Here is a 72,089-nt window from a genome sequence, read left to right on the forward strand (position 1 = left end):
TCTCCCATGTGGGTGTGTTCAGGAAGCTGCTGGAAGAAGTGTGTCATAGGAACAATGGAGAAACATCAAGAACAAGGAAGAGAGGGAATCCCCCCCATAAAAGCATTACCAGCTCCAGAGAGATGCAAAGGGAGTCCCAGGACGATGTTGAAGAAGCTGGAATAGCAGTGGTGTGCCAGGGACAGAAGGCACTGTTCAGGTTGGAGTTCCAAAAAGTTTCAAGACAGATGCGTCCCATGCCGGTGCTGTGGTGTAGCGGATTAAGCCGCCGCCTGCAATACCAGCATCACATATGAATTCTGGCTGAAGTCTCAGCTGTTCTACTCTGATCCAGCTCCCTGCTAAAGCCCCTGAGAAAGCAGCTGAAGATGACCCTAGTGCTAGGGTTCCTGCACCCAGCTCCAGCTGTTTCAGCCATTTGGGGAGTGAACTAGTAGATGGAAGATCTCTCTCTCTCTGTCTCCCTCTCTCCCTCTCTCTCTAAATTCTGCCTTTCAAATTAATAAATCTTTTTGTAACAAAATAGACAGATGTGTCCAAGAAGATGACACCAATAGAGCCATCTGATGGTGTGAATATATTCAGAAGGAAGTTTGGGAATGATCACCAACAACAACGAAAGCAAAGAATAAAGATCAGGACAGCTATGTGCATCACTAAATTTTTCAAAATAGCTCGAGAAAGGCAAGACAACATAGCTCAAGTGTAAATAATATTCACACTGTCATAATCTGGTAAATGCTGAAAATTAAATCAAATTATGATACATCTATGGGGCAGATAGGGAGATTGTGTATACGTGTGTATGTGTGTGTGTGTGTGTGTGTGTGTTCAGAAACGATAAGCAAAAGAACCATATTCTTCTCTTCTATAGCAGGAAAATATACAATGTCTTTATTGCAAAACCCAGATATAGCAGTATAAACAATAGGCAGTTGTCTAGTTATGTGGATACAATCACCACCAAATGTAACAACTGAAAGTTTGGTAGAGGATGTGGCTTTCACCGACCTGGGAAAAGGAGAGGGGAAATGGCAGGGACTAATGATTTTCCAACAAGCCTTACGGGAATATTTAGTTCTCTAAACAGCAAGCATTAACAATTCAGATACAAATTTAAATTAGAGGGGCCAGCACTGTGGCACAGCAGCCCAGCAGGTTAAGCCTCCATCTGCAGTGCCAGCATCCCATATGGGTGCCTGTTCAAGTCCCAGCTGCTCCACTTCCCATCCAGCTCCCTACTAATGCACCTGGGAAAGCAGTGGACGATACCCCAAGTGCTTGGGCTCCTGCAGCCACGTGGGAGACAGGGAAGAAGCTCCTGGCACCTGGCTTCAGCCTAGCCCAGCCTCACCCCAGCTTTTGCTGGTATTTGGGGACTGATCCAGTGGATGGAAGACTTCTCTCTCTCTCTCTCTCTCTCTCTCTCTCTCTCTCTATCAATGCCAAAAAGTTAGCTAATGAGAAAAAGAACAATTTCACCTCAAGAATGCTTATTTCAAAGTTGGTAGAGCAATCCCCTCTTCAGATGTCACCCAAAATCAGCAAGAAGAAAAAGAAGCAATAAAACTTCCTCATTGTGAAACCGATACGTATCTGTAGCCCCAAACAGCAAAACTTGAAGACAGAAAGCTGTTGAAGAAGCAGTTGCTGCAATGGCCCCAGGGAAGCAGGTGCAACCTTAAAGGCTGCAGAGAAGCCAGTGCTTTGGTCCTCAGGACCCCGAGATGAGCACGGCCAGGAGAGGACTTCACTGAGATCCGAACAAAGAGCATTTGGACACAGGATGCGGGCCCTACCCTCTGCCATCAGAGAACTACCCCACTTTAATCCTTGTAAGACACAGGAGGTGTATTCCCTGAGCCACTGAGCCAAGCTTGAGATGTCTGGTCTCCAGGAAGCAGGCACGGTGTCAGGCAGAGATGAAGTGCCGGATGCACAGCAGAGGTATTAAGTAAAACTTCGCATGCGGACCTGTGCAACCGCAGCCCAGCTCCCAGGACCTCTGCAGAGCAGAGCTCTCAGGGACTGTGAGCACCATGAACACCCTCACCTGGACCCCAGGAGGATTTACTGGGGCTGGCATTGTAGCATAGCCCGGTAAGCCGCCACCTGTGACACCGACGTCCCATTTGAGAGCCAGTTCAAGAGTTATTTATTTGAAAGGCAGTTACAGAGACATAGAGAGGGAGAGAGATCTTCCATGTGTTGGTTCACTCTCCACATGACCATAATGGCCAGGACTGGGAGGCCAAAGCCAGGAGCCAGGAGCCAGTAAATCCCTTGGGGTCTCCCACATGGGTGCAGGGGCCCAAGGACCCATGCCATCCTTTGCTTCCTTTCCAGGCACTCTAGTAGGGAGCCAGATTAGAAGGATAGCAGCCAAGACTTGAACTGGTACCCAAATGGGATGCCAGAGCTACAGGCAGCAGCTTAACCCCCTACGCTATAATGCCAGACCCATTCACCCTGTTTTTTATTTAAGCTCTTTCTTCTACCACAAATGATCTCCAGTTTACTCTTCCTAGTGAAATCTTCATTCCAGCGGCTGATGCTGTGGCACAGCGGGTTAAAGCCCCAGCCTGCAGCACCAGCAGGCTGCTAGTTCGAGTCCCGGCTGCTCCACTTCCAATCTAGCTCTCTGCTATGGCCTGGGAAAGCAGTGGAAGATGGCCCAAGTCCTTGGGCCCCTGCACCCATGTGGGAGACCTGGAAGAAGCTCCTGGCTCCTGGCTTTGGATCAGCACAGCTCTGGCCATTGTGGCCATTAGCGGAGGGAACCAATGGATGGAAGACCTCTCTCTCTCTGGCTCTACCTCTCTCTGTAACACTTTCGAATAAATACAATAAATATTTTTTTAAAAAAAATGGAAGGAAGGAAGGAAGGAAGGAATCTTCATTCCAAGCATAGCCAAAAAGTGACTTTTATCCTCTAGTTTTCTCTTATTCTTTTCTACTTGGTAGGATTGTTACCCTTGCATATCTATTCCCATAGCTCTCTACACGTACCTCCAAGACAATACTTTGCTATATTGTACCCTTATCATTGCCTGGGGTATCCATCTGCTATATTGCAAACCCACTGATGGACAATCAGTGTCGTACTCATCCTTGAGATGCCCCTGTCTGCAGTCTTCTGGATCCAAATCTGTTACAAGTATCCATACGACCAGGGCTGGCTCTGTGGCATAGAAAGATAAGCCCACACTTGCAGTGCTGGCATCTCATATGGGCACTGGTGCAAGTCCTGGCTGCTCCACTTCTGATCCAGCTCCCTGCTAATGTGCCTGGGAAGGCAGCTGAAGATGGCCCAAGTCTCTAGGCCCCCGCACCTGCATGGGAGACCTGGAAGAAACTCTTGGCTCCTGGCCTCGGCCTGGCCCAGCCCCAGCTGTTGCAGCCATTTAGGGAGTGAACCAGTGGATTGAAGATCTCTCTCTCCTTCTCTCTCTGTATCTCTGCCTTTCAAATAAATAAATCTTTAAAAAAATGAATCAATACCATCAAAGGACTACTTCCTATCATCTTTCAGGAATTCCACAGTCTGAGGGGGGTGTCTAAGTATTGGAAAAATATAGAATAGTCTATTTTATATATGATTGCAATATTAAGTATATGTATTACTTCTGTGTGAGAAAAACTGTGAAAGTTGCTTCAAGCTATAAATAAGACACTAAAAATACATCCACCCATGAGCTTCACTTATATACTTGAAGGAGGAAAAAAGAATCATCACCTAATTGATTTAGTAAACACCCTTAAGAAAACTCAGTCCTGATGTTGTTGTGCAGTGGGTTAGGGTGCTGCCTAGGGTGCAAGAAAAATGGAATTCTGCCATCCTGTATGACTACTGGTTCAAGTCCTGGCTGCTCCACATCCATTCCGGCTCCCTGCTAATGCACCTGGGAAAGGAGCGAAAGATGGCCCATGTACTTCAGTCCTGCCATCTCCCTCTCTCTCTCTTTCTCTCTCTCTCATGTGTGTGTAACTCTGTCTTTCAAATAAAATAAATAAGTCTTTTTTAAAAAAAGGCTCAGCCCTGAAAAATAACCAGTATGTTCCTAATAATTCACCTGTCCAGATCAACTAGTTCACCATATCAGAGTGACAGTTCGTGGAGAATTAGAGGAAGGGACCCTTTTGCTAGGCCCTTTTTGGTATCTTAGAAAGCCCGGGTACCTGGCTGTAACCATGTGCTGGTTATCAGAGTAGATGAGGAAGGCCTGGAAGAAGCGATCTGTAAGACTCCCTAGGACCTATGCTTTAGGCCTTTCTGTTAGTGATAGAAACTACTCTTGATCTGTTTAGCCCTATAGAAGCACAGCAGAAGCAAATGAAAAATTATCCCATTCAATACTGCCACAGTCCAGGGCAGCTGGACCCTTTCAGTCAACAATCCCCACTGAACATGGGTTCATCATCAAAAATCACAACACAAGAATAAAGCAACATATTTTATGAAAGAATGCATCAAATCCACTCATAAGAAAACCAAATCCAAATAAATGAAGAAGTTCCAGGGGTATGCATATCGAGGAGTGGCTAAACCACTGCTTGGGATAGCTGCATCCCATACTGGAATGCCTGATTCAAGTCCCAGCTTCTTTGATTCTCATCCAGTTGCCTGCTAATGCACATCCTAGGAGGCAGTGGATGATGGCTCAAGTACTTGGGTACTTGTCACCCATATGGGGAGACCTGGATTGAGTTACAGGCTCCTGGCTTTGGCCTGGCCCAGCCCTGGCTGTTGGAGGCATTTGGGGAGAGAATCAACAGGTGGAAGATCTCTGTTATCAGTCTCTGACTTTCAGATGAAGTGGGAAAGAAAGCAGGAAGAAAAGTAGGAAGGCAGGAAGGAAGAGAGAGAAGAAAAGAAATTACAGTGCAGGAACTAGGAGTAATAGAACAATCTGAAAGAGATGTTAAGTTTGTCTTAAATGTGTAAAGACTAAAAGAATAGAATGCATAAGACAAGGATAGAACATGATGGAAGAAAGAATACCCATATTCAAAAAAGAGCTAAGTGAAATAAAATAAATGAAAATATAGTCATGGGGATTTTCAAGAGTTTCACAAATATTTACTTGAGCACATGTTTATGGGTAGAGCCCCATGCTAGGACTTGGTACAAAGTAAAGTCTATAAAACTCACCGAAAGACAGTCCTAAAGAATCTTTAACAGAGCCCTCCATTCCAGCTCCTCATTAGAGTTCCTTCTCATATAGTCATAAAAAAAAAAATCATTGAGTGCTTCTATGTGACAGATACTGATCTGTAGTAATAAAGACCAAGACAGTTTCTGCCATTGAGGAATTCACTGTCTAGTCAGTCAGTCATTTCTGTGAGAGATGCATGAGAATATGGTCCATTACAAAAGCCACCATTGTAGCAGCTACAGTGTGCCCAGCTCAATACAAAGTGCCCATCTAATTGCAGTCTGTAAGCCTCATGAAAACTCTTATAAGTTGACTAGTATCACCTCCATTTTACTAAGGAGAAAACAGGTATCCAGAGAGTTACAGTAACTTTCCTGGGTCAAACACACACTAAGTTTTAGAGTTAGAATTTCAGCCCAAGTCTTCTGACCCCAGCACTACCCAACTTCATTTGTGCTACATTTAGCTGTGCTTGTGCAAAATGTTTTCAAAGCACAAGGAAAAGAAACTTCATGAAAGTACCGGTCATCATCTTAATGTGACCTTCTTTCTTTCCCCCATAGCATAATAAAACAACTGCCACTCAGAGCAGTGTTTTGGCTAAAAAGTCAATGAGTTATAGCATGGTTCTGGTTTGCAAGGAACTTCTATTTTAAATAGAGAGAACGTATTGGGGGAGGGGAGAGTTGTATCACGTGTAAATATCATAAAATATGGAAACAGAATATGTATAGTAAGTATGAAATGAGGGCTAAAAAGAAACACAATAGGACCTAAAATAGTCACAGAAAACATGAAGGAAATGAGAGGAGTTTGGGGGTAGCTAAGCCTTGAAGACCAGGAAAGGGATCAAAGAAGAGAAGGGCAATTGTCGCAGGGGAGTTCATTCAGAGAGTCAGACAATTCAATTCATGTGTTCACATTAAGGATGGCAGTGTTTCAATCCTAGATCTTCTATTTACCAGCCATGTGAAAGGTATCATTAACCTCTGAACCTCAGGTATCAATTTCCTTATCTTTCAAATAGAGCTAAAAGTGTTTGATGCACAGACTGTTGTCAGAACCAAACAAGATCACTTACGTGACATGCTAGTGCCATACACGTCCCAAAGAGTCAACAAATGTCAGAAATACACATGTATATTATTCCACCTAAAGCTGAGAAAATTGAGGGAGATGTAATTATAGCCTTCTAGCATATGAAGGGCTTTGAAAGAAAAGATGATAACTGTTTTCCATGTTCACAAAGGAGACAACCCCCCAAAAATGGATTTACACGAATATGATAGCAGTGTTGGAAGCTGGAATCCTTTTCAGAGAGTTGGAAGGAGGGCAGGTGGTAAAGAGAGAAGACATTGTTATCTCTGTGGACACCTTTGAGCAAAGGCCGTCTTGAGGCTGGGGATAGATTCCTCCTAGTACCATGATGATAGGAGTCTGCGAATACGTGAGTCGGTATTTGCCAATAAAAACTTCCTCCTGTGTGGCCCTTCTCATCCAGTAATGATTTCCTGCTCCACTTTGGCTGCCAAATGTACCCAAAATGTAATCAGTGTGTAGATTCAGAAGTCAAATTGCAAGCTTTAGAAATAACAGCTAACGCGCTGTTAGAAATAACAGCTAACGCGCTGATCATTTGTAGTAGAGTTTTGAAGCCAAACAGTGTTTAAGGTATCTTGGGTTGTAAATTCAGCTGTAGCTTTGTTTTAACCTTTTCCCCCTTTTGAAGCCTCAGAAATGAGCAAGAAGAATCTCCTTCCTCAAAGTCCTTCTTTTCTCATTGAAAATTATTCCAAATTTCATCTTGAATTGAGGTGAAATTTTTATAATCCTGAACTATCAGGATATCAAGCAAATCTACTCCTGCCCGCAGCCTAACTTCCTAACCCCTTTCCTAACCAGGGAAAATTATTTACCTCTGTTAAACCCCACACCAAGAGCATCAGCTGCCCAGCCTTAACACCCTGAGACACTAGGTGGAAATAGGTTGAATTGGCAGAGCCCAACCAACCCTGGGAGGGCAGATGAGCCTCCAGTATCAGGGAAAGTAAGGATCAGCCTCCAGGCGCCAGGTTCTCTCTGCACTAATTTGCATGTGACCTAACCCTGCCTACTTTGAATTCCCAGGTCCCCAAACCCATTTTGATAGGAAATGGCTGCCTCTCCCCCACTCAGCCCAGCCCACTTACCCATCATCACCTGTCTCTCTTCCCGATTTTGTCTGGCTCCTGGCTCTCTGTTAGCAACTGGAATAGCCTCACTCCCATAGCTTCCCTGATCCTGGGGCCTACCACAGCCATGAAGAAGATTCCAAGTCAGCATTTTCCAAATGTTCTCTGTGCACTGCCAGTGTGTGGACATGCTCCTCTGATGAAAATTCTCCTGCAGGTTCACTATGCACAGTCGCATGACAGAGGCTCTAGGGCATCCCACAAGAACAAAAGGGAAGAAAATGACCTATTTCTGCTATGTTTCATCCAGGGTTTCCTAACTAAACTGCGTGGCTCATCTGCTCCAAAGATCTACCTCTCCCCTGAATCTCTTAACTCTAAGTAGCGCTTGAGAACCACACCGGGCTCAGACCTGGGCTCTCCCATGTCGCCTCTCTGTCACCGAGCCCCTCGGCCCCATTTCCCCTCTGCCGCCGAGCCCCCTCTGCCACCATTCCCCACAGCAGGAAATCAGCGCCAACGTGAGTTAATATTGGTCTCACCTTGGGTTGTTGCGAAAATAAGATGCATTCTCATCTCATGGTGGGTGCCCATCAAACACTCGATGTTTCCTTCTTTCCCTCCAATTCTACCACAACCCTTTTAGATAAAATTCCAACCCCTTGGATTACTGTATGTGATTCCCGCCAGCCGCCTGGCTTCGGGTCTCTCTCCTGCTCCAGTAACTCCTACTTAGTGTGCCAAAAAAATCATTCCCAGGGTTCTGAATTATAAGAAAGAAAGAGAGAGAGAGAGAGAGAGAGAAGAAGAAGAAGAAGAAGAAGAAGAAGAAGAAGAAGAAGAAGAAGAAGAAGAAAGGAAGGAAGGAAGGAAGGAAGGAAGGAAGGAAGGAAGGAAGGAAGGAAGGAAGGAAGGAAGGAAAGAAGGAAGGAAGGAAGGAAGAGAAAGGAAGAGAAAGAAGTCAATTGGGTCTAACCTATCTGCCTAGGAAACTTCTCTGGCCCACTCACTGCACAGCTACAAAAGCTCCCCATTACCTGGGACAGGGCTGCCTCCCCATCCTGTGTTCCAACACAAGCACACTGTCCCTTATGTATATTGGTTCTGTGGGACACCCACTCCTTTAAATTCACCTCTGATGGAAAGCACTTGGCCTATCTGTTAAGACGCCTCTGTTCTATATCAGAATGCCTGAGTGTAACACCTGGCTCCGCTCCTGACTCCAGCTTCCTGCGTATTAGTGATAACTCAAGTAAATGGTTCCTGTCACCCAACTGAGAGACCTGGATTGAGTTCCCAGCTCCTGGCCTTGGCACAGCCCAGCCTCAGCTGCTGCAGGCATTTGGGGAGTGACCCAGCAGATGAGAGCTCTCTCCTCTCTCTCTGTTTCTCTTTCCTTCTGTCTCTCTTGCCTCTCAAATAAGTAAAAAATTTTAAAATAAATAAATAAGTGCACCACAGGTGCAGCTTTCCTGAACTATGCTGGTTGTTCACGTCTCTCAATGTCCTGTGGTCGGTTCCACACAATTTAGCCTTTAATGAGAGCCTGTCTTCCATCATCCACTAATTGTTTCCTGTATCTGAATTTCATCTTCTCAAATGGGTCATAAACAACTTGAGGGAGAGCACACACTGTACACTGTTCTCCTTGATAACCCCAGACATGCACATGAGCCGGGCACTGCACTCGTCTGTGTGTTTCCTGACGGTCTGGGTGACCATTCCGCCAAGGAGAGATCACAGGCGTTATCCCTGGGTGGCATCCACACCAAGAAAGACCTTCAGGTAAGCCACACTCGTTACGCGTGTACTTCAGTTAGAGCTAACTGACCTGCTGTCTAAAATGGCCGTGCTTTACAAATTCTCAACAGGTAGAACTGGGGTTTGAGAATATTGACAGGGCACATTCCAAATCCCCTGGGACCTGTTTCTGAATAGTGACAAGGGAGAAGGCGTCCACTTGAACATCTCCCAGTTCTCTTTGGGGATTCTGCTTTCCTGTCTCGGGAAGTTTATGCAAATGATGCAAGGAGTTGGTGGGAGACTTAATTACTCCCTAGTGAAAACCCAGACTGCTTGTTACCATCTGTTTCTTCAAGGGGAGCCAGCCACCGCACAGTAACCCTCTGTGAAGTTACAATCCCAGGGGGAAAGTACTCTGCGATCCTTGGATGAAAGGAAAGCTGCAGGTCCAAGACGCTATTATTATTGTCGTAAATAATGGTGCTTTGTATTTTATCAAAGGAGCTCAGAGTGGTTTGCAAACATTCACTAATTAATCCTTAAAGGGAAAAAAAAAAAAAAAAAACCTGTGAAGTAGGTAGAAAGGACTTGTTATTATCCCCATTACACAGGTAGGGAGACTGAGACACATGACTTACCCAAAGTCACATGTCAGAGTCAGAAATAGAACCCAAGACTTCTGACGCCCACTTTGAACAGACCACACTGCTTCTTACGATATATAAAAATAAAGCTTGGGAACGTAAAGGACATCTACCCTTTCAGTAACTGTCACGTAATAAAGCAGCAGACATGGGAAAACAGCATCTTGAAGGAAAGGTGTGTGGGCAGAACACTTAATAAATACAATGCTTTAATCAAAACTTTCCAAAAGGAGCCAGCGACTCTTCAAGGAACCTGATACTGAATCACGGCTGCTCTTAGGGTTTAAAACAAAAGGGCACAATCCACCAAGTTTTCAACAGAAACTAGTCAAACAAGTTCTATACTTTATTTTTGAACTCTATTTCCTTATTTTTCCCTGTTCTCAGGAACATTTTAAACGTTTATCCATGTGATGCCAATGTCACATGGAAGATATAAATATTACTCGTCAGATACTTTGCATTCTTCCTGATTCAGAGTCATAGTTTAATATTAATCTAGTTCAAAAAATTGACAAGGAGCTGTGTCTCCAGGGAAACAGGGGGAGGAGGGGGAGAGAGAGAGAGATGAACCTGCGATTGGATTAACAGTTAGGCACTCTGCCATTTGGTCGCCCTCCGCATCATCTGAAAGTATGCCATGGATACAGTGTCCTCAGTGTCCACAACAGAGACCCCCACCAAAGAGCTAGCCGCTGACCAGGGGCTTCAGGCCAGTTGTAATCTCAGTTCTGTGTGAATGATGCCCACACTCCTTTGATAATTTTTTTTTTTTTAATTTCAAACTTGCCCTATCTGTTGTACTAGGCACTTCCCAAAACAGTCATGGAAAAAAGAATTAAAATTGTGAGTTTGGGGCACATGTTGTGATGCAGCAGGTTCAATAACACCGGCATCCAATATGGGTGCTGGTCCTACCCCGGCTGCTCCACCTCCCATCCATCTCCCTGCTAATGTGCCTGGGAAAGCAGCAGAGGATGGGCCAAGTACTTGAGACCCTGTCACCCACCTGCAAGACCTGGACGGAGTGCCTTGCTCCCGGCTTCAGCCTGGCTCAGCTCTAGCTGTTACGGTTGTTTAGGGAGTGAACCAGCAGGTGGAAGATCCACCACCCCCTGGCCCCATGCCCTGTAAATCTGCCTTTCAAATAAACAAAATAAATCTTAAAAAGAAAAGAAAAAAGAAAAATTTGCATGGATTTCAAACAATTTCGAACCAAAGCAAACTCATGCTTTCAATTCCACATTTCCACCAATATTTTGAGGTACCCCCATATTTTTTGATATCTGCCTTCATAAAATTCGTAAACTAAACAATTCTAACATAAAAAGTCACCAGCAGAAACTGAGGTCCTCTGAACAGTCCTGACAGACATCAGAAACCTTTTAGAAGTGGAGGCAAATTTCTGAGCCACATTATGCAACTTCCATTCAAGGAGAAATTTTCAGTCATTTGTTCTGACTTATGCATTGTATCCATATTTAGACTTTTTTCTGGTACTTACCACAAAGCCTTGTACTCAGGAAGAAATATTATAATAAAACAAATGACAAGGCTGGCGCTGCGGCTCACTAGGCTAATCCTCCGCCTTGCAGCACTGGCACACCGGGTTCTAGTCCCAGTCGGGGCACCGGATTCTGTCCCGGTTGCCCCTCTTCCAGGCCAGCTCTCTGCTGTGGCCCGGGAGTGCAGTGGAGGATGGCCCAAGTGCTTGGGCCCTGCACCCCATGGGAGACCAGGAGAAGCACCTGGCTCCTGCCATCGGATCAGCGTGGTGCGCCGGCCGCAGCGCACTGGCCGCGGCGGCCATTGGAGGGTGAACCAATGGCAAAGGAAGACCTTTCTCTTTGTCTCTCTCTCTCACTGTCCACTCTGCCTGTCCCAAAAAAAAAAAAAAATGACAGCCACCCTGATTGAGAAGCCCTGCTGGACATGAACACCAGACAGTAGATTAAACAAGAGGAGCATGGGGCCTACGTTGCGGAGTAGTGGGTAAAGCCACCACGTGTGCCACCAGCATCCTATATGGGCGCTGATTCAAGTCCAGGCTGGTCCACTTCTGATCCACCTCAGGGTGGAATAGCAAAAGATGGCCTAAGTACTTGGGCCTCTGCCACCCATTTGGGAGACCTGGAAGAAGCTCCCAGCTCCTGGCCCAGCACTAGCTGTTATGGCTTTGTGGGGCATGAACCAGCAGATGGAAGATCTCTCTCTCTCTCTCTCTCTCTCTCTCTCTCTCTGCCCCCCCCCTTTAACTCTGACTTACAAATAAATAAATCTTAAAAAAAAAAAAAAAGAATGAAGACCTATGAACTTAAACCCTATCACTCACCTACCTGTCACATAGCCATGGGCAGTTTACCTTACTCTATTATGTTTATGTTTCTACTTAAAAACTCCAAACAATAGTTCTACTAGTCAAAAAAATGTTAAGCACTTGTGAGGCTAACTCATTAAGTGCCTTAAAGCCTTTACAAAATGGAGGCCTTATGCAAAAACAAAACAAAACAGAAAGAAAAAGCAATCTTGAGGCTTATTACCAACAGATACTCTGTCACCTGCTGCTTCTTCAGTTGTTACTCAGGGCACACTGAAGCAGCAATTTGTTACTTTAGGGTATGTTTCAGCCTAGCAAAAGGCACTTCAGTCCACAAAAGGGAACTCATAGAATCTACCACTTTAAACAGAATCAAGTTTGAAGAAATGACAACATTCCATTTGCAAAATAAAATTTTCGTTACCATGAACTTATCTGTGCTAATTCCCACTCTGCTGATAAAAGAAAAAAAAAGTAACCTATCAGGATTTAAGCATTTCTTCAAACCAAGCAACCTGTTGAACAACTTTTTAATGTGCCTATCAATCATCTGGTGATAAGAAGAGTTTGCATTCATAATAGCTAGTTGCTAAAATAAATATGAGTTACTATAACTAATTCAATCAACAATAGGACCTCAGAGGTCAGAAAAGAAATAATCAAACAATAAGTATGAATAGGTTGTAATTTTTCTGATTAACAAATGTTCCCCTTGTCATATGATGTTAAGAGCTCCTTAAAGTGCTCAGGTAAATTTAGAATGTATGTATTTACATTGGAGGGGTCTGTGTGCACACTCCCAGTAGGAAACTCATGAGCCTATAGGTTTTGCAAACATTGAGTATAGCTTTCAGAAAGCATTTCTCTATATGCTATTTATTTTTAACAGGCTCAAGTATCACAACCCATAGAATTCAACAGAGATCAAATAAAATCCCAACCTGACTTTTCAAATACATTTGTTTTCGACCACTTTAAAAAATTGTTTTCTTAAGTTGCTTTATTTTTAAGTTATTTTTATTTGTAATGCTTGTACATTTGTATGTGGTACAATGCAAAATTTCAATACAAGTATATAGCATAAGCCAATCAAACCAGGGAATTAGCCTTTCCACTTGTCTTTTCTTTGGAGGCTGCCAGCTCCTATTCCAGTTCTTTCTGCAGAACAGCATACATTACTGTAAGCTACAGTCACCCCATGATGCTATGGAGCACTAGACCTTGCTACTTCTGTTTCAGGACCTGTTGTCCAACTCAGTTCAAAATTAGTTTATAAATCACCTGAGATATTAAGACTTTGATAATTTCATCTTCTTTTCCCAATTAGAATAATTAAAATATTTTCTTAAAATTTTATTTATTTTTGTTTTATTTGGAAGGTGGAGACATATGGAAGGAGAGAGCCATCTTTCTTCTGCTGCTTTGCACCCCAAATGCCTGCAACAGCCAGGCTAAGCCAGGCTGAAGCCAGGAGCCTGGAACTCAGTCTCACATGGGTGGCAGGGACCCCAGTGCAGGAAGCATCGCTGTCTGCCTCCCAGAGTGTGCATTAGCAGGAAGCTGTAAAGGGGAGTGAAGCTGGAACCAAATGCACTCATTCTAATACGGGATGCAGGCATTCGGAGCAACATCTTATCACTGCACCAAACACCAGTCCCTAGAGTTAAATCCTTTACCCTGGTGGGGAAGAAAAATATTTGGATCTTGAGCTAACACTCATTCATATTCCCTACATTAACCAAGGCCAATTAGAGGTGAAGGCTAACAACAAAAAGCTGAGCATACGTTGCTCCCAGCACACATTCATGATCTGACCAGAATGGGGGACCTGCAGTTCTGCTTCTGATTCTGTCTCCACTCCTCCCTTCTCTTGTTTGTCCCAGTATAAACACAGTCCAGATGCAAAACAGAACAGCTAGGGTAAAAGTCTTGGGGGAGGCGGTAGAATTAACAAAAGCAAAATATGAGGGAGGGTGATAAGAATGTGAACAAAAAAAAATTTAAGGTTTATTTATTTGCTTTGGGAAAAAAAAATAAATGTATTTATTTGAAAGGCAGAGACACAGAGAGAGGGGTCTTCCATCCACTGGTTCACTCCCCAAATGGCCACAACAGCCGAGGCTGGGCCAGGCCAAAGCCAGGAGCCAGGAACTTCTTCCGGGTCTCCCACATGGGTTCAGGGGCACAAGTGCTTGGGCCATTCTCTGCTGCTTTCCCAGGCATGTTAGCAGGGAACTGGATCGGAAGTGGAGCAGCTGGGACTCACGCTCCCAAATGGGATGCCAACACTGCAGGCTACAGCTTAACCTTGCATACCATAGCACTGGCCCCATAATGTAATCCCAATTCTATTCCCAGATTCTAAGGTTTTCAAACAGCTGGTTATGTTACCCTTTCTTGGCCATAATAAATTACCATGGGTTTGAGGATTGGATAGAAGAATGAAGGAAATAAATTAATTGGTTGAATAACAATGATGGAGTTCATGTATCGGCACTTGTGGTATTGTTTCAGGTTCCTGCAGAAAAATTTGGATTATCAGAGAACATCATCTTTTTTTTTCTCTCAAACTCCATCAGCTCATTGTAAGCATTCAAGAGCAGTTGGGATTAAGGTCTCAGAAATACAAGGAACTGAAAAACTTACCACATGGCATTTATGAGGGAAGCAATTGACACAAAAATGACTGTTAAATGCCTAGCTAAGAAGGCATAAATGTCATTAGGCAGTCAGGTTCTTCTCTAGAAACTAGATTTTAATAGGTTTTTGATTGTCACCTTTCTTCTTGTTTCTTTATTACTCACTCCTTGGAGGGATTCACTTTCAAAAGGATTTGCTTAAACTTCCCCCTCAAAATCCAATTTGCAAATACACCTGCAATTGAATTTTCAACATGTGCAGTCACGAGTGCTATCCTTTGCATGCAAAAGAGTCCAACTCATAAGTCTGCCCATGGCAAACTCAGTCACACTTCTGAGTCCCAGTGATTAAAGGCTGCAACAGGGAAAGAAGTGGAAGAATTGATGCCTTTATCCAGGTCCCCGCTGCTGAAAGCCCACTGATAATGACTTCAAATTACAGACATACCCTCCTATAATCTAAATGTTGTGCCTAAATTCTGAATAAGAAAATAGAATTTAGATCTTAATTTTATTGGAACGAATCTCCCCAGAAGATATTTTTCCGATATTTAGAAAAAAAAATCCAGGGTTAAAATGACTGTGGTTTATAGCATCAATTTTTTTATTCCTTTCTATAGCAAATCAAAATTTAATTAAACTCTGGTCGCACATATCTGGTCAAAGTTTTCATCAGTCAATAAATAATTTTTGAATGCTTAATGTGTGTCTATCTTGCAATAGGAGAAGAAAGAAAAAGGAAGTACTGATTTCAGTAGAGAAGGCTGAATTATAAGATATCTGTTAATAACTAAATTTATATGGCAGAGATTCAACTTAGTTGTGAGAAATGAAAAGTTCTGTAAAGGAACTTAGGATTCCATTGCAATGAGCACTGCATATAATTTTAGCAAAAAAAAAAAAAAAAAGAAAGAAAGGGCTATGTTTTAAATTGTATTTTAAGTTAAGTACACAGTTGGCAATAACTACCTGAATAACAGTAATTTTAAGCATTGCATATCATCCAGAATATGTTGTTGATTGCAAAACCAGAATATTAACTTTAAATTAACAGCTATAAATTTAATATCCCCAGTATCCCTGAAATTTCCAACAACACACCTGATTCAAGGGTTTATTTATTATAAGGTGAAGATACATTTTTCCCCTTGCTAATCTTTAAAATAATACATTTTCAATGCTTGTTCTCCTCTGTATGGGTAGGTATACACTTTGCTGCCTGATATTTCCTAAATGCAGCCGTTTTCATTTTTGTTTTTTAAGTTAAGTGGCCAACACGGCCAGGAGATTCTTCTAGGTCTCCCATGTGGGTGCAAGGGGCCAAGGACTTGGGCCATCCTCTATTGCTTTATCAGGCACATTAGCAGGGACCTGGATCAGAAGCGGAGCAGACAGGACTTGCCTGGCACTTCAGGCAGCAGCTTAACTTTCTGTGCCACAGCACCGGCCCCCAGAGGGTTGATGATTTTTAAAAAGAACATGGGAAAGAGAAATCTGACAAGTTTTCATTTTAGCTTGAGTTAATTTAAAAAGATTAATTCACTTCATTTTTCTTGTGTAAAACCCTATGCTTCAGGGGCCGGCACTGTGGCATGTGGGTAAAGCCTCCGCCTGCAGTGCAACATCCCATATGAGTGCTGGTTCGAGTCCTGGCTTCTCCACTTCCAATCCAGTTCTCTGCTATGGCCTGGGAAAGCAGTGGAAGATGGTCCAATTCCTTGGGTCCCTGCACCTGTATGGGAGACCCGGAGGAAGCTCCTGGCTCTTGACTTCGGATTGGCGCAGCTCCGGCCTTGCAGCCAATTGGGGAATGAACCAGTGGATGGAAGACTTCTCTCTCTCTGTCTCTGCATCTCCTTCTCTCTGTATAACTCTGACTTTCAAATAAATCAATAAGTATTAAGAAAAGAAAAGAAAAAAAAAAAAAGAAAAGAGCCCTGTGCTGTAGCCCCAGCTGGAGCCTGCGTCCTCTTGCAGTGTGGAGTGGATTTTTACAAGACGGTCCATGAATTCCTGATGGACAGACTTGGTGGACACAGGCTCTGCCCCGAGTTGGGGGTTAGATGGCTGTAGGCCATGGATTTGGCACCAAAGGCGGCCTTGGCAGCACTGCCCACGTGGCAGTGCAGCCCCTGGGTGAAGTGTAGCAGTTGACAATGCCAGACATAGCAGCCACTTCTTGGGGTCAGGAGCCTAGATGATGGGATTTCCTCTGGGGCCATGGAAGAGGTGCATCAGCATGGAGCCCCGGCGTCCCATCACCTTGCAAAGTACGTTTGCTTTTACACTGCCATAATCTTCAAAACCTATTCCCAGGAAACAGTCAGTGATCTCAGACCCCTTGATGGGCAGGGAAAAGAGAGATCTCCTCCAGGGACTTCATCTTCATGTCCTTGATCAGCTGGGCCCAGCGCCCGGGAGCTCCCGGGCCTCCAGATTGACCATGGCCTGACCGCAGCCCCGTGTGCTCTGGCCTAAGCCTGGCAAAAGCTGCCAAGGCCTCCCCTTCCAGGACCACCAAGGCCCTCCTGCTTCTTGGGTCATCTGCCTTGTTTGGTGTTCTCTCATAGAAGAAGTGAGTTAATTATTTTTTTTAAGATTGATTTATTTATTTGAAAGGCAGAAATACAGAGAGAGGAGAGATCTTCCATCCTCTGGTTCACTCCCCACATGGCTACAATGATGGCAGGGGCCAGGCCAGGCTGAAGCCAGGAGCCAGGAACTTCATTCAGGTCTCCCACGTGGGTGCAGGGGCGCAAGTACTTGGGCCATCCACTGCTGCTTTTTCAGGTGCATTAGCAGGGAGCTGGATCAGAAGTGGAGCAGTCCGGCCTGAACTGGTACCCATATGGGATGCCGGTGCTGCAGAGTGGGGCTTAACCTTCTATGCCACAATGTGGAGCCCCAAGTTATTTTTAAGAAGAGATATTTATCCCTACATTTTGTCTCAACCGAAGCAATTTTTCATAATATTTCTTATCCTAAAACATAAAATCTCTGCCTTCTTTATTATATCCTCCATGACAGCCACTTCTTGATAATATCTGGTTCTGGGCCAGATATTTTTCAGAAAGTTGGTAACTTTCTGCTTTGTTTTGCAGGCAGTGTTCTAATTTAAATCTATTTAAATTACATTTTAAAAATTCTGAAAATAACTGGACATGACTGTCTTGCTTGGCTCACAAATCTTCATGTTGCTGTTATAATCCTGTGCTGTAAATACATTCTAGAGGCTGCACAAACCCCTGGATCACTGCAGGTGGCTACTGGTTGCAGCTGGGGCATTTTAGCACATTCTTACCTTACTCTGGGAGACTGCCTCCATTGTTAAGTCTTATCACCCTCCATTGTAATGTGTATTTGCCTGTCGGGCTAGATTGAGAGCTCTTTGAGGGCAGGAATGGTGTTTTGTATCAGATCAGGTTCCAAGCTGATGACTCATGGAAGTTTGAGGAGTAAGCAAATGCCTCCTTTGTGTTTGAATACACAAATGGTTCCTGTCCCCTTGCCTCTTTGATCTCCATGAACACTCTCATCTCCCTTCCCATTCCTGTGTGCAACCCCCTCGATCTTTTCCCCCTTCACCCTTTACTCCCGACTCCCCAAATTTTTTGACAACAATGCTGTGGACAAGAAGCTCTGGCAAAAAAAAAAAAGAGAGAGAGAGAGAGAGAAAAAAAAACTTGACCTGATTGCTGACTACAATTATGTTCTTTGCTAATCTTGATGTCATTGCTTGTCCTTTGGGTATCTAAAGCAGTCTGGAAATTTTGCATCCCGCTAAATGACCTTTAAGATTCCTAACAATTCCAGGATTGTAAGATAAAAGATTCTAGGCCTGTTAATTTACATGGAAATTCCTGCTTTTGATTCAAATGAAGTAGCTAGTCCTAGCCCTCTGGAGTTCACCTGTGAGTTAACCTTGAAAGGTATTAAGGAAAATGGAGACTTCAAATTGAAGAGAAAAAAATGCACAGTGAAGGGCAGGGTCAGACTAAACCTTTGGCCCTCTCCTCCCTTGGTCCCAATCCAAGGCACCTTCTTCCTTGGCCACTTTGCTTACCCTGTAAGAGAGTTACACCAAGTGTTCTGACTACCTATCTGGTTGTCTGAATTGCCCGGAACCCTTAGCAAAACTTTAATGTCTGGGCCTCCTGCCATCCTCCTTGGACTCCCCAAACATACTTCTGAGTCAGTGGAGCTGATGTTCAGCTCCCACCCTACAATGACAAAGGAACCAGAGACCCAAGACAAGATTCACTCAAAACGCCAAGCCTTTCCCTCCTCCAAGAATCTGACAACCTGCCAATGGGTGGGTTTTGAGTAATTTGGTAGCTTTAACCCTTGACTGCTAAATTATAGTGAGTTTCAGTGCAATGGTCAGAAGCAAGCAGGAGAAGGCAAGGGGGCTGAACTTAGATGGAAAAGCCTACATTTTAAAGAATATACAATATGATTTGGTGAGACGACAAGGCCTATGCAGGCTAGAGAAAAGGCCCTGTGGAACCACCAGCATCAGAAAGAGCAGGTCTATTGTCTGACTGAGAGAGGAATTAAAGAAGTGGGGCCTGCTTTGTATTGGCATGGTGGGTCAAGCTGCACCTGCAACACTGGCATCCCATATGAATGCTAGATCAAGTCCCACCTGCTTGGGCCACTGCCATCCATGGGGAAGACCCAGCTGGCCCAGGGCTTGCTGTTGCAGCCATTTGGGGAGTGAACCAGAGGATGGAAGATCGATCTCTCCCTCTCTCTCTTTCTGTGTCACAGGCGGGGAGGGGGGGCAATCACAGCACAACCATTAAGTCAAACCTGACAAAACTGAAAGTTGGCTTTTCAATAAGCATCTAATGAACACTCTCTCTCGAGCAGCTGCGAATTCCAGGTGCTCCGTGCATGGCCCCCGTTCTAAAGGAACACAATTCACTGAATATCCCTTGCTAACAGCCAAAAATCTTTGAAATTCGGTAAGGCCAGCCCCATTTTAGAAAAGAGCAGGAGGAATGGAGCATTTAGGAATTTCTTGCTTCAGCTCTAAGATTCTGAGAAGAAAGTTGGCTAAATGGAAAGTTCACTTAGTTACCTGCCAGCATGTCCTTTGGTTGAGAGACAAAGTGAAGTGGGTTTCTAGTACTATCCCAATTCAGATGCCCCATCTTTCTCACAGGTTTTCACAAGAGCCTCCTGCTCTCTCTGACTCGGGCCCCATCTGTAAGCTTTATACTAATTCAAGAGTACTTGCCCTTGTTAAAAATGTTTCATTTACTTAACAAATTTTCAAAAATGGTATCATTTAAAGTCACCATTAAGGTCCCTAAAGACCTATCCTCAATATCTATTGCTAATACAAAGATACTTCAAAAAGACTATGGAAAATAGAATTAAAAGGTAAACTTATTTTGGTGCAAAAATTTTGAATTCTGAGGCCAGTGTTGTGGCACAACATGTTAAGTCGCTACTTTTTTTTTTTTAAGATTTATTTATTTATTTATTTATTTGCAAGTCAGAGTTACACAGAGAGAGGAGAGGCAGAGAGAGAGAGAGAGAGAAAGAGGTCTTCCATCCGATGGTTCACTCCCCAGATGGCCACAATGGCCAGAGCTACGCCGATCCGAAGCCAGAGCCAGGAGCTTCTTCTGGGTCTCCCACGCGGTACAGGGGCCCGAGAACTTGGTCCATCTTCCACTGCTTTCCCAGGCCACAGCAGAGAGCTGGTTCGGAAGTAGAGCAGCCAGGTCTCGAACCGGCGTCCATATGGGATGCTGGCACTTCAGGCCAGGGCATTAACCAACTGCGCCACAGTGCCAGCCCCAAAGTCGCTACTTTCAATGCCAGCATCCCAAGTGGGCACTAGTTTGAGTCCTGGCTTCTCCATTTCTAATCCAGCTCCCTGCGAATGAGCCTGGGAAAACAGCAAAATATGGCCCAAGTACTTGGGCCCCTGCCACTCACATGGAAGAACCAGATGGAGTTTCAAGCTCCTGGCTTCAGCCTGGCCTACCCTGACCATTGAACTCATTTGGGGAATGAACCAGCAGGTGGAAGATCAATCTCTCTCTTTCTCTGTCCCTCCCTCCCTCTCTCTGTAACTCTGCCTTTCAATATAAATAGTAAAATAAATTTTAAAACTTTTTTTGAAATCTGCACATAGTTTTTCCTACTATGCATTTTCCACAAACTTTCTGAGGCCCTCTCATACAGGCCCAGGATTCATACATGTGTTCATTCATTTACTCAAGAAGTATTTAAGGGCAGGCACTTGGCATAGCAGTTAAGACACTGCTCAGGATGCCCTGCGTTCCCTATTGGAGTGCCTGGATTCAAGTCTCAGCTCTGCTCCTGATCCAGCTTCCTGCTAATGCACACCCTGGGAGGCAGCAGGTGATGGCTCACGTGTTTGGGCCTTTGCAACCAATGTAACTATGACCATCTGCAAACCAAAGAAAGATATCTCAGAAGACACCATCCTTGCTGACTCCTGAAGCCTCCAGGACTGGGAGACAATAAATTTCTGTTGTTCAGACCACTGGGTCTATGATACTTCACTGTGGCAATCCCAGCAGACCAGTACAGGGGCTTATTTTATAGTCATCTTCAACCATATAGATCAAATTCAAAGAGCATTTTCAGAGGTTCTTAATGTCTAAGTTGCTGCTTGAAGCAGGTAAATTCTCCACATTGTCTTAATACCAACAATGGGAGATAGCTGATGAGGGCTGAAGCTGTAGTCTCTGCTCTTGTGACAAATGCGTTCTCTTTTCTGGAAAACAAACAAAAAAAAAAAAAAAAACAAAAAATAAACAGCTGCCCTGCCTGATCCTGGGTGTAAGGTTGGAGAAGGAAGACTTCATGCATCAGCTACCTCCTGAATTACTTTGTTCCTATTTTTTCATTCTGGAACTGGGGTTCATATCTAGTGGTGACTTAGCCACCTAGACCAAGTTATAATTTTCAAAATACAATTATCAAAATTAAAAATTACTAGTCTTTTAAGGACGTGTTAGAAGACAGAAAAGATGCAGACACTGTGGAAGACAGTATGGAGATAACCTCAGAGATCTGAATAAAGACCTATATGATCCAGCCATCCCACTCCTGGGAATTTACCCAAACCAAAAGAAACCAGCATTTGAAAGAGTGATTTGTACCCCCATATTCACTGTAGCTCAAGTCACAATAGCTGAGATATGGAATCAAGCCAGATGTCCATCAACAGTTGACTGGATAAAAAAATTCTGGTATATACACTATGGAGCACTTCTCACTATAAAAGAAAATGAAATCCTGTCTTTCGCAAAAAAATGGATGCAACTAGAAAACATCATACTTAGTGAAATAAGCCAGTCCCAAAAGGACAAATACCATATGTTCTCCCTGATCTGTGATAACTTATAGAGCACCTAAAAAGTAATCTATAGAGGTGAAATTGACACTTTGAGATGCAATGACTTTGAACAGCGCTTATCTTGACTGTTGAGAAACATTTTTTTCTTTCATACTATTTGTTGAACTCTTTACTTAGCATAGAGTTAATCTTATGTGTATGAAGTTCACTGAAAATAGATCTTAGTAAAAAAATAAGAATGGGAATAGGAGATGGAGGAGGAAGGAGAGTGGGAGTGTGGGTGTGAGGGCAGGTAGGGTGGGAAGAATCACTATGTTTCTAAAGTTGTATTTATGAAATGCATGAAGTTTATATATCTGAAATAAAAGGTTTCTTGGTAAAAAAAAAAAAGGGGGGGGGTGGGACTTAAGAAGAATCTTGGGCTGATGGATATGTTCGTTACTTCAATTGTGGAGATGGTTACACAAGTATATACACACACTCCTCAAATTATATGTTTCAAATATATGTAGTTGATAATCTGTCAGTTATTCCTCAATAAAGTTGTTAAAAGAATCAGGCTTAGTAAAAGCAAGATCTGTAAAGGACTCCTTCATTGCTGATTTCATATGGAAGCCTGTGGTACAGGAGAGATGTGCTTCATGAATGGAAGCCCAAGAAATAGCCACAGTCTGTCCCAGGGTCACCTCTGGGCCTTCTGGAGTATGCAAAACAAGTGAGAGTTGAAAGTTTTTGACTCTGATCTCAAATGCAAATTAAGCTTATTATTTAACCTTTATACATGTTATGAAATAAAAAATATAATCAATTTTCTTGGTAAGATCTAAATACTGTGTAATCATTGTCATTGGCTGTCATTGGCTTGTGACAATATCAATACAAATACTATATAATCATAAAACTGTTATTGGCTTGTGACAATATCAATATGAATGTTGAGACTAAACACTCAGAAATTTACATAGCAGTTTCACAGAGTGAGTTTTATATCTATTCTATCTAATAGAAGGAAGGAAGGAAGGAAGGAAAAGTTTGAGCTGACACTGCATATTTTTATGTATTAGTTTGTTTTGTCACTGTAACAAAATACCTGGGACTGAGTACTTTAAAAGGAAAAGATTATTTAGTTCACAGTTTTTGGATAGCCCCATTTGTTCAACCTCTGGTGAGAGCCTTCTGGTGGATGGTATCTGGCAGTGTGTTGTGTGAGAGGGATCACCTGGTGAAACAGAAACCAGAAAGCAATCCAGGGGTCAGGCTCTCTCCTAACAACTCACTCTTGTGGGAACCAATCGGGATCCCACAAAAGCTGCCTGAGTTCTTTCCAAGAGTAGCAAACGCCATGAACTAACAACCTTGTTTACTAAGCCCCATCTGTTAAAAGTTCCTCTACCTCAGAACATCACCACCCTGGGGCACAAGCTTCCAACACATGAACCCTTAGAAGAGGCACTCAACCCACACACAACCCATAGCACTTTATTTCATTTTCTATGAAATATCTAAAATTTTATTAATATGTTTCTATTAATATTTTTTCAGAAATATCAATCCATTATAAGTTGGAAATTTTCAGAAAAGAAAAATCAGTCTTTCATTACAGGTAACTTGAGAAGCATTGGCCTCAAACTGTTCTCCTCTTAACCACTCTACACATTATCACAACACAAAATGTATACATATAGAGGAAAATACTAGAAACCCCTTTCAGGAACTATATTAATTATATGAAAATATTTTAACAAGATAGGAGAGTTATAATGTATGTGAAAAACATAGCAGATTAAAGAAGGAATGCTCAGAATGAATAACCCCAAGCTTGCAAAACGGACTTGTGAGTGGCAGAATATAGTGCTCATCTCTAACTGGTACCTAGCACAGAGCACTGGATTAATAAATGAAAAATAAATGGAGAAAGCATAAGAATCTTTTTTTCTTAGTTCAGCTTAACAATATGTTCTATAGTGAGCATGTACGACTTTATAGTATAAAAATTTAGCAAATAGAATTATTTTTTAAAGCTATAGCTTTATTGTGAGGAAGAATTAAGAGTATATTTTGCTGTTCACCTGTATTATTTGATTCGGTTTATAGTTAAGGTAATAATTAACTTTTCTATGAAGGGAAGAAGTAGCACCTATTCAAAAATCAAGTTTGAATTGCTTTCAGTAAGCAGAGTATTTCCATATTTTTTGCAAATTAAATATCTGAGAATTTGCAATTAAACTTACACTTCTGAATCATAAATGTTCACTAGAACAGGCAAATTCTAAATAATTAAACAGCATTGAATAATGAAAGCAGTAACAAGAGGGTCTCCACTTAGACGTGACAATGTTGTCAGCCAGATTTTCATCATAACTAACATTTTACTGAGGGTTGGGTGGTGGTGATTTGAACATAACATTCATGTCTGAAATAAACCTCTTCAATTGTCTCTTTCTGCCAAAAATAAATAAATAAATAAATAGGGCTAGGGAAAGAAAACATCTAATTTTAATGCAACACTAAATCCAAAGGCAGTACAGCTGTTTGGTTGTGGTTGTTTAGCTCAGCTGTTTTATTCTGAGAAAAGCACAGCTGCCTTTTGATGTTGTCTGTTATTCAAGACTCTACTTGAGGGGGGTTAAGCGTGTGATTGCTCATACGCTGCTGGTGGGTTCAGTTTCCTCTCGAGCTTTTGGTGCCATTTCTTGGTCTCATTCTTTTTGTTTCAACATTGGTGATGCAAGTTCCTCTCCTTGTCCCTGCCTTTCTCTCCATAGCTCTGCCCCCAGGAGCAGCACTGTTGGTAGAAGAATAAAGTAGGACTGTTTTTGATGGAAAATTTTTGAAAATCTATGCAGATTCAAAATGACGTATCTGGATGATGTTAGGAGATTATTAATAGTTGATATGCAAAAACAATGTTGTGGGTATGTTTTTTCTAAAGTAATCTTTGGGACATACTAAATATTTACAAGTGAAATACTATGATATTTAAGATTTGCTTTTAAATGATCAAGGGCTTGGGGCTGGCATTGTAGAATGGTGGATAAAGCTGCCGCCTGTAACACCAGCATCCCATAAGGGGGGCCGGAAGACGGCCCAAGTGCTTGGGCCCATGCACCCATTCAGAAGACCTAGAAGAAGCTCCTGCCTCCTGGCTTCAGCCTGGCTCAGCCGTAGCTGTTGTGACCATTTGGGGAGTGAACCAGTGGATGGAAGATCTCTTTGTCTCTGTCTCTCTGTAACTCTGCCTTTCAAATAAATAAACCTTTTCTTTTTTTCTTTTCTTTTCTTTTTCTTTTTTTTTTTTTAATGATCAAGGGGAAAGAAAGCAGGGGACAGGTAGGAAATAGTCAAACTAAGGTTGGCTGTGACTTGATCATTGTTAAACCTAGACAAAGGTGAGTGAGGAGGATACTGTGGCACAGCAGGTTAAACTACTGACTGGGATGCCCACATCTCATATCAGAATGTCTGGGACTGAATCCCACCTCTACTTTAAAAATATATATATTTATTTTATTTATTTGAAAGACAGAGTTACAGGGAGAGGTAGAGACAGAGAGAGAGATCTTCCATCCGCTGGTTCACTCCCCAGATGGCCGCAATGGCCAGAGCTGCGCGATCCAAAGCCAGGAGCCAGCAGCTTCTTCCGGGTCTCCCACATGGGTCCAGGGGCCCAAGGACTTGGGCCATCTTCTACTGCTTTCCCAGGCCGCAGCAAAGAGCTGGATCAGAAGAGGAGCAGCCGGGACTTGAACCAGCTCCCATATGGGATGCTGGCGCTGCAGGCCAGGGCTTTAACCCACTGCACCACAGGGCCGGCCCCCCACCTCTAGTTTTGACCAACCTCCTGCTGATGCACATCCTGGAAAGCAGTAGTGATGGCTCAAGTACTCAGGTCCCTGCCACTTGCGTAGGAAGACCCAGATGGAGTTCTGGGCTCCTGGCTTCAGCCTCACCCAGTCCCAGCTGTTCTAGGCACCTGTGAAGTGAACCAGCAGATAGAAAATCTCTCCCTGTCACATTCTCTGTCTTGTTCTGCCTTTCAAAGAAATAAAAATAATTTTTAGAAAAATCCCAAAATAGACTTTCCAATGTTATTTTTTAAATGGTATTATACTGTTCTCCCTACTTTTATATTTGTGAATTTCCATTATAACTTAATATAACTTTGAAAACATAAATGTTTCCTATGATATTGTTTATAATAGCAAATAACTGGAAACCATATTCGTGACTAACAACAGCTGAATGGCTACAAGTAACTGCAATTTATTCAACTGTCTATTTTTATGACCTCCCACTCCCAACTTAGAGTTAGTTAAAATAGGATAATAATATAAAAAAAAAAAGCTAGGAGACATTACTCCTAAGGACTCTGAATGACATTCCATGGAGGAAGCCTCAAACTGAATGGAAATCTGGCAGCTGACTGACTGAGAGTTGTTCAGTACAAGACCAAGCCCCTAGAAGAGGAGTAAATCATCTACTTGGAAATCTTATGGACAGCTATGCCAACAATCCAGTGACTCAGAACGAGAGTGCTGACAAACGTGCAGTGACGTCATCATTTCCTGCCCCAAGGAGGTCTCTCGGAGGGGGGAGGGGAGGCCTGTGGCAGGTAATGAAGATCAAGGGCCAAGGGACATCAGGATCTTTCCCCCTTATTCCTACCTTCCCTTCAGGAGTGCACTGGTCATTCTGCCCCTACAGTGGTTTGTCTTAGTTGCCTTGGATCAAGTTTTTTCAAGTTAATGGACAAAGCACTTTCTTGAGGTTCCTCCAACTCTGGGGTCTGTTTCTAGACATGGCAGCTCTGATCCTCCACTGTTGCGCATGGAATCATTGGGATCTGCTCTTTTCTCTTCAGGCAGGTAAATCCACTTATTATCATCTTCTCAGGACTCACCTGCTACTCCTAGCAGGCCCAGGCTGCTCACACTCGGAATACACTTCCGCCCCACAGGGAAGCCCTTTAGATGAGATGAAAGCTGCCTTCATGCCCAGTTTCCTTAACTCAACTCTGACGGGCTTCCTTAGTCTCACACTGGGTCTCCACTCCCCGAAGCAGGTGTGCTAATGTGGGGAGAGTTAAGGTGTTGAAATCAGAATGCCCTGCTCTGTCACTAGCATTGTGTCCACATCGAGAAACAAGTCACTTAACCTTCTTGAGGATTCTTTTCCAAATCTGTAAAATTGGTATTATGTTAATAAACACATTAGGAGATTAGAGTACAATAGGTAATGTGTGTTGAAAGACCTGAGACAGCAACCTGGCGCATAGTATATTAGTAATATCTGAAAAAATGCTTGGCTGTGACCACCAAATTTAGAGGATTATATCTTATCACTTGACTTCTGATGCCAAATTGATCCCCCCCCAAAAAACAAACAACAACAAAAAAAAACAAACAAAAAAAAACACAGAGCATTTCTATTAGTTTCAACAATTCTCACTTCTGGTCACTATTTGCTACCTTTGAGTCATTGCTGCCTATAGTCATGGTAGGATTGCCACACTTCTTCAAATAGTACTCATAGAGATGTAGTTATAAAAAACAAGCTTTTTTTTTTTAGAAAAAGGAAGCGAATGTCACTTTCCTCTGTTAGCCTTCAGTCCAGGAAGACCTGAGACAAAGACACCATTCCACTTTCCAAGTAGTCTTGCTCTTTGCTGAGTCCTAGTCACTCCCCTACATGCATAAGGACTTAAGCCCTTGTCAAAGCTCAGTTGTTCCTAGGCTAGGACCCAATTATTAATAATGTCCATATCCAAAATTTACATCCAGATTCTTGCAAATGAATCTGGGCCTTTCGTGGTTAAGATAAAAAAACAAAAAAACAAACAAACAAACAAACAAAAAAACCTACTTGTAGCTTGTAGCTTGTTAGTCTATTAACATTTAATGTAATAATTGATACAGTAGGATTTAGGTCTGCCATTTTACTGTGTGTTTTGTTTGTCCTCACTGGGGACTTAGTTTGTTTTTGATACTTCTGCTCATACTTTCATGCTTTCTTTTAATTATTTTTTTTAGAATTCTATTTTTAATGTATCTATTGGCTTTTAAGCTATATCTCTTGTTTGTTTGGTTTTCTTTATGGGTTTCTATAGAGATTACCATATATCTTTAACTTGCCACATGCTACAGTTAATATTATACTACTCTGTGTAAAATGTGGAGACTTAGCAACTGTGCAAATCCATTTTCCACTTCCTCGCTTTTTGCTATGGTTGTCAAATATATGACATCCATGATAGAAACTCTGCAAGACAATGTTGTGATTTTTGCTTTAAACACTCAGAAAATGTAAAGAAAATAGAAGGAAAAAAGACTACTAGTAATATATCTCTTTTTACTAAAATTCTTAGTAAAAAGCCTAGGAGATCTAAGGCCTTTATATCTAACCTATCACAATATTTGGATTATTATTACCCCTAAGTAATTGGCTTTACTTTTATTATTTTTAATTTTTAGTCTTTTAGACCCAGCTTAACTGATGCCTTTCCAGGATTATAAACAGCTTTTTAAAAAAAATCTTTCCATTTGTTTCACTTCTGGTTAAAAAAAATGGTGTTGCCAGTGATTTTATAAAAATTCTATTGTTAAGGTAATAAATTTATCACATCTTTCAAAAAAGAAATACCTCACATTTTGATAGGTAAGCCTTAGAGTAAATCTGCTGCTTTATCTATTGGTCCTTTGAATTTCATAACAATCTGTTTACTTGGTGGACATTTCTGCAATGACCAAGATATTTGGAGTACTCATATATCTCCAAGGACACTGCAATTATAAAAGTGCCCAATTAAAACTTCTCTTTATACTTGTGTAAAATGTATCAAGTATTCTGGGGAAACAGGTTGGGGAGATAACCATCTTTCCAAGCCTCTATTACAATGATGATAGTGTAATTTGGTCCTGCAATCCTATAAATCTTAGGTTCTCCACCATCTCTTATGAGGCCCACAGACAGTGACTATATCACCTGGGTTTCCACAGTCCACGATTCACCTATAGCAATGTAAGTGTGGGTGAATCTGGAATCCAAGAGTGGCCAAAACCCAAAAAGGAATTGGTTATGTTTTCAACAAACTTACATTCACAAAGCCTTTTGTGTTTTGGAGAAAAAAAATGTTTTAAAAAGATTTATTTATTTATTTGAAAGTCATAGTTACACAGAGAGAGGAGAGACAGAGATGGAGGCAGTGTTACGTGTTTTGTTTCTTATTTTGTCTCGTGGCATTCTTAATTTTGTTTTTAATTGCCACATAATTGTACATACTGTGTACAATTATAGGATACCGTGTCATATTTCAATATGTGTATTGGATGTGCAATGATCAAATCATGGTAATTAGTACATGTATCACCTCAAACATTTTCATTCCTTTGTGGTGAGAAGTTTCATCAAAATCCTCTCTTCTAGCTATGTTGAAAGACAAACAACTATGGTCACCCTTCTGTGCTGTAGAACAGGAGAGCCTACTCCTCCTGACTATAATTTCATTGTTTTTGTCATTTTTAAGAGAGCAGGATAAAGACTTGGCTTCAGCATTCTTGGAACCAAGAAGAAAAGAAGAATGGCTTCAGCAACCAATACACACACATTTACTTAATTCTATTTTCTGTGGCACTAGTATCCTCATGTGGGCTTCTTGTCTCTAATTTTAAGATTCTCTGACTTTATCCTCTCCAGAGAATGAATCTTTAAATCTTTATCTTCTGCTGGGGGTCAGACTAGTTGGTTATTTCCTATTCACAACATGGGGTAGGACGAGAACTAAGGAATTAAATTGCTTTTTAGACAAATTGGTAACACTTTTTTTTTTAGCTAATTTTTATAGGACTTCTCAGAGACTTTATTATTCTAGCACATATTGTGAATCTTAAAGAGAGATCTGGTAGTCCTTTATCTCATCATGGGGCTCTTCTTTCTGCAGGTGTTTCATGGGAAGAATGCTCCAAGGGTTCACTTGTGGGAAATTCTCCATGGCACATCTCTGGAGGTTTCTGAAACAGCGCAGGAGCTCTTGCAGACTGCCATCATTATCATCTGTCAAAGGAGACCCAACGAGATCTCTTGGACAAAGTCATTTGGAGACTGATAGGTTCATCAGCGGAGCTATGAATAGTTCTGGAGGTTGGGGCTTCCTTAATGGAAGCTTCGAAGCTTCAGCAGATCTGTTGTTTGGAGTGAGCCCATGTTCTGGTTCATAGATGGTGCATTCTTTGTGTCCTCACTTGGTGGAAATAACCTTATTTTAGCTTCATTTTTCAGAAATACCAGATGTCACAAATTCCTGAGCTCCTTTGGATTTTGGGGGAGGAGGAGGGGGAGGTTTGAACTAGGTTAGTGCCTGGCTTTCTCCACTATTAGTTTAGGAGTTAGTGGTTTTCAGTTCTGCTCAGCTTCTGCCACTTAAATCTAGCTCTTTCCAACTTCTACAATTTGTTGGTGTTTCTCCTCTCCTTTTCATTTCACTGACTAATGCCTTAGATTAAAAAAAAAAAAAAAAGTCCTCCATTTTTAAATGCAATTTGTTTATTTGAAAATCAGAAGTAACAGAGAGAAACAAGAGATCTTCCATCTGCTGGTTCACTCTCCCCTAATAAACCTCAATAGCCAGGGCTTGGTAGGTTGAAGCCAAGAACCAGGAACTCCACCTGGATTTCCCATATGGGTGGCAGGAACCCAAGCACTTGAGCCATTATCTACAGCCTCTCAGCTGCAGGAAGCAGGGTCAGAAGCAGAGGTCAGACTGGATCCCAGGCACTCTGGTGTGGAATGCAGAGATCCCAAGGGGTGGCTTGACCTGCTGGGTCACATTGCTCACCTGAAGGCTCTCCGTTCTAGTGCAGCTTTAGGAAGCTGCAAAATCAGATATTTACAATCTGTCATCTTTACCTAGATGTCTATAAGAATATCTTCATTTCCTGTTTTATATACCCAATATAGTATATATTCATACATATATTTCTTTTTAGCTATAGCAAATAGACAAAAATTGAGCAATAAAGTAATAAATCGGGATCCAACTGGACAGAATACAATTGTATGACTTGATATACACACACAGGTACTACAAAAGTCCATGGAGGGGCCGGCACTGTGGTGCAGTGGGTTAGAGCCCCAGCCTGCAGCACCAGCATCCCATACGGGTGCTGATTTGAGTCCCGGCTGCTCCACTTCTGATCCAGCTCTCTGCTAACGTGCCTGGGAAAGCAGCGGAGGATGGCTCAAGTCCTTGCCTCTGCACCCATGTAGGAGAACCGGAGAAAGCTCTTGGCTCCTGGCTTCGGATTGGCTCAGCTCCAGCCGTTGCAGCCATTTGGGGAGTAAACCAACAGATGGAAGACTTCTTTCTTTGTCTCTACCTCTCTCTGTAACTTTGTCTTTCAAATATAAAAATTATAATAATAAATCTTTACTGAAAAAAAGTCCATGGAAAATACAAATAAAAAAGAAGTTTCTTTTTTGGTGCAAAAATCTTTTGAAATCTCTGCATGGTGTTTTTCCTAATACACACTTTTCACAGATTGACGTATCCACATATACATCTGTGTATGTGTGTGTGTACAGACATTCGTATGTCTTTAGCTGCCAATAGCATTAAGTTTGACCTTCATTTCAAGAATATTACTATTCTTACAATCCCAAATACTTTCACAGAGTAACAGTGCACTGAGAGGGACAGAAAGTTGCTGGTTTACAAAAATGAAAATTCTAGGTTTCATGTAAAAAACTCCTCCAATCACATATGGCTTTCATGTGATTTACTGTTTTTTATCTTTTCTTAATAGTTATTATTAAAAGTTATTAACTTCTATGTTCTGTTACCTATAACTCTGGAATGAGTAATTTATTTAAAAAGTCTCCCATTGATTAATTTCACACTGCGGTGAAGAATCTAACCAAGGATGGAATTTGGTTAACTTCAAAGTAGAGACCAGATTTAGTAATGGAGAATAAAGCCCTTCTTTGTTATGTTACTGCCCACAAATTAATCCAGAAAGGTCTGGTGGGCTTAGTTGCAGATAAGAAAAGGAATCTAGCTGGATTTTGAAAAACATTTTTATGTAGGCAAGCTAGGTCATGCTTATCTAAGTATTCTCTAATTGGATGCCTTGAAGTGATGCACTTAACGTAAGCTAGGATGTAAGAATGAAAGGACAAAACAAAGCAAAACAAGCTACCTTGAGGGGGAGGGAGGACAAAAATTAACAGAAGATAGCTAGCACTCAGAGTATTATTTATTTGAAATCAAGTCCTTTCATTGCATTCTGGTCAACTGGAACCTGGTTTATTGTTCAAGTTTTGTCTAATCACTAGCTTGTTTACAAAACAGTCAAACTGTGTTTGAACCCAAATAGGCATTTATTGGACCTAACACTGATCAGCAATGGAATTATTTGCAGCTCTAAAAAGTATGTTAGGCACAGCTGTCTTGAAAACTCACTCGTAACATTTATACACAAGGCATTACATTTGCTTGCATTATAATCCCAGTTTCACATTCACACACCTTATCAAAAATCCAACACTGAGTCTCTTTCAACAGTGCACCATGAACAGGAAATCTGGCAACATTTTCAATCACTGCAATGACCTAAGCCAATTCACACAGCACCAGAATGTAATTTTTTGGCACCTCTTTTATCAATGAGCAGAAATACAAAGGCATCTAGGAAGTAGTGCTTCTTCCAAGGAATTGACAATCTAAGGAAGAAAAACACGTATGATTTCTAGTAGAAATTAATTCAAGTGTTTTAAGAGTCAGAAAGTCTCCAAATACAAAAGAGGTTCCACTGAGTGTAGCTGATAAAGACTGAGAGTCTGAACTGAGCACTGGGCAGGCAAAGATTTGAACAGGTAGCACTGGCAAGCCAGGGGGAAGGATGGTCCAGGCAGAGAAAAGAGCACTGAAAACTTTTAATAATAACTATTACGAAAAGATATAAAACACAAGAAAAGTTAATTGGGTGGGAGCAAGGCAGAGGGTAGGGTGGGAAGTATCATTATGTTCTCAACACTGGATATACGAAATCCAATTTGTTTCCTTGATATAAATTTTTTTTTTTTTTTTTTTTTTTTTTTTTTTTTTTTTACAGGCAGAGTGGACAGTGAGAGAGAGAGAGAGAGAGAGAGAGAGGTCTTCCTTGTCTTCCTTTGCCGTTGGTTCACCCTCCAATGGCTGCCGCGGCCAGCGCACTGCGGCCGGCGCACCACGCTGATCCGATGGCAGGAGCCAGGTACTTCTCCTGGTCTCCCATGGGGTGCAGGGCCCAAGGACTTGGGCCATCCTCCACTGCACTCCCTGGCCACAGCAGAGAGCTGGCCTGGAAGAGGGGCAACCGGGACAGAATCCGGTGCCCCGACCGGGACTAGAACCCGGTGTGCCAGCGCCGCAAGGCGGAGGATTAGCCTAGTGAGCCACGGCGCCAGCCCTCCTTGATATAAATTTTAAAAATTGGCAGAAAAACTTAATTCATATACTTCTTAATTACAACTGAAGACTGATACATCTCAGATTTACTTTTCTAGACATATGGAGTTGTCGTCACTTCAAAGAGTTGGTAGCCTCACATTTAAATTTTAATTTCTAGAAATAAATTTAAGCCAAAGAAATTATAACATTTTTTTCCACTATGAAAGAATGAGAAGTTCTGGTGAGAGAATGTACTGTAAAGTATTCTGGAGCTAGACATTGCTTCAATGACTGCAGAGTGAGGAGTCAGACGAGTGAGACTGAACAGATGATGCCAAATGATATAACTAAAAGTCTCCACTTCAGTTCTGAGAGCATCGGCGATCCGCCCTGCAACACATCTTAGTGAGAAGATCTAATAGGGATACTGATTTTTCTTCATATTAAAAAATTAGTTTTAGAAGCTTTAGATTAATTATAGCGAACAGGATTCCTATACCGTTTCTATTAACAGCTTACATCAGAATGACACATTTGGTCTAATGATCCAACTTATAATATGTACATAAACAAAATTCCTTATCTTATTCATATCTCAGTTTCTCTCTACTACTACGTTACATGTAACCACCCAGTCTTCTCCAGCTTCTCTTGGCTGTGACAGCTTGCTTGTTCTTGTTTTTCAGATCTTGGCCGTTTTGAGGCCTTGTCGGGTTATTTTGCAGAATGGCCTACGGAGGTGGCTGTCATATACTATGTTTCATGAGTACTCTCTGAGCAAGAAGACCACAGAGGCAAAGTTCCATTTTCATCACATCATATCAAGGGCACCTATTATCAGCCTGATTTTACCACTGTTGATGTGGACCTTGATCGCCCTGGCTGAGGTCATGTTGACAGATTTCTCCACTGTAGGGTGACTCCTGCTCTCCTCCTTTCACATACAGTATTCTTTGGAAGGAAGTTCCGAGTTAACTTCCACTCTTTGACCATGGAATATCTGCAGAAATTATTTGGAATTATCCTGCACTGATGGGCCTCAATCATTTGGAAGGAAGTTCGAGTTAACTTCCACTCTTTGACCATAGAATATCTGCAAAAGTTATTTGGAATTATCCTGCACTGATGGGCCTCAATCATTTCCTTGCGTTAGTAAGGACTAGGGAATATTACATACTTGGGTTATAACCCAATCCTACTTGGTCTTACTGCTTTGACATACCCCAATAATTGTAGATGGGTGCCTTTTAGTGATTTCCAGACTTGCAGGCACTAGAAATGCTCAACTTATCACATCTATACATTTCCACCTCAATCTTTTAATTAACCATTTCTCTAAGTCATGGTTCCTTTTATTTTCGAATGGTATTAGACACCAAAATTAAGGAGTGCTAATTATCAAATAAAGCTTCTAATCTTTTTCTTTTCAAAGATATATTTTATTTATTTGAAAGGCAGTTACACAGAGAGAAACAGAGATAGAGATCTTCCATTTGCTGGGTCACTCCCCAAATGGCGCAAACAGCCAGGGCTGGGCCCAGGCTTCTGAAGCCAGGAGTGTCAACTGGGTCTCCCATGTGGGTGCTGGGGCCCAAGCACTTGGGACATCTTCTGCTGCTTTTCCAGGCCCATTAGCAGGGAGCTGGTTTAAATGTGGAACAGCCAGGATTCAAACAGGAGCACACTTGGGATGCTAGTGCTGCAGGTGGCAGCTTAATCACAGCTCTGGCCCCCTAATCTTTTTCTCTTTAAAAAAGGATCAAAAAATTGCTAAAACTCAACTCGTTTTGTTTGCTTCTGATAACCTCCAAACTAACACATACCAATATACCTCTCTAGTTTTCAACTAATGGTGCTGAAAGGGTTAATGCAGTGTGTGTAATGGTCAGGAAAAAAATTCATAAATTATGTCTCGCTTTATACTTCTAATTATACTTTAAAAATAAACCCCTTTCCTCTGTCTTAAAGGTAGCATAGTTAGACATGGCTCTTCTAAGAATGCCTGAGAATCAGTCTTTCATTAACAGCCCTGATCAGATTCTTTTTAAACAACTTGTTTTGGGAATGGAATTTGCTAATTGTGCTTGCTATTGTGGGTGAAGAAGAAAGGCACAACATGAATCTTTTAGGCACTTTTTATTTTCCAAAAAAATTGTCGTTAATATATAAACATCTCATTCTCTCAAAAAATTCTACAACTATACAGCTGTTTGCTCCATTATTTGTATAGGAAATGACCACAATACAAAAATAAGAGGGAAAAAGAAGCAAAACAGCAACCAATTTATGCTTTTTATGTAGGTAATGTTTCCACGTATAAACATTTTGAAGCCTCTTACAAAATTATTTACACCGTTTGTCATCTATTTACACATTTTAAGAGCAACTCTTCTAACAAACAAAACTATAATTTATCAAGTTATGAAAGTTGTTTTCTAAAAAAATGTACTATATTACCACAAAATAAATAAAGATAAACAATATTTTTAAAACAAAATTAAATTTTCATTTCAATTAAGACCCCTTTTGGCATTTTGCTTATGGATTCTGCCCTTTGGTTAACAGCATCAGCATCACATTACTGTTTTATATTGCATATATGTAGCACTTGCTGCCTTACGTTTTCAACATAGCATTTCTATTTAAAGGCAGACACTGAGTCAGTATTAACAGATTAACTAAACTGCACTGTAATTTAGATTAAATTACTGTGTCTCACTGTATATTACATGCAAAACCCACATAAATTGTCATTTATCTGACAGTACTGAACGAGCAAACATCTCAGTATAAGAAAACGTCATCAATTCAACATTGCCATATGTGAAAACTACAGTCCTTCTTAAAAACGATACTGTGTTTAGCTTATTGTAAGAGGTTTAACTTTCGTATATTGTAACTATCTTTAAGCTCTTCAGTTTACAATTCATATAAAACGTCTTTTTTATTTAAAATAAACACTCCTATTTTAATCAGTGCATGAAATTTGCTTTTAAAGTTCATTTGAATGATTAGTATTCCTTCCCCTTAAAGAAATGAATTTGGTGATGTTGAAAGGTATCTTACGACAAATTCTGTGAATGTACTCATGGTTATTTTCAAAAAGAAATATGATTTATTTTCCCCAAAAGAATCCTAAAAAACTTGTAATAAACCTATAAAGCTGATTTGCATATTTACAAAATCTTGAATAGCAAATATAGGCAACTCATATATAAAAAAAACCCAAAACACATTTGTTCAATGGCTATTATTTGTGAATTGCCAGGTACTGCTGCGCACCTATCGGGAATCATCTATCCTCAAAAAACCTACTCGACGTCAAGTAAAATCTTGACACACACACAGTCTATCCATCCTTCCTCCGGCGCCTGCCAGCTGACTTGTTTACTAAACACTGTCCCGTTAAGCGATGGCGCCCCCGCCCCACCCGCATGCGGCTGCCAGTCAGGAGATGAAGCCGGCCCCAGGAAAGCCGTGACAGCGAGCGTTCCGGATTCTGACAACGACCAAACACTTTGGTATTCATACAATGTATTCCCTGTTTTCTCAAATATACAAAATATACATTTCCAGTTTTTTGTTTTGTTTTCTTATTTTATAGGAACAGGTTAAGTCTGTAGCGGAAAAGGTGGCCAGGAGGGCTGCGGAGCGTGGGGCGGCTGGCGGCGGCGCTCAGTTCTGGTGCCGCTTCATGTGCAGGGCCAGGTGGTCCGAGCGTGAGAAGCTGCGGTTGCACACCCCGCACTGGAAGGGCTTGGCGCCCGTGTGCTTCCGGTAGTGGCGAGTCAGCTCGTCGGAGCGCGCGAACCTCCAGTCGCAGCCTTCCCAGGTGCACTTGTACGGCTTCTCACCTGTGGCAACCAACAAAAGGGGTCAGGTGGCCTGCTTGGAAGACAGACGTCGTAGACAGCACCTGAGCAGCACGGCTTTGGGTTTAAATCGGGGGCCAAGTCAGGCAGGGAAGCTCCCGAGTTCCATGATGAACTGAATCAACATTGAATCCCCTCTCATTGACCTAGGGAAGTGCCATTCCATGTATGGCATTTAACAAGTATTTATGCAAAGAAAAAAATATTCTGCGGGCCTTTGAGGAACCGAACAATGGCAACTATTAGGCAAATGCAAGACGAACCAGCGCCTTTATTTCTATATACCCCTGGCACACACATTCCATGAAATGATGAGATGACCTTGAGTGGCCTCATTGGACACACACAGGTTCTGCTATACTAGGACTAGGTAGAACTGCTGTAGTAGGACTAAGAGCTAAAACATGGGATAGGGAGGGGAAAAGTTTTGGGGCTCATCGAAAAGGGATTGCTCAAATCTCCTTAACAACGAATTTCGGGTACCACAACTCTATTTGAAACCAGATCACAAAATTTGGTATCGATAATATTGAAACAACCACAACAACTCTAACATTTGCTGATCTATGAATTTTTGTCAAGTGTTAAACCAAAAAAAATGATCAAAACTTATCCCACAGCCAATCTGCCAAGCATCTTCTTAAATTCCAGGTATGGTCTGGAATGCTTGGGTACAACAGTGAATAAAATCTCTCATCTGATCTACCTATGCTAGTCTTTCCCAGCTCTCTTCATTGGAACAGCGGATGGATACCTGAGCCCCTTCCATTCTGCAATTTGTATTATTCCTAATGTACTCCAAAGTTTGCTAGCTGTTTCACTTTCAAAACTACTTAATATTTATAGCAGTCTTCATTCTGTTTTAAGATTAATCCTGAGATCATGTAGTCCCCTAAATGAATGCTAAATATATCCTGAATATAGGAAATACTAATTACTGTTCAACGAAAGACTATTTCCTATATTCATATTTTATTTTGTTACAATTACCTATGAACATCAGTAGCTTTTAAAGTTAAGAATGAGATGAATTTGCAGGTTAAAGTAGGATTCGTTTACAGCTGAGTTTTAAATGAGACACCTTTTAAACTGACTCTTAAATAAATAAAATCCCATAAAGACATAAGAAAGCCAGAACACCCAACCTTCACCACCTCCAGCTACTTTTCCTACCTCTGCTCTCCTGGCTCAGACCTAAGACCTTTTTTATTTTTAATTTACTTCTTGGTTCCTATCAACTCTATTTTTAAAAAATGTACATCTCAACTCTGGTAGGCACTCCCTTCCAACCCCAGCCTCAGTAAATGCTAACTTGAAATTTAAGCTAATACATTCAAACCTAAAATGACAGGAGAAATAAGCCACATTTCTTTCACATATATTTACATAAAATCTGATACACAGAAATATTAATACTAGTAAATGCAGCTAACATGTTTCAGACACAAATAAAATGGGAAAATAATTTGACAGAAGTGTTTATTTTTTGTTTCTTGTGAAAGCTAAATCACAGAAATATATTGGCTAAATACTGTCACTTAATGGAAAGTTATTTCTGATGTTTCCAACAAGGACAAAAACTTCCTAAAGTGCCCCAATTTTAAAAGAAATCATTCTAGTCTTTTGAATAATTAAATAGCAGCAGAACTGAATTTTCAAAGTTTATTTAAGAAACAAGGGACACTAGACTCTCTTTGTTCACTATTTTTATTGGCTTTGAAGCAATAAACTGCACCAATATTTTTAAAAGTTTACTTTACTGATTAGTTGAAATACAGTAGCCATTAAAGTTCCTAAAACACTTGGGGTTTTACTCTCGATTTATGTACATCTATAGATTATTCAGCCAAGAATACTACCACTGTGTGGAACATTAGTTATTGGGGCCAAGTCTTACTATGAAAGCAAGGACAACCATTCCCCACTTTGGGCACTTTCTGCGGGATTTGTTCAAGTGTCAACACTGTTCAAGGAAAACATCGTGGAGGAAGCTGGTACCCAATTTCTGGCCAAACAGCAGACTCAGGCCTTTCTTCGGCAGCCAGAAACACTATACAGTACTTCTGGGAAGCCCAGCTGACTTCCTTTACGTTGTACTTCGACAGGACAGAACTTCCAAGGTTTAATTGGATTTTTACAGAATCGCTTTCCAATACCAGCAATTTAAAATATTTAGTTAAGCTCTTTCAACATCAACTGCATTTTTAAGTTCTCATGCTGTTAATGTGAAACCTTCCAAAGGCAAAAAGAAAAAAATGACAACTTTGCACAGCATCAAGACAAGCTTCAACTTTATCTCAAATAAAATATGTACTTTTTAATATTCCATTTTCAAGGCATAGGATTATCTTTGCTAGGGTCCCTAATCTTTGGGGGAAAACGTCCAAGTTACATATACATACTGTCCACACTGAGAAAGCCATTTAACATATTTTATCAACATGTGAAGCAGAAAAATTTGCAGTGGGAGGAAGAGAGGGCAGCACAAACATCTCCTGAGCACACAGGCCAGAGCCAGGTCCCTCTCATTATCCCACTCAATCCTCACAATAACCCCACCAATCAGAAGCAAAATGAGGAGTTCCACATTAAGATTCCTGGGCTGCCTCTTAATGTCTCTCTTAAATCTTCCATTAGCAAACACTAATACATTCCCTTTGAAGGCCTTAAGGAACACATACATATTGTTCAAATTTATTTACAGATTCTAAGGCCTCTTGTGAAGGTCAACTAAGGAAGAGCTTAATGGACTCACAACAAACAGTCCTTCAACCCCAGACTCCATGAAGCGGGAGGGCACACCCCGGGAGAGCTGCAGTCTGCGAAGAACCTTCTAGACCTGAGCAGTCCTGAAAACCATTCCATGAAGGTACTGGCAATCCCCAAATAACAATCACCTAATGATGGTTTCTGTCCCCCAGACCAAGGGGGAAACATGTGGGTTACTGAAACATGTTTGGAAAGTATCCCAAAGGTCTCTGACAAACAAAAAAAATTATCTATTTTTCCCTCGGATGAACAGATAAAAAAAATGACTGAAACTACCACAATGGAATGGGAGGTTTCTCTGCTCTGCTGAACATATTCAATAGATTCATACCAAGGCCTTTCCCTAGAATGTTCTACATAGATTCTTCTAGCCAAAGAAAAGCAGAGATGGAAATATTCCTCCTAGTAACTCTTAAGTATTGTACCCTATTTGCACGTTTCCTTCCTATCAGTGATATTGGTAAAAGTTGAAAAACATCAGAATTAAAGTCACTATTTATTAAAGAGAATGCAACCTGGTCTCAATGCCTTAAAAAAACGCAAATAAGACTTGGTTTCTAGCCTCAAAGAATTTAATCTCTATGTCTTGTTCTGAGAACCTCAACAATACAAACTTTCAAAGTGGGAACAATCTTTCAATAGTTAGCACCTAATCTACACTCTTAAAGAATTCTTGAAGCTCAAAAGGAACTACTTATTTCAGAAGAGAAATATTTTCATACAATTCAATAATAATTAAATTGCTTTCCATCAGGAGAGACTTCGGAATTGGGCAAACTAGGTTCAATATTGGATTTGCTTCTAATAACAAAAAGAAAAAAAGAAACATTGAAAGAAATTCATGGGAAAATATTTAGATAGGTTTCTATGAAAATAGATAAAGTAGGACAACTTTAGCTACCAATTCATATCTTTAAGTATCTTTACCAGCGGTTTTCCATTTAAAACTTTTCCCTTTTTTATAGTACAGCTCATTGTAGCAAATATCCGACACTGGGAACAGAAAAAAGGCTCATTTGAAGATCAGTTGTATGGCATGTGCATCTCATATTTGTACCAGATGTACTAGCTCTACCAAAAGTGCACCTGCTTTGAGGAAACTAACTAAAAGGGTATCTTAAGAAATTCCTTTTTTTCTCGTGTCTTGTCAATTCATGCTAGTCACTTTCTTTAAAATCAGATTCTGCTTTACCCCTCCTAGAAAACCTCTGACCAGACCACGAGATGATTCCCATTAGCAGCAGCACCGCCTAGGTTCCCTGTGAGCTGCTCATACACTCTTGCACGTCCTTTAGGCTTCCAGGAGCTGCATTTTGCCTTCCTGACCAGCTTCTCAAGTCCCTCCAGCGCAGAGACTACCATTGTTCCTGATGCATCTTTGCAGCAGTCCATCTTTGCTAAGTCTGACTAGGTATTTTTCATTCACGAAAAAGGAGAGAGAGTGGAAGAGGCTAGCTTGAGGCTGTCAGTGTGTCTACTTTTCTATGACCCACCTGCAGCTGCAGCTTAGCCTGGCTACTGAACCTTTAGGTGAGAACCATGCTTTGAGTCTCACCTCTACAGAAGAAATACTCAGAACCATTTATTATTAGTCCAAAACTGTATAAGGATAAACAAAAACTGTGTAAAAAGTTCTCTTTTGTAGAACTGGACTGCACTTCTCGGTTTTCTTGAAGTTCTGAAGCCCCTGAGGCTGGCCATAGGCAGCAAGGGGACTTCTCTCAGGGCTAGGGAGCTCTGACCTGCCAAACTCAAGAGATAGCTATGGGCATGCTGTCAGGGTTAAACATGCAACACAGATTTCTGGGCTCCTAAGCTACCGCTGCTTCTCGGTGTTCCCAACAAACACAATGATGAACATCTGTCATTCACAGGGTGAATGGAATGACATACCAATTCTTGAGCTTTTGACAAAAACAACACTCAGATCTACTTTTTATCATGAGCCCAAACTGACTTTTTAAATGAAATATTTTTACCTTTCCCTAATGCCAAAAATGAAAAGGTTCTACATTTTCATTTTTTTTTTCTAGCACTGAATACTACTAGGTAGTGGTTAACAGATATCCTTTCCCTTAATTCCCACTTAACATGGCTACCCTGGACCAGGAGGTTCCTCCCAACTCCTTAAAGCTTCGCCTTTTTTAAAAGTGGTCTAAAAGAAATTTATTCTTCTGGGATCCTGCACATCTAAAACAGCAACTAATCCTGAATCAGAGTTGTTAAAGATCCTTGAATATAAGTAATACACGGTGACAGAACAGAAATGCTGTCACAGAGATACTTTTTACTAAAGTAGGACATTACTTTGTTTCTAAACTCTCACCGGAAAAGATGTAGGTCATCAAGTAAACAGCTACTACATTCTATAGAACTAAAAATATCTGCCAAGTAAAATTCTTGGGTGATTAAATTATTACTTTTGGAAAACAGTGCTCCACATTCCTTCCACCTTCTCAGCTGATTGCTTCCTTCAACTTCAGCAACTCTACTCCATCTACTGAGGAACTCTCTTCTCCCACTCACGTTAGAACAGAAGGGAAGGCGTAGACTATTGGTCTTTGGATTCTCCACAAAAATCAGTCAAAAAGATTTTTGCTGAATCAAATTATACTTCTTAACCTTTGATAAGCTTTATCATCTCAAAATAATGTTTAAACAATTTCCTATGTAAATGTTTTTCAGATGAAAGAACAAGTTCTACAAGCAAAGTTTAATCTTCCCAGTGAGTCATTACAATGAAATTGTTTCTAAGTTTTCATGCTCATAACTACCTTTGCTGGGGCCTGAACCAGCAAATCTCTTTAAGTCACTAATTTTTTACATAAGTCTGTAAAGTGTCAAGAGAAAAATTTCAAAGCCACAAGTAAAAATAAAATACTGACAATAATTTAAGGACAGTTTAACTATTAACATCTAACACTAATGGCTAAATGCTTCCAAATATGTATAACTCAAAGTATATTGGGTAGTAAATTTCACCGTGAAAAACTTTTTCCTGCTACCTCTACCAATAAAAGTTACACATTTAACTAATATTGATCTATCTCTAGATCTGTACTGTGTGATCTCTATCCATTTAGGCCTGAATGTTTAGTACCCAACTGAAGCTAAAGTGAGTATACTCAATTGCAAATCTCAAGTGTTACTGCATATTAGTATATGCAGTATTAGTTATAATTAGGAGTTTACTCACTTTATGACTACTTAGATACTTATCTTCCCAAGTCTTAAATGTGGAGTTCTTCCTTAAACAGGGAATCCTGAATGCAGCGCTCTACTCTGGAGTTCATTTTGTATTACTGTTATTTGGATAATGTTTCAGTTTTCTTTTGTGGGGTACTGCCTTGTCCCTTTCCTTTTGTCATCGTGTGTCGAGCTGTTGTAGCAAGAGCCAATGCACGGAGTCTGGGTGTGAGGGACACTGGAGCCAAGTGTGTGTGTTGTTCAAAGACTTTCGCCACACAACTGCTCATTTTACGCCCTGTTCCAGACAGCTGAGACTCAACATTCATCTACGAACTTCACCGGACCCTGGTTTCGGTGGTTGATAGCTTTACACGTCCTCTCAGGTGAAGGACACATGCATACAACATGTGAAGAAATGGATGGAGATCAGTTCACTTTTTCCAAACTGTCTTTGGAAAAAAATAAGGATCATTTAAAATTTCTCTGTGCCTTTTTCTTTGAAGGCCTCATTATTAATACCTTTTCCTCACAGAATTTAACTTCTTTTGGACCTGAACCTGTGTTAACTTAGAAATTACTTTAAATCTTCATTATGAGATTAAGGAAAAGACAGTAAGGTGAATAAGCATAAAAACTATAATGCCTGATGCAGGAGTTACTTGGTCATGCAGATTTGTAAGGCAGACACATACGGGAATCCTTATTTTTTTAAAGGTGTTTTGGAGCAAGTTTAGAATGATGGCAATGGGTAGGGCCTCATACCAAAGACACACAAACTTCAGTAGGATGTTCATTTAAATGCTGTAAAAGCCCAAATATTTTGATTTGGAAATATATCATTTATTAATACTGTTAGCTGTGAGCAGCCCTAGCTATTTCTAATCAAAGCCATGATAAATAAGTATTCACACAAATTATAATTAACACATACAAATACCCACACTCCTCTTTAAGGGGCGCCTCTGTAGGCCTGTAGGTATGCTATCTTCTGTATGTACAAATACAAGTGAACTATAATTATTCCTAGAATAGATACAAATTATGTTTCAAGTATTTTGTGTAATCACACAAACAAGACAGAACTTCGTATTATCTATATATGCTTTCCTAATGAAGAAATCAAGTGTATCAATTTAGAAAACTTGAATGTTCTGCTAATTCTGGTTCTATCTTCTATTTGGTCATTCTCCCATTTAAAAAAAAAGGTTATTTTAGTATTTGCTTAGGTTCAACTTGCCACCCAAGTTAAAGAGGCACTTATAATCTAATTAAACAGAACTCAGATGTAAGCTGTTCTAATTGCTTAAAAAACAAAAGTAATGCCATTTTAAAGCAATTACAATTCTTTTTCAAAGAAATGCTAGGGTGCTTCACATTCTGTCTGCAAAACAGCAATCATTTAAAGAGACATTTATTTTATCTCATCAAAAACAAGATCAACAATACCATACAGTATTTAAAGTCCCCTAATAAACTGTCCAAGGGGGAGAGAGGGAGACAGAAGGAAAACAAAACAAGCCATTAAATGAGAGAAGTTATTTAGAAAAACTGTTTCATCTACCTAGGCCTTAAAAGGAAGAAGAAAAAAGCCTCTGCTGGCTTCACAATGGATGGGGTGGGGAGGATGCAACGAGAGAGCACAGGTCATTTTAAAAGGCATTGTCTGGAAACTAGAAATGAGGAGAAAACAACCTCAATGCTCTATGATTACCCAAGAACGGGTTTAGCCAGATGAACGAGTCTGGTACAAACCCTCCCCAAGGTATTTGAAAGACTATCAAACACAACTTTATTAAACTGGATTACACTGCACGGGCTCACTCATTAGATGCTGAAGGCCACAATGTTTATGATCAGGTGAAAAAGTCCACGCATGAGACTCTTTTTAGCTTGTTACCACAAGCATTGTGAAGATAGCCCACTATTCAATTTCTCTGCCAGCAGGTCAAGTTCTTGAATCCCAGGTACAAGCATTCAGAGCACTAAACCCTGACAGGGGTTGAAAGGCTATTTAGATATAGTCAGACTACTTCTCTGCAATAAGCGGCTGATTACATCGTTATATGAGATTGTACTCTTCCTTTATTAGGGGACTTTAACCCCATGAAAATGTGTTCCCTAGTTCTTATCTCCTGTTTCAAGGTCTTCCAAAAGAGAAAAAAACAATAGTTCAAATAAATATTTCTAAGTTATTTCTACATCCCCCTCAAAATCAGGCTGAAATAATTTTTCAATGTTTTCTTAATATGTTTCCTGTAGTATGGTATTTCAGTATTTGTAAACAGAATGTTTTCCTGGCACTTGTCATTTGTATCTTGAAATCTTTATATTTAAGTTTTTATAACATGTTTATTTTGTGGGCTTTTTTTAAGAAATTGGTTCTAATGATTTGGTGTTGATACAGTATTGCTTTAAATAAAAAATGACACAAATCCTTTTGTGCCTTCTGAGGCATCATTTTTAAAGCCACAGACCTGTGTTTCCTATTTAAATAATTTAAACAAAAATGTGTAAGTAGGGACAAGCCATAAAGCTTAGATCCTTTTCCCCAAGGGCAGCCCATTCATTTTTGGTTCTTTTTTGTGGGTGTTGAACCATAATTTCTACTTTGAGTTGCTTACATAATAGAATCTTTCCTTTCACATGATCAATTTGTCTATATTTAAAAACCCGAGACCAAAATAACCCATTCATTTCATAGATAGAGGAAATGGCTTTTCTTTAAAAGCGGTTTCTCAAAAAGTCTTGTAACCTACCACCATTGTCGCCGATATTACTCTGATTTTAATAAGTAGTGTTTATCACTGGGATATCAAGCAATTCTAACATGCACACAAAATGTCTGCAACCATGTTCCTCTCAGGACTCTATCTCAGCACTGACCTTTGTTCAAAGGCTTTTACTTTTTAATGTAGCAGTTAGAGATAACTACTTCATTTATCAAAACTCAATTTCCATAGTAACATCTAGCCTGGGGAGATTCAAGTCCTCACACTAATCCAACAACCCATTCAAAGGAACTGTTGAATACTTTGGTTTCCATAGCAATGATGGAATAATACATTTTGCTAGGTCATTGCTTTTATTAGCAAACTTATTCTTTGAACTTTAGGTAAGGCTGCATTTATTGAAGGGAAAACAGTCACTTTATATAAGTTCTTTGCTTTAGGGCTGTTCTTTTAAGAAAATTACAAGGAGTAACCATCTATATATTAAAAAATATTTTGGGTATTTGGACGCGTTTCATGAAGTATGCCACCTAGTTTCACCTTAAAATGCATTTTAAAATTAAGTCTCTGAAAAGTGACTATCGTGGATTTAACAAAACAAGCAGACACTTTTAAAATGAAAGGGGCTATAGTTAAAAGTACATTTTAAACAAAGATGAAATCTCTCAAATAAATATACCCAATTTGTAGAATCCAATTTGTAGAATAATTTTTAAAATATTACCCCATTTCTAACCACTTGACTTTAATACTCGGCAATTTCAGCCCTACCTTTCAGCAAGTACAGAAAATACGTGAAACAGGTATTTCACACTAAACGTGAAATCAGAGATAACAGACACCGCGCAGCAGCCATAGCGCACATGCCAGGTGGAAAGGTTTTTGGTGTTCACAGTGGCTCTGTGGAAGCAAAATGATTTGCTACAAAGGAAGAAAATTAATTTCATTTTCCCCCCCTCAAGACTGAACCAGCAGTGCCATTAAAAGTTTTAAAGTCCATTAGTAAACATCGTTGTTTAGATTTTTCAGTAATTAATCCTATGTGAGGTGACAGGCAAGGCGTTAGTGAGGGAACATCAGCCTTCCTGGAACCAGACTTTTTCATGGAACTGAATTTTGAGCCAAGCCAGTACTGAAAAGGTAGGCCATTAAAAAATAAAAGTTGACAGAAGAAAGAAGAGATCAAACACGTGTTGGCTTTTAAAAGGATGAATACCACTTACACTATTTACACAACTCCCAGTATTAACAAGAAAATTACATACCAGTGTGAGTCCTCAGGTGAGCTTTTAAATGAGAAGACTTTGTATAAACTTTTGTGCAGCCTAAAATGAAGGAGAAGAACAGCTTGTCATTTCGCAGAGCCTTTTGAAACCTTTACATCTGATGATTCAGTCTTTAAAATCTGACTTTAAAGAAGAAATCTCTAGTGCTAGATGAGATATTTGAAGTTTCAGTTTTAAAAGTCTTTGCGTGCTCCCCCATTATCTTATTAAAGGCATAAAGTGATCGGTTTCATCTATCGCCTTAGTAGGAAAGAACACACAAAATCGGGCCAAACTACAAATAGAACGTTTGTGTTTATATTCCAGTAGGTAGGTTATACTAGCAACACACAGTTCAGCAACAGCTACTATAGTATGTTTTTTAAAAAATTTCAATGGCTCTAGAACTACAATGCTAAGCCATTAGCTAAGATGACTACAATTTTCTGTACTCCGACATTTCTTGTTTTTTCATTTAGCACGTCATGCCATATCATGTACCATAGTCAATAAATTATGCCCTGTATTAAACATAAACTAGCTTACGCCAGCAACTTGTAAATATACTCATTACTGTCATCAATTTATATTTTCAGCTGCATCCCTCATTCAAGAATGAGCATATGCTATCAGAAGCTACCATAAATCTACCCTGGACCGTCTTGTAGCTGTTATCAGCTAGCTGTCCACAGCGCCCGTTTCATTTCTACACAATATTTCACCCCCCCCCCCAATATTTTTCCAGGCACTTAATCTATAATAAAAAACTGCAATTCATTAGATTATCTTAAAGTAAATGTAAACTCTGTAATGTGTGTGAAACTCAAATGTACTGCTGAAGAGAAAAAAGTTCAAGATAACTTTTCTCCAGAGTATTCTAGACATTTTTTAAATATATAAAAATAAGCAATAGACTACTAACTAGTTTCAAACCACAGTAAAGCACAAAAACAGGGTATGAAATGAACAACGTAGGTGTTACTGTCAAGGTTCCTATATAAATGTAAGGTCTGAGTTTGGAAGAGACACAACTGCACACCTGCACAGACACACAAACACTATTGATTGTCGCTCCACCCCAGTGTAGATGACATACCAGGGTAATCGCAGTAATGGATGCGGCGTTTCTCCAGGTCGGGGTTACTCCTTCTATTGTATCTGACGGGTTGGATGTTTTGCGAATTGACTGGCAGGGTGGCAGGTAAATTTGGATTGTGAATTGCCAGCTTGGAAGCAATGGTAGCAGCATAGGATGGCGGTGGGGTTAAATTCTGGAGCATCTCTGCTTGTCTATCAGGACTTCCAGGCTCTGAGCTCGGTGGTGATGGGGGAAAGTAAGTGGCCTGTTGTGGCAGAAACTGACTTGGCATTGTGTATGTGCAAGGGGGCATGCCCTGGAACTGTTTCATTGCAGTCTGTGGAACGGCAGAGGTGTGTGTGTTCAGGCCTGCCATGGCGGCTGACATAGAAACATTGAGAGTGTCCATCACTGCTGTCTGGTTTGTAGAACTGGGCATATCTAAATCCGGTGTGTTCAGCAGCTGGTACAGGTGGCCCTGCTGGGGAGGGACAGAAAGATGAAGATCTGGTGTAGGAAGTTCTTGTTTGATGAAGATATTGTTCACCTCTGGAGCTGCGGCCTGGTGGGAGCTGAAAATACTGGTGAACTCGGGGAGGGCCTGGGTCGGGGCCGGAGGAGGGGCGGTTGTTTCACTCTGGTGGCTGAAAATGGTAACAGGCTCTGTCTTGATGTGTGTTACGCACGGTCTCTGGGACTTGTAGAGGCCAGTTCTCAGGTGAGTGATGTCAGGGAGGAAGACGTTCATGTTGATACTGTAAGGCAGCCCTTCACTGTCAGTGAAGAACTGGTCTACCACCGAGGCACTGTCTCGTCTATACTTTTTATGCTCTGGAATTATTGGAACTGGAGGCAGCTGAGGTGTCAGATACTTTTCCATTTCACATCTTGTCTAAAAAAGAAGAGACACAAACACGCATAATCCACCTGATTCAAACGTGCTCTTTTTAAAAAACCTCTTGTGCCCCCACCCTCCAATCCCGACATAAAGCACTAGGACAAACTCCTAAGTGTTGCTTATAAATGGACCAGGTTTATTTTGTCAATTGTGTAATAACTGGTTCACCAAAACCTTATGAAACTCTAACATGCATTTGATAAAAATCGCTCCCCTTTATCAGTCCCAGACAAAAAAAAAGTGAAAAAAAGGCAAATCAAGAAAAAAAAAGGAAGCAAACAGAAATCATATTCCTCTGTGATGCAATAGTAGGACAAACAGGATTCCCTGCCCCATTACACAGTCAAGTGTGCAATTCAAGTACGAGGGCAGTAATGAAATATTGCCAAACTACCTCAATTCTAGTTAAGCTTAACATTCTTACACTCGCACAACTCTACAAATCTTGTTTGCAGGTTTGTTCTTTTTTTTTTTTTTTTTTTTGCTTGGCAAGGTATTTCTGAAATACCTCATCTAAAACATTCTTCAGCTAGTTCAGTGCCTCTTCTTGTTTACGATTTAATGGAAACCTAAATACAATGTTTTGGCAAAACACAGTATCCACTGAAACAAAACAGTTTCACATTTAGCATTTGATCTAAATGTTGATTTTAATCAGTAGATTCGGTAATTGGTTAATATGATAATGAAATGTTCCTATTCATATCCCTATCTCAAACAGATCTTTAATTACCTAGGGGGAAATCACTCCCTTGGTAGCCGGGTAGGTGGGGAGAGGCTGCTGATGGGCTAGCACAGTCATCAGCCAAACATTTATCATGTCCTCCCCAGTGGGCCGGCGCTACATTCCCCCTCTCTCTGCAAAAAGCTCAGTCATGCCTTATCCTCTAGGTATCTCCTAGGCAGGAGAGTGACAAACTCAAATAACCACATAGTTTTCAAGGGGTGATTTTTTTTAAGAACATGATCCAGCTAGTAACAAGCTGCCCTCAGTCTTTTCACAGCTATCTTTTCTCCTAGAATAACATAAGCCCCCCCCCCCCCGCCAATTTTTAACATGGAACAGGAAATTCTCAAAGAAACACACAACTAGATGGCAGGGCTCCCATAACTAGCAACCACGGCACCTCGATCGGTAGATAAGACAGTCATTTTCTGCCACCGCTTAATTTCAAAAGCGTTTCATCTCGGGACTACAAGATCATTCAGTGTGGATGAGGCCGGGATTTCCCGGATAGACACGATTTAAAAATAAAAACGGACGCCCAGTCATGTGAGTCACATCCCCGACCAACGCCACTGGCCTCCGTGCGCCCGCGGAGGCCGGCGGAGCCCGGGCCAGGCGCTGGGGGGCACACACACCCCGCACCGAGGGGCCAGGACCGGCTCTGGAAATAAACCCAGCTAAACCCTTTCGCGCACCGCGCTCCCGCGGCGGTTAGTGGTTTCTGATTTTAGCTCTTCCAGCTGTTTGCATGTGGGTATGCTTCCAATTTTTTTTTTCCCCTTCCTTGGGACAGGCTAAAAGTCCCGGGAAGTTTTTTCTGGGCTATATGACTCCCTTGCGTGGGCGAGAGAAACAGGCGGTTGCTCTAATTCGGCTGCCGGGCAAGTGTAAGCGCCAACTGCCAGCTCTCGGCGCGGCCCGGGAGGAAATTTACGCGTACACGCACAAAACGCCACACTCCCGGTCTTTTTTTTTTTTTTTCCCGTCTCGTTTTTTTCGAATCAGCGCTGCGATCCAACCTCCTAGCTGCGCTAACGCCCGTTTCCCGGACACGGCCCCGCGATCGCGGGAGAGAGCAGGTGGAGCCTCCCCTCCCCGGCACCCCAAGCTGCGTTTCAGCCTCAACCCGAGACGGCGGCGATGGCGGGGCGAGGGGGGGGCGGTTGACGGCCGCCGAGAAGGCGTCATTTAAGTTGTGCGCGCAGGGTACGGGGGTTCATCCCCCCCAAACGTGAGGAAAACAACTAAGTAAGGTGCGCGGGAGCACCCGCCCCCCCCCGGGGGGGGATACCCACCGGGACACTGACTTCCCGCGACCACCCCCCCCCCCGACATTTACTAGCTGCGAAACGGGGTGCCCGGCCAGGAGGGCAGGGCGGGGCACCGAGCGGCTCCCGGTGCGCCCCGACGCAAGCCCCAGCCTGGAGCGGCCCCTGTCGCCCGCGCGTCGCAGCGGCGGGACACGCCCGAGCCCCGAGAGGGAGGCGGCTCTTCCTACCTGGACCAGCTCCTCCGGGGGCAGCCGCGGGCCCGCGGCGGGCGGCGGCGCCGGCTGCGGGGGCTGCGGGGGCGCGGGCTGCGCCTGCGGGTGGTGGTGCGAATGCTTCAGCTCCTCGCCGGGGAAGAGCGCCGCATCGCGGGCCGGGTTCGCGGCGCCCAGCACCGGCTTGAGCTGAGCGAACACGGGCTCGTCCTGCGGGGCCGGCGGCTGAGGCACGGGTCCCAGGCGGGCGCTCATGGTCAGCACCCGCGTCGCCATGGGCACTCGGGGGGCGGCTCCGGGCGCGGGGCGCGGGTCGAGTGCGCTTCCCACCTCGCCCTCGCTGGCTCGGGCCGGCGAGCTCGGCGCGGGGCCGCGGACACGGGAGGGGAGGTTCCGCGGGGACCCCTCAGCCAACAGCAGGCAGTTTTCGAAGGCGCGCACGAAAAGCCAAACTCTTCCGCTCCGCCACGCGTAAACGCCAACGTCCTCCGGGCGGCCACTTTCTCCCGCCCCGCCCCACCGCGCTCTCTCACTCGCCGGAGCCCGCTCCCGCCACAGCCGATCTCCCCGAGCGAGCTACGAGCGCGCGTACCTGCCCCGCGACTACTGACACTTGACGCCCGCCTCTATTTCACCCAACTACGGGTGGGCGGGGCCTCTCGGCCTGACTGGCAGCGCAGCCGCGAATCCCGAGGCCCTAAGGCTGGCTGGGCCGGAGCGGCCAGCCTATGAGGAGAGAGAGCTTCCCCAGGAGCCCCGCCTCCTCCGGGACGACCGCACCCCTCGCGGGCCACGAGCTTCGCGCTCAGGGCGGCCGCGCAGTTTGTACACAACTTCTCTGACAGATTGGGCCCGCGGAGCCGGGGGCGGAGGGAAGAGCCGAGCGGGAGGAATCTAGGAAGAGGGGGAATGAGGGTGGAGACGGCGAGGGAGATCTCTCCCGACTGTTCTCTGCCAGGATTAAGACGAAAAAGCGCCTCGCACGTCTTAGGTGTTGTGCAAGGACCTGAAACTCAAACGCTAAAACCCAGAATGCAGCTAGGTGGGGGCGCTAGGGTTTTCGGAGACTTGTTTAATCGGTGTGTATTTTTAAATATACAAAATGTACTTTTCTTAGCCGAAAACTAGGGGCGGCGTGATAAACAAATTTAAAGCAGCTCTTGCCTCTTACGTGTCTTTAGCAGTGGTTGTCCATTTAGCAAAGCAGATTGAGAATGTCCTGAATAAAAGGTTGCCAAGGCAGGCATGTTAAGAAGTTCCTCCCCGTTGGTATGTAAGTGGCTCCAAGTTTTCACACACCGTGTTTCTACCTCCCACCCGTGTGTGAAGAAGAGGGGGATGGGCCCCCAGGAATTTTGCAGTGAAATCAGGTTGATTCTAGCTGGAACAAAGAGTCTAATTTAAGCACCAACGACGAGCTCCAATGTGTATTTAAATAGACATTACATCTTTAACTTATTTTTGCTAGCACTATGTTCAAAAAGTGGAGTTTAATGTCTACCCAGACATACACTCAGCGCGTTTACCTGACACCGTGACACCTTTTCCTACGAAAAGAGAGGCTAAGAAGCCGCAGACATCAGACACACAGCAGCTCTGAAAACTGGGAACCCAGATGGGTAGGAAAGTAAGAGCCAAATAGATTACTGTCCATTTAGGGTGTTATTCTAATGAGAGGGTGAATTTTTTTTTGCCAGCAATCACCTAAGGAAACCACTTCCTTTAATCCTTAATGTTCTTGTACATGATTTTATCTGGCTTATTGGGAAGCCGGAAAAATAAACCACAATAAAAATGCCTGCAATATTACTACATATGTACATATGTTGACAGCACACTGTTCCATTAGACAATTTTACATACCCAACAGCCTACTCGCCACTTCACAGTAAAAGAGCTTTAAGAAAAAAAAAAAAGAAAAAAAAAACCTAATTCTCAGAAAAAACATTCACTTCAAAGAGTGTACCTATCAAAGGCATGGATCTCCTTTTCAACGTGTAGATTAAAACTATGCTCAAAGTTTTAGCTGTGTTTACTTATTATTGCAAGAGATAAAATTATGCTGCCATCTAAGGTTTTTTTTCTCCTTTTTCTTTCTTTTTTGTTAACACATGATTCATTTTTGTAGCTGTAATCGCTGCTTTCAGAGAATGCCTGTTACCAAAGTATTACTTAGTGATTGCTGTTACAGAACTTTTATTTTTTTTTTGGTAATTAAACAATCCCATGTCCACCTTCATCTTTAAAAAGCTGATTTTTCTCTAATATTTAGCTCAATCGTTTAAGTTCATAACTTAGAAACAGGTTATAGAGTTGGTATGGGACTTAAGGTAACTTAAAAAAAAACTTTGAAAGATTTCAAGTCACTTCATGCTGATAACATGATCAAACTTGAATGTGATATAGATAATTCTTGATGGAACCTCTTTAGTCTTTTAACTGTAAGCTAAATCTAACTTAGAGTTAGTACAATTTGGTACCCCTGTATATTTTCATTTGCTTTTAAACCTATCTGAGGCTTTCCTTCTGTCCTTTTCAACAGAGCTTCACTGACCTGTTATTTCAACCTAAGTTTTCATTACAACAAAATGTGTTTATTTTATCAAAAATGCTTCTATAATTTCACACATTTTTAACATATTTTCATTTACGAAGGCTTTTCCAATTGTAAAAAAATAAAAACCCACCAAACTATTGGATAAGTTTTTAATAAAATATTTTTTAGGCTTCTTAATTGTTACTTAGTCTTGTTAGTTGTTTTACATTTTCCCCTGTCTTAATGAATATACACATGAACCTATATTATGTTTGAATTCCTAATCCATTTACAATTGAAAAACTGAATATGTTCTCTCTGTTTTTTTTTTTTTTTTTTTTTGTCAAATACAGTGGCATTTATTTAAATTTCATCTCTGGCATAAAGATTCAGGCGTCCACTTTTAAGTCATGTTTTCTCTGAAATGCCCAGCTCTGAAATGTCACTGAAAATAACCAGCTTAGCACTGCACAGCGGCATGGAAATTGGGAAGTTACCCTTTTCTGACATGTTTGCCATGCAGTTCTGAACGCATAAAGAACGTGTTCAACCAAGCTACCTTGCTGTTGCTCTCAACACAGACAGTACAGCTGCAACCTTGTTTTACCGACTTAGCAAGAAGGGTTAAAACTTGATAAATATGTTTCAAAAGTTCCAGGTTCTCCAATGGCGTGAAGCCAGAACGTGTGAATGGACAGATCCTCAATGACTTTGAACTTTCTAGTTCTTTGCATTCCTTCCTGCTTAGTAGTGCTGTACCATCAGGGAAGATAGGAGAAAACAAGAAACAAATGTCAGGTTTCAAAAATCAATTAGTGGCCTGGCAGTGGCGTGTGAAGTGAACTGTGCCAAAACAAGGGATTCTGAGGGAAAGAAATAAAAAAGTTGAGTAGTCAAGTTAGGTGGGAGGGTAAGCATAGAAGCAGTGTGCATGCTTAAGTCCTTAGTCACTGGGCAACACTGATTTAGTCTTAGAATAAACCATAAGTGTCACTATCTTTACGGGAATAAATATGCCTGAATGTGTGGGGGCTGAACAGGCATTCAGCCATGGGGGAGGCGGATTTGAAGGCGGTGGTGGAAAAAAATAGATAAATAGCTTCTGAATGATGAGATGAGGGTAATACGAAGCTATCACTAGGGCAATGTTCACGAGCAGCCACGGCAAAAGACATGTCTCTATTCATTTGTTTGGCAAAAAACGGCAAGGAGATTTTGAAATCAAGGGATGTGCCATATCACAGCCTACAACATTTTATTCACTTGGGTAAAATATCCATAGAGTTTTCCATTTCTGTAAAATCATCGTCAGATTGCTGAGTGATACTGGGCCACAGAAAAAAAGCAAAAGTAATTTTCGACGGAGTACACTCTTGTCAAGGGTACAACCATACTGCTAAAATGACTTTCTGCTATTCACTGGCAGGGTACCCCCTGTTAGAATCCACATCAGTGAAAACATAAAGCAGAATGATTGTTCTCTGAAACAGTTCCTGTCTTTAATCATCTTGTTTTTTCCATTAATGACAACTACTTAAAGCCACACTCAAGAAGATCACTGGAAAAATAACACAATAAATAGAAACTTCAATTGAGATTCCTCAGAAATCAAACTATTTTACGCATAAAACTTAAGACATAGAAGAAAAGATACTCTTCCCATTGGTTTTCCAATGAATGTGTAATTTAATAGAATCCTATACCTCATTTTGTATAAATTAAAATGAATTCTTAATAAAACTATTAATATTCTATTTTTGCCGTGTCTCCTATCCGTAACTCTTAAGAAATGAAATTTTATATTAAAATGTCACACCGTATCCTATTAATATGGACAATTAGAGTGTGTCAATTAAAAATCAAAATATATCTAGATAAATTAAATTTTATATTTATGTATGGATGAAAGTGTTTTCTTTACAAAATTTTTCATAAAGTTCCCACTGTGTACTTCTTACTAAAAGTACTGTAATTTATCTATCTTCATTTTAAAACTCTAATAAGATACAGAAAACAGTAGAGTTTTACCTTAAGATACAGAAAACAGTAGAGTTTTACCTTTTGGGAAGATATTTCCTTTTCCACCTTGTTAGCCTAATAAGCAGGCAGAAATGGCATAAATATAAACGCCTTCAACCAAGTTATAGGCCAGGTATAATGTAACGTAAACTGTTCAGTATTTGAATTCTGACTCTAAACATGATAAGAAATGTTAAGAGAAAGCTTCTGAACTGAAGTGGCTACACCAAATAGTCTTTTAGAACGTTGGGGAGGCCACATCATCAGCGTCACAATGAGCAGTGTTTCTAGCCAATTGCTATTCAGGTTATGACAAAAGCAGTAATGCACTAGCAGTGGGACATGCACAGTGAATGCTCAAATGACCTGAGCGTGGGCCACAAGGAGTGACCCTTTCAGCCTTTGACTTATAAATGTAACATGTAAAAATAGTGCTGAGACCAATGCCAGTTCTTCATGCCTTCATTTCCATACCCTGCTGAAGGTTGTATAAATTTGTACAGCTTTTAGGAAGGATGACATGACAATAAAGATGAAGAAGGCTAAAAATATGAATAATCATGAGAATAGAGAATTCTCCAAGAAATCTATGTATAATTTGTGTATTTCCAAAGTAATTGGAAATAACCTTGGTGGCCAACATTAGGAGAAGAAACAATGTATTTTATATCATAGCTACTGTCTTCTCACCAAAATTATATTCTTAAGGAATATTTAGTGACATGAGAAAATACTCAATGATATGTAGAAGGAAAGAAGCTTGTTGTAGACATGCAACCACAAAGATGAAAAGGAACTACAAAACATATATATATATATATATATTTCACTGCCTACCATTGTACAGTCAAATTATAGGTGGATTTTTCATTTCTTTATACTTTTCTGTATTTAAATTTTAAAAATTCCCATAAATTCCATTTTCAATCAGAATAAAATTTTACCTAAGAAATAAATATTATCTTTTATGGCTAAAGGTTAGTTGGAGCTGTAGATAATGATCAAATGATTTCCTGTTTGAAAGCAGCAATGGATAGTCACAACTTGCCAACACCCTGTACTGGGAAAACATGTGAACTTTCTTAACCGAGTGGCTATAGTCAGGATTCACTGCAGAATAAAGAAGCTGAAAAGAGATGACATAGGGGAGTTTGAAGTTGGAAAGGCATAACCTGGGAAGATCTTAAAAATATAAATATCTACTTTACTTTTCTAAGTGATCAGTAAGATTTTTTTTAAAGATTTATTCATTTATTTGAAAGGCAAAGCAACATAGAAAAATGAGACAGAGAGACAGAGAAAGCGATCTTCCATTCACTGAATCACTGTCCAAATGGCTGCAACATTGAGATCTGGACCAGGCCAAAGCCAGGAGTCAGGAACTCCATCTTGGTCTCCCAGGTGGGTGGCAGGGTCCCAAGTGTTTGAGGCATTACCTGCTGCTTCCCAGGGTGCACATTAGCAGGAATGCTGGCTGGGGTGCTGACATCCCAAAGGAGGCTTAAACTCTGCCTCTCCGCAGTGATTTGTACTCAGTTATTTTGTATATCTCACTCTACTTAGTTGCTTTGTTTTTTTCATATTAAGCTGTCTACTGTGTTTTGACAAAAATGCATAGACTTCCAAAGCTAGATAAAGTTTATATGCATCTCTAAAGACCTGTTTGTATTGCCTTTTTTTTTTTTAATTTTAAGTTGTTCGTTCATCTAGAAGAGTCAGCATGAAAAGGATGTCCTTACTGTCTTTTCTCTAGGAGTCTTATTCTCCTTCTCACCACTCAACATTGCTCAAAAATGATTCCCAAATTTGGTTGCTGGATGTCTAGAAATGTAAAACATCTTCTATAAAAAAATCAGTAGTTACTTTCTTTTTAAAAATTTATTTATTTATTTGAAAGGCAGAGTTATAGGGAGAAAGGAAAACAGAGAGAGACAGAGAGAGAGAGGGAGAGTCTTCCATCCTCTGGTTCACTCCCCACATGGCTGCAACAGCCAGGCTAAGGCCAGACTGAAACCAGGAGCCAGGAGCTTCATCCAGGTCTCCACAAGGATGTAAGGGCCTCAGCAGTTGGGCCATCTTCTGCTGTTTTCTCAGACACATTAGCAGGGAGCTGGATCAGAAGTAGAGCAGCCAGGACTTGAAACAGTGCCCATATGGATGTGCCAGCTTGGCAGGTGGCAGTTAAACCCCCTGTACCACAATGCTGGCCCCAGAGAGTGATTTTTTAACAACCCACTCCCCTCACCCCTCTGTATCATGCCCTCAACTCACCTAGAAATCACCACATACACTGGGCCTTATTCTAAGTCATCCAGCGTGTACCAGTGCCTACAAACATTGATTGAGCACCTCTATGTGCTAAAGCACTGTTGCAGGCCTTGAAATTACATAGATGAGGAAGATGTAACCCTTGTCCCAAACACTGTAAGCATCACTGAGGTCCAATTTCCTTAGCCAAGAACTTCATGCTGACTCCAGCCTTTCTTTTTTCCTTTTTGTTTTTTAAGGTTTATGTTTTTGTTTTTTTTTTTTTTTTTTTTTTTTTTTTTTTGAACGACAGGGTGATGAGACAGAGAAGGAGAGAGGCAGTGACAGAAAGAGAGCAAGAGACAGAGAGAGAACATTTTTTATCTGCTGGTTCACTCCCCAAATGTCCACACAGCCAGGTGTGGAACAAGCCCAGGAGCCCAGAACTCTGGGTCTCCCATAGCCCCAGGTACTACTTGGGCTATCATCTGCTGCCTTTCCAGAGCTGGGTCAGAAGTAGAGCAGCCAGGTCTCAAACTGACACTCCAGTATAAGAGTCAGTGACCGCTTAACCCACCGTACCACAGACACCCCTTGTCTTTTTTTTTTTTTTTAAGATTTATTTTATTTATTTGAAAGAGTTACAGAGAAAAGTACAAACAGAGAGAGAGAGAGAGAGGTATTCCATCCTCTGGTTCACTTCCCAGATGGCTGCAATGGCTGGAGCTGTGCCGATCCAAAGTCAGGAACCAGGAGCTTCTTCTGCAGGGGCCCAAGGACTTGGGCCATCTTCCACTGCTTTCCCAGGCCGTAAGCAGAGCGCTGGATTGGAAGTGGAGCAGCAGGGACGCGAATTGCGCCCATATGGGATGCCAGAGCCGTAGGCAGAGGCTTCGTTTGCTATGCCACAGCACTTGCCCATGATCTTGCCTTCTATGCTTTCAGTTACCCGCAGCTCAAAAAGATCAACTAGAAAGTTCCAGGAATGATTTGGAAGTTTTAAATTGTATACCATTCTGAGTGGCATGATGACATCCCTCCCCATCTTGCCCCATCTCAGCTGGGACATGACTCATCCCTAGGTCCAGCAGGTTCGTGCCATGTACCCTGTGTGCCCAATCACTTAGCAGCCATCTCAGTTATTGACGATCACAGCATCTCTGTGCTTGGGTTCAAGCAACCCTCATTTTACTTGATAAGGGCCCCGAAGCACAAGAGAGAGTAGTGGATGCTGGTAACTCAGATAGGAAAAGGAGAAGCCATAAAGTGCTTCCTTTAAGTGAAACTAACAATGAGATAGTTTGATGGCGATCATATTCACATAGCTTTCATTACTGCGGATTTTAAAATTGTTCTATTTGATTATATTAGTTCTTGTTAATCTGTTACTGTGCACATAGGAAGAAACATAGTACACATAGGGTTTACCTATCCGTGGTTTCAGGCATCTACTGGGGGCCCTGAAACATATCCCCTATGGATAAGGGTGACTACTGTATCATACGCCACAGTAAGAATTATCCTCTCTTGGTTTCTTCCCCGTTCCCTTGGCTTTGTATCCTCAGTAAAGCATTTCTGGCCATCTGACCTATATCTGTTCCCCACCACTAAATTGTGTGTCCCCTTGGGAAGAAAGGGTCTTGTCTTTGTGTTCCTCATGATCCCACCTAAAGCCATGTCCCACACAAAGCAGGTAATCAGTGTTTGGTGAATTCAGTTTTATTTATGTTATACATAAAAAGTACAATTAGAGAACCAGTGTTTAGCTCAGGGGTTAACTTAGGACCCCCAGACACCATATTGGAGTGCTTGGGTTTGAGTTCAGCTCTGCTGATCCAGCTTCCCGCTGATGCACAGCATGGGAAATAGTGGATGATGATTCAAGTGCTTGGGCCCCTGCCGCCTGCATGAGAGACCCAGATGGAGTTCTGAGCTCCTGGCTTTGGCCTGGCCCAGCTGTGGATGTTACAGGCATTTAAGGAGTGAATCAGTGAATGGAAGATCTCTCTCTCTCTCTCTCTTTCTCTCTGCCTTTCAAATAATATAAGAAATATAAAACTAAAAAAGGTAAAATTAAAAATAAATTTGATACACTGCCGTATAAAATGTAGAAAAAAATAATAGAAAAAAAGATCACCTTTTGGCAACCATTACGGTATTAGTTGTTTCAGGCAAGAATCGATGAAATGATTGGGTAAATTCTGAGGAGGAGCAGGTTATTAGCATAGCATCAGAGTATTTCCCACATAGGAAATGTTCATTATACTGGGAAGAATAGTAACTTAACTATGGAAAAGTCTGGCAGAAACTACCTTACACAAATGATGGAAATCAGCATCACCATCAACAGTACAAAGTGACATGTATGCTTCTTGGTGGAAACGGAGCGGGACATGGCGTGGTTTATGTTGTATTCCTGCCAAAAGTGCACAACCTGAACGTAGCCATGAAGAATGAGCAGACAAACCCAAACTGAGGAACGTTCTACAAACCAGTGCCCTGCACCCTTCAAAATGTAAATGTCACAAAAACATAGAAAGGCTCAGAAACCATTCATTTTGAAAAGATAAGGCAATTCTGGCTTTGATCTAGATGGGAGGGAGCATGGTGAACATTATTGGAGTAATTAGAAAAATTTGGGATAATATATCAATGCTAATTTTCTGAGCTTGATAATATAACTGGTTATGTGGAATATCTTTTTTCTTAAACATACTCTGAATATTAACAAATAAAGAGTTATGATGTCTGCAGCTACCTTTAAAATGAAGTGGTAGGGGGCAGCACTGTGGCGCAGTGGGCTAAAGCCCCAGCCTGCAGCACAGGCATCCCATAGGGGTGCCAGTTTAAGTGCCAGCTGCTCCACTTCAATCCAGCTCTCTGCTATGGCCTGGGAAAGCAGTAGAAGATGTTTGGGCCCTTGCACCCACGTGGAGACCTGGAAGAAGTGCCTGGCTCCTGGCTTTGGATTGGCTCAGCTCTGGCTGTTATGGCCATTTGGGGAGTGAACCAGCCATTGCAAGACCTCTCTCTCTCTGGCTCTACCTCTCTATGTAACTCTTTCAAATAAATAAAAAAAAAATCTTTAAAAAAATGAATTAGGATACGGGATAGGTAGTGGGTACAGTATTTGGGTCACTGCTTGGGGTACCTGCATCGCTGCCATCCACATGGGAGACCCAGATTGAGTTCTGGGCTCCCGGCTTTGCCTGGCCCTGTCCTAGCTGTTGTGAAAATTTGCAGGGTTTCTCTCTCTCTCTCTCTCTCTCTCTCTGTGTGTGTGTGTGTGTGTGTGTGTGTATCTGTCTATCTGCTTTACAAATAAAATGAAAACAAATGAACTTTTAAAAAATAATTAGGAGGGGGCCTGGCCCTCTGGCGCAGTAGGTTAATCCTCCATCTGTGGTGCTGGCATCCTGTGTGGGCACCGGTTTTAGTCCCAGCTGCTCCTCTTCAATTCCAGCTCTTTGCCAAGGCCTGAGAAAGCAGTGGAAGATGGTCCAGACGCTTGGGCGCCTGCACCTGCATGGGAGACCCACAAGAAGCTCCTGGCTCCTTTGATCAGTCCAATTCCAGCCGTTGCGGCCATTTGGGGAGTGAACCCGCCGATGAAGGACTTTTCCCTCTGTCTCTCCCTCTCTCTGTCTGTAACTCTACCTCTCAAATAAATAAATAAAATTTTTAAAAAGCAAACAAAATAATTAGGAGGAAAATGTGTTTGAATGGGGCAGACATTTGGGCTAGCAGTTTGGATATGAGTTAGATGCCTATGACTCATTCCAGAGTGCCTGGGTTCACTAGCCACCTCTGGCCTTGGCTTCAGTTACTCCACCTTCTTGCTAACGTGCACCCTGGTAGTTGGCAGGTGATGGCTCAAGTAATTGGGTTCCTGCCACCAGCATGAGAGACATAGATTGAGTTCCCAGTTCTCAGCTTTGGCTTCAGCCCAGCCCCAGCGGTCATGGGCATTTAGGGAATGAATCAGCAGGGGGAAACTCTTGCTCTCCCTCCTTCTGTCTTTTTGCCTCTCAAATAAATAAATAAATATTTTTAAAGTGTGTGTGTTTGTGTATATTTAGTACCTGTATAAACTGCATAGCAGAGACAGACAAGAAACATAGACACAGAAAGAGTAGTAAATGTAGCAAAATAATAATGAGAATCTGTATGAAAACTATGTGTGAGGTCCTTGTATTATTTCTCCAACTGTTTCTGTATATCTGAAATTATTCCAAATAAGAAGGGAAAAACACAGGGGGAGAAGGGCTGGCATTGTAGCACAGTGGATTAAACTGCTCATCTTTCCATCCAGCTCCCTGCCAATGCACCTGGCGAGTCATCGGAAGATGGCCAAGTGCTTGGGTCCCTGCTACCCCTGTGGGAGACTCAGATGGCTTTTCTGGCTCCTGCCCTTGACCCAACCCAGAGCTATGTTGCAGCTATTTGGGAATCAAATGATAGAAGATCTCTTTGTTGCTCTGCCTTTCATGTAAATAAATACATATTTAAAACAAAAGGAGAAAACAAAACAACAGAAGGAATTAAAGTTTCGGACGGTTTGATTCACTTCTGGATCCTGGAGCTGGTATTTAGCTTAGCAGTGAAGATAGTCAGGTCCCCCATCTGAGTACTTGGGCTCCGTTTCTGGCTCCGGCTCCGGCTCCTGACTCCAGCTTCCTGCTCACGCAGGCTCTGGAAGACAGTGATGCTGACTAAAGCCACGAAGGTCCAGCCACCCGTGTGGGAGACTCGGACTGTGTTCCCGGTTCCTGGATTCTGCCTGGCCCAGTCTCAGCTGTTGTGGGCATTTGGGGGAGCACCCTCTCTGCCGCTCATTCTTTCTCAAATCAATGAATACAATGGAGAGGGAGAGAGGGAGAGAGGGAGAGAGAGGAAAAAGACCCTTTTGCCTAAGATGAATCTTCACAGGTTTGTACCTGTAGCAGACTGAGCATATCATTAAAGAGAACAAATCGCAAGGGCAATTCTTAGTTAAAATACATCCCTTTCCTCAAACTCTGAAAAATGTATCATTTTTCTATCATAATGTCCCTAATATCTTGGATACTACTCCCATCTCCATACTTACAAGTTTATTTTTACTGTACTCAAGTCCGTGTTGAATGCATTTTTGCTCCTGCAGCCCAGTCTCTACCGCGTAGCCGTCTATATTAGTTGAATGTATACCCTAATGTCACACACACACACACGCATGAGCACACACACATGTACACAAGCCCCCCAGCATGCCCAGAGTTTGGCACAGTGTTTAAGTTGCCACTTGGGATGCCCACACGCCATATCAAAGTGCCTGGTTTGATCCTGGCTCTTCTGCTTCTGATCCAGCTTCCCACTCACGCACACTCTGCGAAGCAGCAGTGATGGCAAAAGTCATTGTGTCCCTGCCACCTACATGGGTGACCCAGAATGAGTTCTGGGTCCCTGGCTTTGTCCTAGTCCAGTCCTGGCCATTGTGGCGATTTCAGGAGTGAACCAGTGAAAGTAAGATCACTGTCTGCCTCTGCCTTTCAAATAAAATAAATTTTATTTTTTAAAAGATTTATTTCTTTATTTGAAAGGAAGAGAGACATAAAGACACGGAGAAATAGAGAGAAAGAGAGAGAGATCATCATGCTGTTTCATGCCCCAAATGCATATAACAGCCTGAGTTGGGTCAGGATGAAACTAGGATCAAACACTCCATTTGGGTCTCCCATGTGGGTGACAGGGACCCAAGCAATGGGACCATTATCTGGGTCTGATCCGGGGCACTCTGATAAGGGTTGCAGGCATCCCAAGTCGTAGCTTAATCCACTGTGCCACAAAGACTCCCTCAAACATAAGTTTTTTAAAAGTTAAAAAATATTCATTAGCCAAATCTTTAAAAAGACTAACATGACATTTGGGATTTGCTTCTGAATAACCCACAGAGCCTGAAGAAAGACTGAAGGTCAGAACGAAAGGAGAAGGACCAGGAGTTAATAATGGTTGATACTGGGTATATGTGAACTCCCTCGGAACATTTTTGTGTCTTTTCGAAATAAAGTAAAGGATTTTTAAAAAATAAACACAGCAGAAGCAGTTGTAACGGTGATCACAGTAATAACTATTGATGAAATATCAGTTTCGTTTTAATGTCGCTTTTATTAGGTTATGCCTTTTAATTTGGAAAAACAAATGAAAAAGCTGCCGTGAAGCCTTGGCCTCCCTGTTTCATCCCAACGTCAAGTGCTTGTGCTTGTGTGTGAGGGGATGGCTTTGAGGTAGCACAAAAGACACCCCCAAGCCAGGGCACATGTCAGATTTCAGAGATCCATCTTTCCATGTTGAAAATTACCGGCCGCGTCCTTTTTGCCACCAGAGAATTTTGAGGAAATTGGATCCATAACGTTGACCTTAACTTTACTGCTGCGGTTTAGGACCCCAGACATAATGTGTGGAGTGGCCTGATGACAAGGAAGATACAGATCATACTGGAAAGACAACTGAGGAAATGCACTTGCAAATCGCCCATAATCTGTATGCACAGGAGAGAAAGGGCAAACTAAATATTTCCTTATGAGAAAGTACTTTTAAGCTGGCGCCCCAGCTCACTAGGCTAATCCTCCGCCTTGCGGAGCACACCGGCTTCTAGTCCCGGTCAGGGCGCCAGATTCTGTCCCGGTTGCCCCTCTTCCAGGCCAGCTCTCTGATGTGGCCAGGGAGTGCAGTGGAGGATGGCCCAAGTACTTGGGCCCTGCACCCCATGGGAGACCAGGAGAAGCACCTGGCTCCTGCCATCGGATCAGCGTGGTGCGCCGGCTGCAGCGCACCGGCCGCGGCGGCCATTGGAGGGTGAACCAACGGCAAAGGAAGACCTTTCTCTCTGTCTCTCTCTCTCACTGTCCACTCTGCCTGTGGAAAAAAAAAATTTTAAAAAAGTACTTTTAAATCAAACAGCAAATGCTTACTGTATTCCTAGTATGTGCAAAACATTGGGGCGTTATGATAAAAGTAAAAATCCTTCAGTAGAATAGTGCACCATCTGGTTGAAGTTACAATAAATACACCCACAAAATATAAAATAACTTCATCATGCGGCAAGTGAGGGCTGAACAAGGAAGAGAGAGAGCACTGTGGACTTTGATTCTTTTTTTTCTTTTTCTTTTTCTTTCTTTTTTTTTTCTTTTCTTTCTTTCTTTTTTTTTTTTTTTTTTTTTTTTTTTTTTTTTTTTTTTTTTGACAGGCAGAGTTAGTGAGAGAGAGAAAGACAGAGAGAAAGGTCTTCCTTTTTCCGTTAGTTCACCCCCAAAGTGGCCGCTACGGCCAGCGCTTTGCAGCTGGTGTACCGTGCCGATCCAGAGCCAGGAGCCAGGTGCTTCCTCCTGGTCTCCCATGTGGTTGCAGGGCCCAAGTACTTGGGCCATCCTCCACTGCACTCCCGGGCCACAGCAGAGCTGGACTGGAAGAGGAGCAACCAGGACAGAATCCGGTGCCCCAACTGGGACTAAAATCTGGGGTGCCGGCACCGCAGGTGGAGGATTAGCCTAGTGAGCTGTGGCACTGGCCTGACTTTGATTCTTGAATTCACACACACACACATAACACACACACATCAGGTTCTACAGATTGCAAAGCAGTAGATGGAAGAAGAGCACAGGGGATTCCAGGCAAGCACTGGCATGGAGCTTCGGGTAGAACATAAATTGCAAAGTTGGTGAGAGCAGTCAGCTTGCTCATTGACTGAGTCAGATTTCCACATGCCGTACAAAGACTTCGTGTAATAAAGTGCAAAAGAATTTCTGACACAATGGAGAGTCTTGTAAAACTGTGACAACGATCTTGGAAGTCAAATGGTCCCTCTATTTCCAGACTCTGCAAATAGTGATGATGTGGGAGGAAAATAGTGGCAACCAACTTATTATTACTTAATAATCATAAAAGGTATCCTTAAAAAATCTAATTAAAAAAAAAGAGAACCCCACAGGAAATTAGACAGTGGTGGTAAACAGGCAATTCACAAAAGACCCACTGGAGGCCAAAAAACATGTGAAAATATTCTGGGGACAGGCATTTGGCCTGGTGGTGAGGACACTGTTTTGGATGCTGGCATCCCATGTTGGCATGTTTGGGCTCATGTCATGATTCTACTCCTGCTTCCAGCCTCCTGCCAATGCCACCATGAAAGACAGCAGGTGATGGCCCAAACCCTTGGGTCACTGACATCACTGGGGAGACCTGACTGAGATCCTGGCTCCTGGCTTCTTCCTTGCTGAGCCCCAGCTGTGGCAGGCCTTTGGAGAGTTAGTCAGCAGATGGGAGATCTCTGTTTGTCTGAGCTGGCTCTGCCTGTCAAGTAAAACATAATAAAATGTGAAAACAAGGAAATGTTCTCAATACCCTGTGTCAGGGAAATGCAAATTAGAATAGTAATGGCATGGCAGTTTTGCTCAAGGGTGCACAAAAATAAAGAGTCAGTGAGGATCTGGGGAAACTGGAAGTCTCATAACGTTAGTGAAATATGAGTTTGTGTGGACTTTGCAAAATGTACATCTGTACAGAGAGCAATCTAAAGGTTCTACTGAGAGATGGACATTGTGGTGCAGCGTGCAGCTGCCACTTGCAATGCCTGCGTCCCATATTAGAGTGTCAGATTTGAGCCCCACCTCTGCTTCCGATCCAGTCGCCTGCGAATTGCACCCTGGGAGGCAACAGGTGATGGTTCATTGGATGGAGTTGTGGGCTCCTGGCTCATCCTGGCCCAGCCCCACTGTTGCAGTCATCTGGGAGTGAACCATCCAATGGAAGATCTCTCTGTGGCTCTCTTTCTCTTCAGATGAATAATAAATCAATACATTTAAAATTTTTGTTGAAATATAAAATTTTTATATACTTTGAAGTGTCCATTTTGGAAATTAACTCCTCAATATGTGCACACAGAGAGACACTCCAGAAGATCTCCTGCAAGATTGTTTGTAGTAGGAAAAAATCAGCAACTATTCTAAATATCTAGACATCAGGAATATAATGCTCAAGTAAATGGTTAAGTAAATTGTAGAATATTCACACCATGGAACACAACCCAGGAACTTTAATAGAATAAAGTAGCTATCCCTCTACCGACACAAGAAGATCTCTAAAGGCATGATGAGTGCAATACATGTCACTGTGTAAAACATGTCTTATAGTGCCATTTATGCAGACAGGGATATGAGAGATGCATTGTCTAGAGTGGCTGACACATGACTGTTCACAGCACACCTCTGGGTAAGGGATAAGGAGGAGGGGTATAGATGGCAGAAGGAGAAGTCTCTTCCTCTGTCCAAACAGTAATTATGATGACAGTATAATTAGTCCCAAGTATTGGTAATCCTAAGCTCCAAATAGCCTAACTTTATACATTTCCTACAACCAGGGAGATAAACTGGGATTCCTAGAGTTTGCTGGTCTTAAAAGAACCCTAGGATTCATCTATCCAAATAGAATCCTCTGAATGTTAGAATAAAAAAACCCAAATCTTTACATAAAATCTACTAAATGACAAGCACAGTGCCGATGAACACTGCGGATTCAAAGGAAACCAAAATGGCTCAAAAAAAAAAGGTTAAACACAAAATAACATAAAACTGGAATTATAAAACATTACCTGTGTAGGCTAGTCAAGGATGACTTCCTGGAGGAAGAGAACTCTGAGAAGGGTGTTGAAGATTTTGAACCCATATTTTTGGGCTCAAGTCCAGTAATATTCTACTGTAACACCTTCACTCTTCTACGAGAGGAACACAGGGTTAATTAAAGATAAGCTTATATTTCTAGAGGGAACTCATTCACAGAAAAAGAGGCTTTTAAGCTTTTCTTATTTAATTTTTTAAAGGAATTTATTAATATATTAGATCTCAGAGTCACAGCAAATGCATGATAATTACTACAACACAATTCTCATCAACTCTCATGCTAATGTGGTATTAATACAAAGAGAACAGATTCAATGTAATTTCTAGATACAACTCTAAGAATACAATGATACTTTTCTTCTTTGCTCTTTCCCTCCCTTCTGGCTTTTAACATTGAAAAATGTTAGAAACTTACAAGGTTTGAGTTTAGTTTCTTAATATATTGCCTCTATATTACAAGATACAATGCTATTGGCAGCAGCGCCTAAAAATAATTCTGCAGAATTATAAGCATGGTGTTTGCATATAACTCTTCGCAAAGTCCATTTAAGGAATCTGATCCTTGCAATGTTCCTGCTCAATCCTGGCTCTCTGTCCCTCCCATTACAAACGTTTGATTAAATGTGATCATATCCCCCCATACATCATCCTATTTCACACTTTTCCTTGTTTATTTGGTGGAGTGGTTCAATGCGCTTAAGTATATGCCTCACTGGAGTTACATGGTGTTAATTTTTCAAGAATTATGAAAAACCAAGAGGGGCTAATACATGCTGGTGTCACCTCACTCTGTCAACACTCTGGTCATCCTGACGTGCAACTGCATATGTGGGGCACTACTCAGTGAGTCCAAGGTGAGGCCCAGAATGTTTTAAGAAAGCAACTCCCTTGGGGCCGACACTGTGGCACAGTGGGTAAAGCTGCTGCCTGCAGTGCCAGCATCCCATATGGGCGCCAGATTGGGTCCCGGCTGCTCCTCTTCTGATCCAGTTCTCTGCTATGTCCTGAGAAAGCACTAGAAGATGGACCAAGTTCTTGGGCCCCTGCACCCACGTGGGAGATCCGGAAGAAGCTTCTGGCTCCTGGCTTCAGATTGGCACAGCTCGGGCCATTGTGGCCAACTGGGGAGTGAACCAGCAGATGGAAGACCTCTCTCTCTCTCTCTCTCTCTCTCTGCCTCTCCTCTCTCTGTGTAACTCTTTCAAATAACTAAATAAATCTTAAAAAAAAAAAAAGGCAAAAAAAGCAAGTCCCTTCTTAGGAACTCAGGTTTGCAAAGATACAGGCAATAGTACCTCTTTTATGATAGCTTAGTAAATCTCTTAAACAAAAGGGAGAGGTTTATGACAGTCATGGTGATAAAGCTTTAAGTACATGTGTGTGGTTAACTCTGGCTCAGCCATTCAAGTTACCTTCTACCTATATTTATGGGCTTCATTGCATAACGTAAGAAGTTTGCAGGAAGTACCTGGAAGATAAGGTTACACAGAAAAATTATTTAAGTTTGAAAATAAACCACAATTCATGCTGGGAAACAAGTTTATGGACAATTTTGTAACACAAGGGACTACGTCATACATTTTCTTTTCACTTTTTTTTTTTTTCTTATCTCACTGGTGACATTCGGCAATTAATCATTGTTTGAATGTGCTAACTTAGTAAGTTAACAAAAGAATGGTCTCGGGGACTGAATAGCTGAAAATGCAGTAAGTTACATTACAAAAGTGAGGCTGAACGTCGAAGGATATTCAGGCCCTCTGAAAGGGTGTCTGATTTGCATGTGTGGGGAGGTCCCAGCTCAGCAAGTGTTTCCTTCCTGAGCGGCATTTCGGTAATGAGATTCATTCCTGATGACAGACGGACACTGCCTGATGCACAGACCTCGCATTTCCCGCAACAGACCTTCTGTTGTTAACGTGTAACTGGGGGTTGTTCTTACTCCACTGGGACCTGAAGAAATACACGAGGTACACTCAGCACCCTAAAACACTACAACCTGTCAAACGCTGCCTTCCTAGTGCTACGATGATCCGACAGCGTGCCATGGTTATGATACAGCGCATTGTGCTCATCCATTGTTTTGGTTCTGGCTATGTGCATAAAACTTTTGCAATAGTTTTGACAGACTTAGAAAAACCAAGGATATTTTTGCGAAGTTGGGAGAAGAAAACATAACCTCTGATGGTGACAACAGAAGGGTTGAATGATAATCCAGGTACAAGAGAAACTGCTCCTCTCTAATGGAAGCAAATTACTCTAAAATCTTTGTTGTGGAAAATTAAAACTAATGACATGTTCCTGTTGGAAGGCAAAATTACTTGCAACCTAATTTCCCAGTGTGCGATGCAGTTTATTTTCAAACGTAAATAACTTGTCCATTTAATAATTTGCTCTTCCCCATTACTGCAAAACACAACAAAAAAAGAAAACCATTGACGACAGCCGCCTTTCTGTTTCATTAATTGTCCAGGACAATCCAAAGGAGCTGTATTATTATACCTGTGCTAATGCTGACAGATTAAATTATTTTTTTTTAAAAAGTATTCATGTCTCTGAAGGCTCTTTTAAATAAATCTGAATAAAAGGTCTCACCTTATGAAGTTGGAAAGAGCTTGCTACCTGTTTTTCCCTGGCCTTGAAGAGGTTTTTGGTGACAATCAAATTAACCAGGTGAGGGAGAGTCTTTGACAGGGGTCCAATCACATTCCATTGTGTGGACGGCACCTTGGAAAGCATCGGGACCAGGAGGGAACAAAGCTAGGTCCACCGGCTCCAGCCTTGGGTAAACAACGTGATTGTTCTCCATCCTTGCTGATTGGGATGAATGCAATGCTGCAAAGCTAATTGCTCCTATAATTAGGAAAGAGACAACCCCCCCCCCAAAAAAAAGCGCATGAAATGACTTGGAATCTGCTAATGTGCTATGGTTGAAACCTCAGAGAGAATCATTTTCCCTCATATACAGGTGTGGTCGGCTCTATTCAGAGCTCTTAAATGATAAGTTTAAATGTCAACACCACACTGAAAACCAGAAAAAAAAAAAAAAAAAGCCTTTCGTATTTGGAAGGTCGGTACCAGGTAGAAGTGCTGAAGAATAGTGGTCATCAGCCTCTGGCCAGGTGAGCAGAGAATGACACTTGGGGGACTGTACGCCCTGTACAGTAACAGGTGCATGCAACCGCTGGGAGGTTTCCTCTTCCTAGCACAGGCCTCACTCCTCACGTAGGCTTTGCCACATGCCATTTCATAAAGCATGCAACCTCCAAACCACAGCCAGAGGAGGAGATTTCACTGTGCTGTTGAGAAACCTTCCCCGTATCTCACTACGTCGCCCTATCTGCATCACAGCTGTCCCACTTCCTCCGGTCTTCAGCAACACCTACATTCTGCTTTAGCAGGCATCTTCTTACGACAACAATAACAGAAGCACTCAGCCTCGGACCACAGAATTCAAATAGAAAGACTTGGAATAAAAAAAAAAAGTCCCTCTCTCCATCCCATGCTCATAAACTCTAATTGGACTATTTCGTTGGTTTCGAACGTAAAAGAAGTGCTAGGGAATCCACTATTGCCTAAGTTGTGGATTCCCTGTGGGGCTTGGAAATGCAAAGAGATGTCTGAGCTGTGAGCATAATCATGGTTAATAGGCTGGGAAGTGCGTCCCAGTTAAGGCTTTACGTTTCGTTCTGTGCCTGACAGAATTCAACAGTTTTAAGATCTGAATCGTATTCTCGAGTGAGATAGCTTTTCTGACCAAGGTGAACATTCTGGAAAACACGAGTAATTACAGCTTTTTGCTGCTTGGCCGAAAATAATCTTTCTGCTATAATTAGATGTAAAGGGGAACTAGAAAAGCCCTTCAATAAAATGCTGTCACAAATTCCCTCCAAAACTGCTCGCCTGTAATTAAGGTGCGTTTACAGATCTGATATTCCCTAAAAGAAGCATTAACATTACAAAGAGCAATTATTCACGGTCAAACAAAGGAGATTCAGATTCTCTGATCAAAGCAGTAATCTCTTTTACAATTGTTATTTTTGAAGTATCTTCAAACAGAACAGACACACATTGACTATGTAAACAGGTATAGCTAAGGGCTAATTTGCTGTTTCTAGGATCAGATCGGTTTCCCACAGGGCTCAAACCTCCTATACTGGGTTTTCCGTTCCAAACCCCAAACTTGCTGA

At 41.7% G+C, this 72,089-nt stretch overlaps 1 protein-coding gene across 3 annotated transcripts; it reads right to left on the reverse strand.

The window, feature by feature from the left end:
- Positions 1 to 35,558: 35,558 nt before the first annotated feature.
- Positions 35,559 to 52,130, reverse strand: KLF5 (KLF transcription factor 5). 3 transcript variants are annotated; one of them, XM_089303258.1, is made up of 4 exons: positions 52,040 to 52,130; positions 48,358 to 49,231; positions 47,262 to 47,321; positions 35,559 to 37,291 (listed from the first exon to the last, which is right to left on the reverse strand). In XM_089303258.1, the coding sequence occupies exons 2-4, from the start codon at positions 49,217 to 49,219 to the stop codon at positions 37,113 to 37,115; spliced, it is 1,101 nt and encodes a 366-aa protein (XP_089159384.1). In that variant the 5' UTR covers positions 49,220 to 49,231; positions 52,040 to 52,130; the 3' UTR covers positions 35,559 to 37,112. The 3 variants fall into 3 exon arrangements, with proteins under 3 accessions (XP_089159384.1, XP_008258200.1, NP_001075522.1); XM_008259978.5 differs by having other exon boundaries at positions 51,463 to 52,058; NM_001082053.1 differs by lacking the exon at positions 52,040 to 52,130 and having other exon boundaries at positions 37,113 to 37,291; positions 48,358 to 48,778.
- Between the last annotated feature and the right edge of the window lie 19,959 nt (positions 52,131 to 72,089).

The sequence above is a fragment of the Oryctolagus cuniculus genome, chromosome 9 (assembly GCF_051225735.1).
Source record: "Oryctolagus cuniculus isolate XC-2025 breed Fujian yellow rabbit chromosome 9, ASM5122573v1, whole genome shotgun sequence".
NCBI lineage: Eukaryota > Metazoa > Chordata > Mammalia > Lagomorpha > Leporidae > Oryctolagus > Oryctolagus cuniculus.

What these genes read in the sequence shown, in the direction of transcription:
- KLF5 (XM_008259978.5), bottom strand. Translation starts at nt 51,723, where the DNA reads ATGGCGACGCGGGTGCTGACCATGAGCGCCCGCCTGGGACCCGTGCCT. An exon ending in CCCCGGAGGAGCTGGTCCAG is followed by an intron (nt 49,232 to 51,462) that starts GTAGGAAGAGCC and finishes CTTCTTTTTTAG; the next exon opens with ACAAGATGTGAAATGGAAAA. An exon ending in CCATTACTGCGATTACCCTG is followed by an intron (nt 47,322 to 48,357) that starts GTATGTCATCTA and finishes CCTTCATTTTAG; the next exon opens with GCTGCACAAAAGTTTATACA.